We start from the raw sequence: 71,481 nt of genomic DNA on the forward strand, positions 1-71,481 counted from the left end.
GCTTATCTTCAGACAGAAATCTGTGAAGTAGACAAGGTATCTCCATTTGGAAATGAAGAAATTAAGGTTTAGAAAAGTTATGGGCATAATAGGGGAACTGGCCAATGAGGACTTAGTCCTTAAAATATGTCCCTGCCTGATTTCAGTCCTTAGAGTATCCTCTACTTGCTTCCAATCCAAACACAAAGAAACTTTGGTGAGTCTCCTTTTGACCATGAGTGGCTGAGAAGTTGGTATTAGGTGATGATAGAAAAAAACATTTTAATTGGCTTTAGAGCAGGAAGAACTGATTTCTCAGGAGTTTCAGAGCCAAAACTGAATGTGAATACAGAGGGATTGCCCACCTGTCTCTTCTTTGGTGGCTTTGAGTGAGAAAGGGCTACCCTGATTGAGGCTCCTTGTGCATAAGTATATGACATCTCTCTTTCTTTTGCATTTGTTCTTTCCTGATTTTAGATGAATGAGTATTCCAAGAGGGGAGCACCCAGGTAGGTGTATACGTTTGGGAAATCCTTCCTGAAACCAGCAAATAAATGTGTCAGAAGTATCTGCCACAGCGATAGTGACTAATAAAAGACAGAGCCCTTAAAGACAAATGTGGAAAGATGGTCACCTGAGGATGGTGGCAACTTCATGGATTGGGACCCCTTGTGATGGAGAAAATCCCAGCTATGCTCTGGAAAGGCAATGATCCTCAGAGTCCAGCAGAAGACTACACCAAGGGGGAACTCATGAGGACTCTATGAAGAGAGAAAATGACTTCTAGGCCCAGAAGCTGGGATGCACCCATTAGCTTCAGGTGATCTTTATACATATATACATACATACATACATACATACATACATACATACATATACATACATAGATACACACATACATACATACATACATATACACATATACGTATACACACATATCCATATATGTACACACATATGTGTATATATGTATACGTGTGCACGCATATTATGTGTATGTATATGTATGTGTGTATATATATATATTCATTCAATATATTCATATATAAATATAGATTCACTTGCCTTAGGTCACCTGGGTTTTCTGTATCCCCTTACAGTGCTAAATTGGAATTCATTGTCCATTGTCTTCAAACCGGCAGTTTGTTACAGTTGGGTCCCAACACCTTGGGCTCCAAAACCTGCCATTTGAGGTTATGTCACTAGAGGGAGCTCCAGGACAAGCGCTGAATAGTTGAGTTATCGACCTGCATTTGGGTGGCACCACTTTTTTTTTTCCTGGTTCAGGGTTTCTTAATCTGAAATCTATTCATTTTTTAAAAATATATTTTGATAACTGTATTTACATATGGTTGATTTCCCTTGTAATTCTATGTGTTTTATTTTATGCGTTTGAAAATATTATTCTGAGAAGGGGTCTTTAGGTTTCCCCAGACTTCTGAAAGGATTAAGAATTCTTGCTGGATCTGGTCCCTGTTGTGGCTGATTTGGGGCAAATTCTCAGAATTTCAGGGCAGTCTAGCCCATTCATTTAACCAACGCTGCTCTTTGGATTCATCCACTCCTACCCCTCCTTTGCTGAAACTCAGTCTCTGGAAGGGGTAGGAGGATTAATGGTGGACACCTGCAGTAGGTGAACTAGAGCTCATTCTGATATCTCCTCACCCCACCACCTCTCTCCAGTGCCTGCATATTCAAAACAGGAGCTTCCTAGAAGAAGGAGCAGGGTTAGGATGAATGGGTGAGGAGGCTTTCTGTGAGATGTCCCTTTTTCTGAAGGTCTTATGGCCAATAATTCGCAGATGGTATTTTTGGGGCAGAGTGGCACCTTCATGGAAGAAGAGGGAGAGTGCACACCAGGCTCCCACGACTCCTTGTGCTTGCTGTGGTGATGTACCCATTGCCCAGTGGGGTTCATGTGTGAGGTGGAATTAAGGAGAAAAATCCCTGGGAAAAGTGCTTCTAAGAGCCATGGAACTGAAAATAAGGAGGAGAAAGCTGCCAGCTACCCTGAACTGTGTAGTTAAAAGCAGGTGTCCTGACCAGGATAGCCTTGGAGAGGCAGCTTGATATAAAGTATACTAGATCAACCCTGATATAAGTGCCATTAGTACCTCCCATTTTATAGAGGAGAAAACTGAGGCTGGGAGGAGATAAATGACTTGCCTGGGGGTCCTGTCAAAGGCAGCATTTGAACTCAGGTCTTTCTGATTCCAATTTTAGTACTCCACTATAACTATGTCGTTTCTCTAAAGAGAGAGGGTTTTTTTGTTGTTCAGTTGTTTAAGTAGTGTCCAACTCTTTGTGACCCCATTTGTAGTTTTCTTGTCAAAGATACTAGAGTAGTTTGCCATTTCCTTCTCCAGCTCATTTTACAGATGAGGAAACTGAGGCAAACAGGGTTAAGTGACTTGCCCAGGGTCACACAGCTAATAAGTGTCTGAGGCCGGATTCAAACTCAGGAAAATGAGTCTTGCTGACTCAGGCCCGGTGCCATCAATCTGCTGTGTCACCTAGCTGACCTAATCTCTATTGCCCCTTCTCTCCATCTTGACCTCACCTCTTGTAGGGTTCCTATGGTAGTATTTGCTAGACTTCAGCCTACCCTTCTTTCTCCTTTGTGCTACCCCATTCAGAGGCACCTAGATGGTGCAGTAGATAGAATATTTGGCCTAGAGTCAGGAAAAATTGAGTTCAAATTTGGCTTCTACATTTCCTAGCTGTGTGGCCCTGGGCAAGTCACTTAACATGTCTGCCTCAGTTTCCTCAAATGTAAAATAGGGATAATAATAGCACCTACTTCCCAGACTTGTGACAATCAGATCAAATAATAATTGTAAAGCACCTGGCACACAATAGGCTTGACCTAATCCTCCCCTCCCCCATGGAGACTTGTAGGCTTTATGTTGTAATGATAAGGAGAGTCCCGGCCTCACTTCTGCCACTCCACCCTAACCAGTCCTCAGCTTGCTGAGTTATTAAGTGGGTACATTAAACTAGACAATTAACTTTTATCTTATTCTCCAGCTCTAGAATTCTACAAGTCTGATTAACTCTCAGCAAGCAAGCAAGGTGTCTGATAAGCCCAGAGGTCAAAGGTGAAGGAACTCCCTCCACCAACCCACCTAGAGCTTAGTAGGCACTTACCTGAGACTCAAGAGATTGAGTGACTTTTGCCCATGGTCACAAAGCTTGTGAATGTCAGAGGAGAGAATTGAACCCACAGCTTTCTGAATCCAGGTCCAGTACTCTCTGCCACACTGCCTCAGAATTATAACTCACCTTTATAAGACTGTCTTCCAGGTTGACAGAGTATTTGTCTGACAACTGATCCCTCCTGAAAGCCTAGAGGGTCAGGTGAGTATTGCGCGTCGTTGCAGAGTTTTAAGGGGTTTAGGAGATATCTGAGAATGCCCTACAGATGCCCTTCATTGTCTGAGCAGAACTCCTTTCTATAGCCCTGACCTTGAAGCTTTCTGTTAGTTCAATGGGAGTTGAGCCATGCAGCCTCTAGGTGGCCAAGTATTACCAGGGCTGCTGAGGCGGTGACTACGCCTGGAGAATTTCTCCTTATCCCACAAATTTTTACCCACTTGGGGCAATAGGGCGGGAGGCAGGAGGGTGGATTTAGCTTGTGTTCCCTTCCATTTGTGGCTTCCCAATCTGACACCGCAGCTCCTGCTTTTAGCTCTCCTTTCCCTTCCACAACGTGAACAAAATACACTGTACAGCTCAGAAAAAAAATCCATCATTTTGTCAAAACATTTCCATGACAAAAAAATTCCCTTCCAATCTTCTCTCTGGCCTTTGTGCTTCAGTCTCATTTGCATGAGAAAAAAAACTGTCAGAGAGATGAGTAACATGGGAGAGAGGGAGGGAGAAAGAAGGCTGAAACTGGATATGCTCTGCCTGATGTCTTTGCCTCTGTTTAACTCGGTCGTGCTGGGAGCCTGATATAGATACGGATGCAAAGCTGGAGAGAGGCTTGGAGTTATCCTATAATCTAACCCTTTCATTTTTCAGATGAGAAAACTGAGGCCCAGAGAGGGGAAAGGATTTGCCTCACACAAATATTTTACAGCAGAACCGAGGTGGGAGCTTGGGACCCAGTTGTTTACCCAATTTTAGCTCATTTGTGCCTGTGGTCAGTGCATAGGCCCAAATAAAAGAAACCATTGGATAAGGCATCTAGCTATGTCTGGGTCTCTTCCTTATATGGTTTATATCAGCCCAACCCCTGCAGTGTTGGTCCTGGCATAGCTCAACAGCACATACAAACTGCTACTATGTTTCTGGCAAACAAAAAGACAAGAGTCCTGGGGGAAGATAAAGGAAAATGACCCAAGAGAAAACTTGAAAAATTAAACCCAATGGAAAGAGCCAATGGACCAGGGAAGTTCAGAGTGAGTGCCATGACCCCATGGCCCGAAGTCCCTCAAATGTTCCTTTAAAAAGAGTCAGTGTTGGAAAGGAAGCCTTTGAGAAGAATATTTCCACAAAGGCTTCCAGGACTGGGACGATTTTTGCTTGGCTTCATAGCCAATGGCAATAATTGGTCAGGTATCAGGTTTCAAAATTTGGAAGAAAAAAGACCAAGATATGTCAGGTAGGGCCAAATCACGGATATACTTGTCCTCCAGTCACTTTGGGCACTAGATTTGACTGTCAGGTGGCATCCTGGAGAAGTTAACTTCTGGGACATTTGCCTAGTATATCTTCTCAGTCCTAGATGAACACAGATGAATAGGTGCATGAGTTAGGTCCTGGAGCCCAGCTGTTCATCCAGGCAGCTACAGCCATGAGAATAAGTGAGAGTTTTAACAGTGCTCTATTGTCCTGGTGTGGACAGCTTGCTGTGAGTTAACTGGTGTAACTGCCTGAGAAATTTCTTCCTTTATTACTATGTTGATGGACTAATGGATTTACAGAAAGGCATTGACAGCCTAACTTTCCCCTTTCTTTTCCCATACAGAAGGAGGTCTGTCTTGGAGAACAGAAGACTTGGATTGGGGTGACGATGTAATAACTGTCTTCAAGTATTTGAAAGGCTGATGTATGGATGAAAGGAGAGAGTAGACTTGTTCTGCGTGGTCCCAAAGGATAGAACTAGAAACAATGGGTGGAAAATACAAAGAGGCAGATTTGCATTTGATGTCCAGAAAAAAATTCCAGACAGAGATGTTCAAAAGTGGAATGGGCCACCTAAAGAGGGAGTGAGCTCCCTCTTCTTGGATGTATCCAACCAGAGGCTAGATAGTCATTTGTCAGGTAGGTATGTTTCAGTGGGTACTCATTTTGGGGTATGGGGTGGTCTAAGTGGAGGCTGAAATTCTGGGGTTGTGGGTGCAGCAGAAGACTCACAACCTTCTGTAACAGGGGATTGGTAAAAGCTGAGGTGGCTTGCTTGGGTCATGGGAATGGCTTTTATAATTTGTATCACCTTAATTTTATTTAACACATCTCTGCTAATCTAACGAAACTATTGTTTAACCATGACAACATCTAGATCTGGAAGGAACAGGAATGACTGCTAAATGGGGATTGAGTCATGGAAGGAAATATAACTATTGATATATATATTCCTAGACATAGAACCTAGATCATAACAGAATGGGGAAAGAGTGTGGAACAACTGAGGACCACCTGTCCCATGAACCCAGCTACTACTGACAGGGTAAACTTGTTACGTGTCATTTAACAGTAAAATAGAAATTCCCTCCTGACTCCCTTACTGAGACACTAAGTCACTTTAACCTCTCTGTGCCTCAGTTTCCTCATCTGTAAAACTAGGGGGTTGGACTTGGTGACCTTTCTAGCCTTAAATCTATGGAGCAAGTTAGAGATCTCCTGACTTCTCTGAAATACCACTGTAGCCCTGAAGCCAACCTCTAACAGATGAGTGATTTCCTGTCATTCGGTTTCATTCCCTTCTCTTCTCGTCTGATCAGAGATGTGTAGAAATTCACCTTTCCTTTGATGAGGGATATGTTATGGTGAAATAATTTGTGGAATCAATCAATCAACAAGTCTTTATTAAACAATTATTCTATGGCAGGTACTGGGGATACAAAGATAAAAGCGAAATCCTCTCTACCCCCAAGAAGATTGTGTTCTATCAGGAACATGGGCATACGTAATTCCATAATAAAAGCTAACATGCATATAGTGCCTTTAGTTTTGCAAAATGTTTTTACAAATATACATTCTTATATTATTACATATACATATGTAAACATAAATAATATATGGAGATAAATCTTTCCATTGATTCTTTTTTCAAATGTATAGTATTTATATATACATATATATGAGTATACATACATATACACATTTGCATATATATTTAAACATATATACACATGTATGTATACAAATATGCACATATGCAGAGAGATAAGATAACTTCATTTAATCTTCACAACAATCCTGGGAGGTACATACTCTTATTATCTTCATTTTACAGAGAAGAAAACCAAGGCAGGCAGAGGTTAAGTTACTTGTCCAAGATCATTCAGCTCACAAATGTATGAAGCAGTATTTAAACTTAGATCTTGCTGATTTCCAGTCAAGCACTCTAACCCATGGCATCACTTAGGTGTAGATATAGAAAATATATACACCCAAAGCGCAATGCTTGGGATGTACAACCTAGCAGCTTGGCAGGTCAGGAAAGACCTCATATAGGAGGTGATGTAATCTGAGCTTTGCAGAGAAGTAGGGATTCTAAAAGGTCAGTGACAAGAAAGAAGGCATTCCAGGCATAGTGAGGACCTGCATGAAGGCGCTGAGATTGAAGACAGAAAGTTTTGTTTAACGAATGCTAGAAAGACCAGTTTGGCTGGACCACAGAGGGCTGGAAAAGGACTAATGTACAATAGGAATACAAAGGTAGGTCTGAGCCAGGTCATAAAGAGTTTCAAGTGCTGGCCAGAGGAGTTTGTAGAGATAACAGGGAGCCACTTAAATGTTTTGAATAAGGGAGTGAAACAGTCAGACCTGTGCTTTAGGTAATTCACTTTTGTAACTCTGTAGAAGATGGCCCTGAAGTCAGGAGGACCCGAGTTCAAATCCAGCCTCAGACCAAACACTTGATACTTACTAGCTGTGTGACCCTGGGCAAGTCACTTAACCCCAATTGCCAAAAGCAAAAAAACAACAAAAAAAACCCCAAAAAAACAAAGAACAAACAACAACAGCTAGTTCTAGGGACATATTCTATACTTAAAAATACCCTGATACTTTCTACCCCAAATATTTTCCCAATTGAACACTGGTATTAATGTAAATCCCATATTTCCCCAACGATCAGGAGAGATAATATTTTTAAAGTACTTAGCACAATGTCTGGTATACAGTAGGCACTTAACAAGTTCATTCCCCCTTTCCCTTCCCCAAGAAAAATGTTGTGAAGAGGCCATGCTCTAGTATAGAGGTGTCAAACTTGCATCCAGGGAAACAGCCAGCAAGACTACAGAGGATAGCCCAAACCAGATTAAAATGCAATTGGGAAATGTCTAACAAAATAAGTAAAAATACAGTACAACATAGATGATGTGAATTTGTGGTTTTCTAAGCGAATATGGCACCCACAGGGATCCATTGCTATTTGAGTTTGACACCACTGCCAGCGTATGGTCCACAACAGTGGTCTTGCTTCTTTCTACTCCTTCTATCGATTCCTAAGTATTTGGAGGGACACTTGAATGGTAATAATGTACTGTGTACTGAAAGGAGCTCAGGAGTCAGTAGGTATAGATTCTAATCCCAGTTATGCCAATAATTAGTTGTGCAAATGACTTCACCTTTCTTGCTCCTTGGTTTTCTTTTTCTGGAAAAACAGAGCCAATTATGCAAGCCCTTCCTGCCTCCTAGGGTTATTGGGAGAATCAAATGAAATACTACCTTCTCTCCCTCTTCCCCTCTTGTGGCCTGCTGAATTCTTCCTATCCTTTAAAACCCTTAAACGTTCACTTCCTCCATGAAACCATCTCCAATTCAGTTGGTAATGACTTTCCCCCCTTGGGCCTCATATACTACATTGTTTTTTCACCTATCAAATGCATTTCTCATGTAATATTTCCAATTACACAATCAGGAAGACCAGAGTTCACATCCTACTTCTGACACCTGCTAACTGAGTAACTCTGGCAAGTCACTTGGGACTCTCTTTGCCTCAGTTTTCTCATCTGTAAAGTGAGGGGGTTGGTCCCTCCCAGCTCTAAATCTTTCATTCTGTTTGTGTCTTGTCATCCTCTGACATTCAATAAGGACGGGGACTTGGTTAACCTTGGTCCCTTCCTTTGCAGGGTCCCTCTTTTTCCAAAAAAAAAAAAAAGGCAAGTGACTCTCATCATTAATATTATTACTAATCTTCCTTGACCAGTACCTCCCAGACTCCCAAAGCCTTCCTGCACCAAACCCTCAGCTAGCTCAAAGAAAGATTTCAGTTCTTGGGGACAGTGCAGTTGAGAATTCCATTAGGAGGGAGTCAGCCTAGCCTCTAGGGAAAGGCAATAAGCAATAAGCTTCCTCTTAGCTCATTTGCTAGCCCATGCATGCGGAGGAGCGCTATGTGCTCCCAAGTGGTCCCAATTTCCTGGATTATATTTTTTGGCAGCCTGAGCAGACATGGCTGATTCTCCTTTCATCAATTAATACCGTGTGCCCCCCCCCAAGTGTCAAATGCCCACAGTCCCAGAAGGCAAAGCATGATGTGATAGCCACGAACACAAAACACAAGAACCTCTGAACCTAGAAGGGCAGCTTTAATGGTTTTTTTCCCTCCCCTGCCAGGGCTGGCCAGGCTACAGTGCAGAGATTGGTCCTTATCAGTCCCCTCACCCACTCCTCTGAAAGTCTACAGAAGACTATGAAAAAAAATGGAATTTAGATACTAACAGGATGTGATACTAACCCAGCTAGTTAGACTGGTCAAATGGTTGTGGAAATTGGTCAAGACTTGTTGGAAGCATATGGACCACTCACAACCAAGTGAATGAAATTGATTTCACTGATCTTCTTTTTCTTCTCTAAGGTTTTATTTGTTTTACTGACTTTTCACTCAGAATGTGGAATCTGCGTGTTGGGAAATGACCCGAGAACTTATTCCAGGGCCAGTATAAGCTGTTGTTGTTCAGTCGTATCTGACTCTTTGGGCACATTTGGGGTTTTCTTGGCAAAGATACTGGAGTAGTTTTCTATTTGCTTCTCCGGCTCATTTTTACAGAAGAGGAAATGAGGCAAACAGGATTAAGTGACTTGCCCAGGGTCACACAGCTAGAAAGTGTCTGAGTTCAAATTTGGACTCAGAAGATGAGTCTTCCTGGCTCCAGGCCCGGGGCTCTGTGCTCTATGGCACCACCTAGCTTCCCTTAAGACTAGTTGACGGCTTAAGACTAACATGGTAAACAGCTGAAGTTTGTTTTGGAGTCCTTCTGTTCACCTCTCCCCTTCTGTGCCTCCCTCTCCCCTCATCCAAAGTACCTACCCACCCACTGAGGCCCTTAACCTCCCCAGGTAGGCTGGTAAATATTTAACAATTAGCTCTCTGGGGGATAAAATACAATTTCAAGCTTAATGCGCATTGTTAAGATTTTCTCCATTACTTTTTGAAGTCAAGACCTAATTTGTAAGGTTTTCTGATTTCTGAGATGTGAATGCTCACACTGAACATTTAATAATCAGCTTTTATAAGGCTTTTCAAATTGGATCCAGTAGGTTCCTGAGTCACCCCCCCCCCATCCCAGTCCAATCCTCTTCTTCCACCTCCCCCACATTCAAACTTACCTCTTCTCTGACTCTTCCCTCCAGGGCCCTTTTAAAGGGTGGGGTGGCTAACAGAGTACACTAATTTATGCTAAATAGCCAATAATGGCAGGTTGTAACATCCTTCCCAGGTAAGGGAAGTATTTATTTGCCTTGTGAAGACAGTGTCTTGACCCAAAGGAGTAGGAATTTCAGGCACTGTCAGGCCAGAGAGAGATGTACAGGGGCACATGGATGTCTCAGTGCTCTGCCCTACACAGCACACTATTACAGTCAGGGAAAGGCAGAATTGGAAGGGAGCCTTAAAGATCTTCCAAAAACAAGGATTCTTAACCTTTGCTATGTCATGGCGCCCTTTGGAAATCTGGTGAAGAAGCCCGTAGACTCCTCAGAATAATACCTTTAAAAATCTGAAGAAAATTTCCAATAGAGGTTAATGAAAAGACAGCTTTTCCCCATCCGAGAAAGATCCTCTGAAATTTATGAACCATAGACTGAGAACCTCTGATCTAATCCAGTCTGACCATTTTACAGATGATAAAACTGAGGCCCAGAGAAGAAAAATAATTTTCCTACGGTCATTTATGTATTACGTTAGTAGCAAAGTTGGAACTAGCATCTAGGTCTCCTTAATGCCAATTGCGTGATCTTTCCACTAAATCTCTTATTAAATACCTCTCATTAAATGATTTGTTATTAGTTCATTTCCATTATAAGACTGTCTACCTTGGTGGGGGGAGGGGGCAATGAGAGGAAATCAAGAAAAGTCAATAAGAAGTGGAGAATGCAAGAGAAGGTTAGGGGAAGGGGCTGGGGTTGGAGGAGGTAAGGGCTTATCTAGCTAAGAAGAACCAATCCACAGGCATCTCAGGCAGTGGCTTGTGCTGATTGGCTAGCTTCCCTATGACTTCACAGTCGCCTAACAATGAAGAATTCCAAACAGACAGTAAAGAAATGGGTTTGGTAAGAATAGAGCCAGAAGAACATTCAAGGGGTAAGGGAGGAGGAGAGACAGTCAAGGGAAAGGGGTGCAGCCTTGGCAGGGGCCATGAAGACTCAGGAGGAGGAAGGGGGCCAAGGCAACATCTACCATAACCACTAGGCTCCGTGATTGGAGGAGGAGCTCATGTCTCACCAGTGAACTAAGGAGAGTAGGGTCTGGTACTGGGGACAAAGGAAGAATCAGAAAGAAGAGGAGCAAAAAATCTGAAAAATCCAAAGAAAGTCGAAAAGGAAGAGGAAAACCTAGACCATGCCCCTAGGTCATCCCAGCAGGTAGCGATGCCTTTAGCCATATGTCTATCTCATATATTCACTGCTCCTGGCCTGCCACCCAAGGGCATAGCATCTCATCACCCTAGACCAGGCTCTAGAGCTCCCTGCCATGTGTACTGATCCTGGAAAGGAATGGGTGACCCTCTCTCTGGTGTCTGGGATATCGAGTTAATTTCTTCTGGGGGAATGAGACGCTGAAATAGATTTCTAAGAGGTTTCCCTGAAAATCTTTTAGAGCAAGAAAGACACCACAACTCTCTCCCTGCAGCAACAACTCTCCCTAGGTCCTCTATCCATCTAAACTGATTTTGATATACCTCTTTCTAGAAACAGGAGAAATGGACCAATTGACCACTTAGATTCTTTCCACCCGTAGGAGCTCACCATGTTGGATGATCTATGATGTAAGCTTCCCTCTGTGGGCAGACATCATTGAGAACAGACTGTATGGACAGGCCATGGTGGCATAAATCCAATAAGAGAAGCCTTCCACAGTTCAAGTTATTTTGAATTGGGGAGGGGGGAGGGATAGCAGCAATCTTAAATTTCCATCCCCACTCCCTCCCACCAAAAGTCAATTATTTTTTTTATTTTCCATGACCTCAGAGGATAATTGGGCTGAGCACCAACTTCTTGGTGCTGCCTCTCCTGATCTGGAATAGTGAGCAATCACCCCACACATACCTCTCAGCACACCCCTGGCCCCAGCAGTGGGTGGGAGCAGCATTGTACAGTGAAAGAGCTTTGAGCTTGGAGGTTCAGGAGACCTGGGCTCCAGTACTGACTGTCTGAAACTCTCTGGGCCTCACTGGATGATTGCCAAGATTCCTTCCAGCTCTAACACTCAGCTATTCAATGACACATCAATATAAAAAAAGTGATAGAGACTGGGATTTCATTGGCACAGAGACCTCTGGAGTGAGGAAATTCCCTCTACCAGGGCAAGTTGGCATCTTCTATGCCACTTAGAGTCTTAGGACCCTGAGAGGTTACGTGATTTATCCAAGATTACTCAGTCATTACATGTCAGAGGTGGGACTTGAACCCAGGTTTTCCTGGTTTTGAGACTGGGGCTGTATCCACAAATACTCCACTGCCTCTCATCCATGTAACATTAAAAAAGAAACACTTCCTAGTAGTGGGGCTCTTCTCTCTTTACCTTCACAACCCCATGCCCTGCAACCTGCATATGCATGTGCGTGTACATGCATATATGCCTATATATGTACATATATATATATATATATATATATATATATATATATATATACATATATATATATAGTTTGTTTTTAATAGGACTAAATGCCATTTACATAGTGGTTTAATTGTTCTCTTTCTTCCTTCCAAGGCTAATCCTCATGACCCTTCCTCACCCACAGGTCCCGTCGCCATAGCCGTATCAATACCACGCATCCGCCCACTGTGCTCAGTGGCTGGGGTACCCCTCCAAGCAGAGACTGGAACCACAGGGCTGTGTGTGGCTGCCCATACCACTGTGAAACACCTGAAGAACGAATAGGCTCTCGCCCACTCCACAGCATTGTCAACAGGTGGTTGAGGGGAGCCCCAGTGACTAAATGGTAATGGGGGAGGCTTGGCAGAAATCATAAGTGTTGAGCCAGATATTCAGACTAGAGAAGTTCTTTTCAGAGCTTTCTTCTCCCCACCTTCCCATCCCCACACCCCCTACCCTACAGGGGAAGATGGGGAAAAAGCAGTGGGCAATGTGGGTGCTGAACAAAAAGCACTGTCTGGAGACCAAGGCCAAAACCTTTCAATGGCTGAAGGCCTGGGAAATCTGAGCAGTTGGTGGGTGGAGGGAGGCTGCGAGTCCCCATCAGTGGTTCTTTCTTTCTCTAAATTGTAAGCTCTTAGAGGGCAAGGACTATTTAAGTTTTTTTGGCCTTTTTACAATGTACTGGGCACTTAATAAAGCTTACTGATAAATTCCTTGATGGAATTAGGAACCTGCTAATCCAGCTCCCTTCTAGTCCTCGGCCCAAAACTCTGCCATGAAAGAACCAAAGGAGCATAGATTTAGAGTTGGAAGGGACCTTGAAGGTGAAGAAGTTCAACCCCCTCATTTCACAGATGAAGAAACTTCTTTAGGCCTATAGAGGTTAAGTGATTTTCCTATGGTCATACAGCTAGTAAGTATCTCAGGCAGGTCTTCATGACTACAAATCCAACTTTTTATGCACGACACCATGCTGACTCTCTGATGGAGGATGGAAGCTGGAGAGCATTTTTCCTAAGCTGCCTGGATACTTATATGAGCTCTTTCTATGAATCCTGAGACCCAAGATCCAAGAACTCTGGAGACTGAAAATCATAGCTTACCTGGGATTGAGGCCTGTTCAGCCACTGACTAGCTGTGTAACTTTGGACAAATCACTTCACCTCTGTGGGCCCTGGTTTCTTCATCTAAAAATAAAGGATTTGGACTCAATGAACTCAAAGGTCTCTTCCAACTCTAAATCTGTAAACAGATGCACTCTGACGTCCCACGTAGCTCTGATATCCTGTGCTTTTTGCACCCAGGCAGCCATCTCGGGAGTCATCTGGCCTACCCTGCCGGCTCCCCTGCAGGGGTTGGACTCCAGAGCTTCAGCCTTCATTACCAAACCGTCACCACTTTCATTTCCCCAGTGCGACTGGGAGATCTCATGGAGCCCACTCCAGAGCAGGTACCAGGCAGGGCTGGTCCTGGGAAGGTGGGATGGAGAGGATAGGAAGTACCCTCCCCTCCCTGGACACTTCTACTGCGCACAAAATCCTATGAGGATACAGGTCTCCCTCAGCTGAGGGTCACCCTCAGCAAAAGTGGGAAGTAGATAAAGCTTATCATTGATTCCCTTTCCCACTGGTGCTTTGGGCCCCCATGATGTCCCCTGACTACCCAGGAATTCCAAAGGTGACACCCCAGCTAGGCAAGGCCTTTCTCATAAGTCATATCTTTCTTTCTCTTTCCTGCCCACCCCTCAAATCAAAGCTTCTCTATTTTATCTAGGTTCCATCCCTCAGACTCTCCTCTAGGTGACTATGGAAAGTAATGGGGGCATTTGTGCAGACAGACCAATCCATGGTTACATAAAACTAAGCTTTTTTTGCCTTGTCCTATGATTATACGCATATAGAGAATTTCCCACGTGGAAACTTTTCCCATGATGTAGATAGGCAGCTCATTGGCCAATGCCAGTCTTAGAAAGTTGCCTAGGACACTGAAAAAAAAAAACATAGCGTCAAAAGCAGGACTAGAATTCAGTTCTTCTTGACTCCAAAGCTGGCTTTCTGGTCTGCCTGTTGCTGAAAGCTGAAGTCAGTTAAAATACACAGATCTCCAATATGGGTGGTAGTACTTTCACTAGTCAGTCCAGAGGATATTTGGGAGGGAAGGAAGCTTTTATTAAGCACTTACTCTATGCCAAGCACTGTGCTAAGTGCTTTAAAAATATATCACATGATCCTCACAACCCTGTGAGGTGGGTATTATGATCACTTTATAATTGAGGAAACTGAGGCAGGCAGAGGTTAAATGACTTACCCAGGGTCACACAACTAGTAAATATCTGAGATTGGATTTCAACTCAGTTTGGCCTGACTTCAAGTCTAGCACTTTATCTACTGTGCCAATTAGCTGACAAGCAGATCTTTCAGTGCACACCAGATTTTTTTTTTTTTTGCTTTTTGGCTAGGCAGTCAGGGTTAAGTGACTTGCCCAGGGTCACACAGCTAGGAAGAGTCAAGTGTCTAAGGCCAGATTTGAACTCAGGTCCTTCTGACTTCAGGGCTGGTGCTGTATCCACTGCACCACCTAGCTGCCCCGTGTGCACCAGATTATAGGCAGTTACACAGGGCTGCCCTCAATTCTGCCATCTGTCCACCCTCACTTCAGCAGTGTGGTAGACAGAATGCTAAAGTTGGAGTTAGGAAAGCCTGATTCAATCTCAGGCACTTACCAGTTGTGTCACCGTGGGCAAATCACTTAACCTCTCTGTTTCTCAGTTCCCTTATCTGTAAAATGGGTATGATAATAGTAACTACCTCCCAGGGTTGTTATCAGCATACTATTTGTAAAGCACTTTGCTAACCTTAAAGGGCTATATAAATCCTAGCTATTATTTATGTATGGCACAAACCCTAAAGCCTAGGGTAGTGTGGGGTGGGGGGAAGGAAGGAAGATGCCCCATGCACTTATCCTGTAACACATTTAGGAAGCCGTGGGGTCTACCGAGTGCAAAGCCCAGGGCCCGAGTGCCCCCCACTCCCATCCAGACTGGGAGCATATCAGACATCTTGCCAGACTCCACAAGCAGATGGTGAGAACCCTGTGGGGGGGGGGGTTGGAGGGGTGAGGGAGGCAGTTGGATATCTGCCTTGTGAACTCAGAGGGAAGCTGCAATCTTTATACTTGGCCTAATGAGTAAGGATTCGTAGTGGCCTTTGCATCCAGAGGCTCTGTCCTATGTGTGGCCTGGCAGCCTGGGGCAGGGTCAGTTCTCTGAGGAGGTGTTGTTCAGCTCTGCCCAAACCAAGCCACCGAATTTCAGAGTTGAAAGAGGCCTTGCAGGCCAGCCTGCCACTCCATAGCTGAACAAGGATCCCTTATATCATGTTCCAGGTGGCCTATACCCTCCACTTTATCAGCAGCCTGCATCTTCTCGTCTCTTCCGTATTCCTCCTCGCTATACCCACTATCGGGTACCTCAAAACTATCCAGAGCATCAATACTTTTATCCATCTTCATCTGAACTTCTGCCTTTTTCTCTCCCGTCTTCTCTTCCTCGCAGAAGGGCACTGGACTCTCAGTGAGGTAGGTGCCCTACTCCTCTCACCCCATCTCCCTGCCCTTCCCTATGGCCTCTGATGGTTTTTTCATCTCTGCCCTTCCAAATGATGAATCTGACTAGGTTTTTATTCAAGACAACTCTTCCCAAATGCCTAAAGCCCAAATTAAGCCAATTTTTCCTGTACTCAAAACTCAGATTACCTTAACTCTTAGAATACCAAGGTTTAGTTGCTGGGCATAGTTGTGCATTCCTATCATATCTGCTAACAATGAGGCTAAGGTTGGTGGATTGTTCAGAGCTGCAATGGACTAAAGCCAACTGGGCATTTGTATGGGTTCCAATATGAAGAGCCTCTGGAAATGGGAAGCCACCAGACTGCACTAGCCTAGGTCAGAAAATGGGGCGTGGGATCAAGCTGGTGAGAGGCTGCTGTGCTTCCAGTCTTGGGGGAGGGTGAGAGAGAAAAGGAAGGAAGGAAGGAAGGAAGGAAGGAAGGAAGGAAGGAAGGAAGGAAGGAAGGAAGGAAGGAAGGAAGGAAGGAAGGAAGGAAGGAAGGAAGGAAAGGAGAGAGAGGGAAGGAAGGAAGGAAGGAAGGAAGGAAGGAAGGAAGGAAGGAAGGAAGGAAGGAAGGAAGGAAGGAAGGAAGAGAGGGAGGGAAGGAAGGAAGAAAGGAAGAAGGGAAGGATGGAAGGAAGGAGGGAAGAAAAGAAGGGAGGAAGGAAGGAAGGAATACTCAGACCCAGCATATTGTTGTCTCTGCCTAAGCCCACCTTCCTGGGGCTTACCTCTCCTTGGAATCTTAGGATATTCCCCTGTTTCTCTTTACACCTAATCATGTTTTTCCAACCTGTCTCCACACTCAATCCACATTTCCTCAATCTCCACAGGATTTATGACTTCCCAGGTACCATAATTGAGGATGGATAACTGAGAAGGCTGACACCTTGTACCTGAGCAGATTTTTTAAGAGTACCCTATTCCCACTGCTGAATTTCCTAGTGCCGCCTTCCCCTAGGCAAGCTCCAAGGGGACAAAGGAAAAACAAATCACAGTGACTGCTCATGGAGAAGCTTCTGCTTTAAAAATGTACAGAAAGTCCCTTTCCCTGGAGAATTCCATTGCATTTTCTTACCTGGTAGAAAAGACGCTATATCAATGTAGGGTTTAGAGGGATTGATATTTGTTCTTGGTCTAGAGAAGTTACAAAGAGGAGTGTGGTACGTGAGATAGGAAGATAAAAAGAAAGCCTGAAGGAGAACTTTGATCCAAGAGTAGAATAATGTGATACCCCCTGAGAACTGCAGAGATAGTCATGAGTACATTAAATGACCAAGTGGGAATCAGCTAGAAAAGGCTTCAGAGCGAAAAAGAAAAACCTCCAACGAGAATGTCAAGAGACATAAATGGAAAGGGTCTGGGAAAGATGCTAGAGAGGATTCATCTAGGACAGAAGATCTAACCTGGGGTCTGCAATTTTTTTTTTCCAATTAGATAGCTATTTCAACATAATTGATTTCCTTTATAATTCCTTTGTGAAAACATTCCTCTGAGAAGGGGCCCGTAGGCTTTACCAGACTGCCAAAGGGGTCTGAGTCACAACAAAGATGAAAGGTCCCAAAGCTAAGAGCAGAAGCGTTTACAGTAACATGGGGTTAGGGTGGCTCCAGAAGAGCACTACCTATCCAAAATTACAGGATGCATCTAGGCCAGAACCATGAAGGGATTAGCTACCCTAAGGCCCCAGACTAAGGAGGTTGAGTAGGGATCCAGGTTGGAACTGTTAGGTACCAGTTGACTGTGTCCAGCTGGTTTCAATAATAAGCTAACATATCTAATTTGCATATCATTTGCCCCTTCCTGCTAACCCCCCTCCCCCCAAAAAAACCACTTGAAGTAAAATAGTCCTGGTATTCTAAATCACTGTCCCAGCATTCTAAATTTGTGCTCTTCTGGAGACCGGACAGAGAAGAGGTACAGTGGGAGAGTAAGGGGAAAAGACAGAGCACCAAGGGCAGTATCTGGAGCAGAAGTTCCTGGTCCCCTTGAGTGGTGGCAGCAGTGGCAGAGGACCACCCCTACCCCTTTTGCCTATGGTAGGGGTAGGGAAAGTAGGTCTGTCTCAACCTCATAGAAGGGTGCCTAACTCCTCTATCATCTCCTCACCAGGCCATGTGCATCATGATCTCCTGCATCCTTTGCAACTTGGCCCTGGCTACCTCTGCATATTCCTGGGTAGGCTCTGTTTCTACCTGGCCTCCTGGAGCGTCAAGGTGATCAACTGTCTCAACACCATCCAGCTTTTCAAGAAAGTGCTGAATTTCTTTGGTCATGGGACGCCTGCTCTGTACATAGGTTTATTTATTGTCATCCAGGCCCATGACATCAAGAATTATAACAAGTAAGCGTTGGGGAGAGGAAGGATTGATTGGATCTGTGCTCTGGAATTTCAGAGCAAACCCTGAGCTGGCATTGACCAAGACCCTATAATCTGTGATAACTGGTAGACCATAAAACTAAATACGACTCATCCCATAAAACTAACCATAAAACTAGTCAGTAAGTAAAGTAAATAAAGCTAGTAAAGCAAGCCAAACCCATCTGACTGGGAAGTGGGATAGTTAGTTCATGACTAGACAGATTAAGCTAGCCAGAAAATGGCTAGAAAGGCACGCTTTCCCACCCAGAGAGAGGAAAATTGAAAACTGACATTCTATTCCTTCTCCTAACTATCCCTCCCCACCCAAGACCGATCAGTGTTTCCGTGTCTAGCCAAGACCTTTCCTTTCCCAAACCTTCCCTTTCCAGATTCCAAAATGCCCAAGGCTCTCAGGCTGCCATTTTCAAACCATCATTGTCCTTGCGAGCTTTGGCATCATGTTTCTTTTTTCCCTCAAGTGGTCCCTAGGCACCATTTTTCTTCTTCTTCCCTTTTCTATTGCTATGCTGAGGCTCTTGACCTCTGGTGTTCAAATGTTAAAAATGGGTTCACTCAGCCTGGAGGCTTAGAGGTCTAAGAAATAGGTGGTCTGCCCAAGACTCCCAGGGATAGCTGTCCTTTGCTTCTCTCTAGCTGTTGGATCAACCCCATCAAGGACTCAGAATGGATCTTTGTGAGTCCCATCTGTGTTTTAATAATGGTGAGTGACACCCCTTTGACCTGGCCATCTCCTCCATCTCGAAAACCACAGTGAATCATCTCCCAAGCCCTTGGCTTATTCTATAGTCAGAGGGCTTGAGTCCAAATCTTGCCTCTAATGCTTACTAGTTGGGCAACCTTAACCTCATTTTTCATGGCCTCAGTTCCCCATCTGTAAAGTGAGGGGTTAGACTAATTAGCTGCCAGGTACCTTCCAGCTCTAAGATCTATGATCCTAAGTGGGGAGATATAGTCTCTGGGCTCTTCTCTGAAAGGGGGAGTATATGACATCTTATGCCAAGTTTAAAGGGGGAAGACATAATGCCCAGGCTTGGGGAGAGGTTGACAGTGTGGAGGATTCTTAGGGAGGCAGGTGCAGCACATACTCTGCTAAAGACACAGACTTCTTTCTATTTAAGGATACCACTGTCCTTCTGGTCTCTTAGATTCAAGACCTCAGTGTCATTATTATTGACTTCTCATGCTTGCTCATTCCACATGTCCAAAAAATTGCTGTATCTTAATCCTACCTCCATAATATCTCTCTCGTCTGTCTCCTCCTCTCTTCCCACACACCTACCACCCTAGTTCAGGCCCTGATCACCCCCTAGGACCACCACAATAATAACCTAATTAGTCTCCCTGCCTCAGGTCTTGTCCTACTTCCATCCATCCCCCATACAGCTGCCAGAGTGGTTTTCCTAAAGCACAGATAGGGCTAGGTAACAACTATTTACCTCTAGGATCTTATATAAACTAATCTTTTTGACATTTAAAGCTCTTCACAAACTAGCCCCAAGCATCCTCACTGCCCTTATTTCATGTTACTCCCCTTCATTCACACTCTGCTCCAACCAAGTTGGCCACCTTACTTTTTCTCATATGTGACACTAATTCCTGTTTCTCTGCCTTTTCATAGGTAGCCCACATTCCTGGAATGTTCTTCCTTCTCTACTTCCATTTCTTGGAATACTAAATTTTCTTCAAGGCTAAGTTCAAATGCCACACCTTCCACAAGAAACTCTTCCCAATTCCTCTAATTTCGAGTGCCCCCCAAATTACCTTGTATCTATTTTGTATATGTACATGTGTACATATCTTTTACCTGTAAGCTTCTTGAGAGCAAAGACCATTTTACCTTTTGTCATTGTACAGTGCCTGGCAAAGAGTAGGTGTTTATGTGGCCAGACCTGTAATTCCAAAGGTCCAGTGAGGAAACCCCCTTCACCAATGTAGATCTACACTGTTCAACAATTTCTAGTCTGAAACTGGGTAGCATAAATTTTTAACTGGACACTAATAAAATTTAGAGCAGCAATGGTCCAACTGACACCAAAACAAAAACAAAAGTAACCTACAAACTTCTGGCTGCCCAGCAGGACATTGAAAGTTGAAATGATTTACCTAGGGTCACACAGCCTCTGTGTGTCAGAAATGAGACATGAACCCATATTTCTACCACATTCCACCTATCTAAGAAATTTCACAAAACTTAAAGCTCTATATAAATGTTAGCTACCTTATCTATTCCTTCATTTATGAGAGAAAGTAGGCCACAATGAAAAAATCACTGGACTTAGAATCAGTGCTGTATTCAAGATGTTACCCCAGCACTAGTTATGGGACCTTGGACAGGTCACCTAATCTCAAATGAAGAGGGTGGGGCAGGATCCCGAGGTTCTTTACCCTCTCCATATCCATGACTCTTTATGAAATGCCATCTTAGAATGGGTGTTATTTTACAGTGACAACAGTAAAAGAAACACTCATTGCAGAAGCCAAGCCTATCATGCAATAGACAATAGAAGCAAAGAAAAGGAAACTATTGCTCCCAAATATATGGGGAGGTCCAGGCCCTTTGCCCCAGCCCATGCCAGAAGAATTCTAATCCTTGGTAGGTCTTCAATGGTATTGAAAACAGTGTGACCTAGATCATAGAGCTAGAAATGGAAGGATCCTTAACAGTCTTCTAGTCCAACTTTCTGATTTTACAGTTGAAGAAACTGAGGCCTAGAGAAATAAAGTGACTGGCCCCATGTAGGTAATAAGCCTCACAGCTCGGCTATAAACCCAGGTCTTCTGACTTCAGGATCAGTACTCTTTTCATGTTCTCTTCAGCCTCAATGCCTGATTTCCTTTTGAACCTATGGATTTCAGCTCATTTTGTACTAGACCCTCGTGAGTTCTTATCCTGACAACTCCAAGGGTAATCTGGGACAGATATGAAGCCAGGTTTCACTGGATAACTGGCAGGGGTCTTCCCTCTTCCCCAGACACAGAGAGGTCAACACCATTTTCAAGGATCTGGAGTTTAGATGCCCAAACACTCCCTTCTATGGAGCATCCTGCAGAATCAGCAACTTCTGAAGGGTGAGAGGGGCTATGACTGGGCAGGCTTAGAGGGTCTGAGGTCTAGGGGTGGAACCCACTTGAGTCAACCACTCTACATACCCCTGTGGCCCCTATACTCTTGAAATACTCAGTAGGTATTGTCTAGCCAATGAGGTGGGGTGTAGCTACATCACGATTTGGAGCCAGAGGAAACAGTGGGACAGAGGGACTTGGCGTAGGGCGGAGGTTCCAGTAAGAACCAATCAGAGCCCAAGGAGGCTCAGGCAAGGCAAAGACGCCCAGGAGGGTAAAGAAGACAATCACGAGCATGAATTCATGGCCCAAGATTCTTCTCCTCTTAGGTTTAGTTGGAACCCTGGCCTCGTCGTATCAACAAAAACATCAGCAACCTCTCCTCCCGTGTCGTTCTCCACTGAGGGCACCCTGGGCAAAAAAGGAGACTGGCCATTTCTAAATGGGGGAGAGGAACAGATAGGCCCAAGTCATGACCATAGGAAGTGGGTGTACGAGGTCAGGAGCAGCACCCACTTTTTACCGTCACTGAGACAGGTAAGTCGACAGTAAGGGTGGCATAAGCTGGACCGAGAGAAGAAGACACATCTGTTGCCCCATCTCTCTCCCCTTCTGAAAAGAGAAAAAGCTCTGGGGGCCTGGCTTGAAGATAGTACCGTAGCTCTAGGTCCCTTTCCTGGTTCTCTGCCCCCTGAGAATGTCAGGGTAGGGAGTTACCTGTATCCCTAGGAGATCCAGGAGAGAGGGGTGGCAGTCCCATGGCATACACAACCTCAAACGAGGCTGTGAGATGATCTCTAAACTGGTTTCACTTCACCACTTTCCCCCTCCACCCTCCTGATGCCGTCTGTTGCCTCTGCCATTTTAGTTAAAGGCCAAGATCTGTTACCTACTCCTGTGGAATAGAGACTTAGATGTATTTTCATTTGCCCCGGGCCTGGTATCCTGCTCAAAAGTTCCTCCAAAGACAGCTGAGTAAGACCCAGAAGTCTTCTTGCCAGGCCAAGGGAGGCTCCCAGCTGCCCCTCAATGGTTCCATCCCATCAAGATCTCACCCCCACTACCAGCAACAGGTCTTCTCTCATTAAATTCCTCTTGACTCATGATGCAGGGCTGTGCTCTTCATAAAGTTTCTCCTCCAGGTCTGAACCTTGGAGGTACATGCTTATTTTAAGTAATCTCACTGAAAATGTCCCATCTTTCTGGCCCTTTTCTTAATCATCTAATTTCATTTTCCCTAGTTCTATTCCTCTGACCCCATGACACTTCCAGGCTCAACTGGGGCCACAAACTCCATGGCACATCTCTGGCAACAGGAAAATCTGAGGATGAGAAGTTGTACTGAAGTAACAATGAGCCAAAGGAATCTGGCTTTGACGCTGATCCTTTTCTAAATGAAGATCGTCACCCACCAATTAGGCCCCTCAGTCTTCTTTTGCCCCCTTGCAAAGGACCAAGGCAGCCCAGCTGCTGAGTTAGACACACCCATGATCTTCCACTGCCCACCCTTGAAAATGTGCAGGTTATAGAGGCCACAGAAAAGGTCAGAAGGCAAGGCTCTGTTGCATAAGGGATACTTTATTAAGGACTTTATTCGGAGGCACCAAGTTTTCTCTCTGAGACATGGTCTAATCAGTGGGGTAAAGTGGGGTGAGGCTGGCTGAATTCAATGTCTTTGTTAGATCGCTGTGGCCAACCCCACACGGTTGTTGGCCCTGTCAAAGACGCTGTAGTATTGTCGGATGAAGACATCTCCCAGGATCCACAGCGAGGAATAACTATCCTCAAAGCCACTGGTACACTCTCCATCGTCCTAGGGAAGACCAAAATAGCACTCAGTGGAGGTGGTCTCTGCCTCATTCCAACAATAAGTAAGGCCTTGCACAGTCACAAGGGATTCTTCCCCCACCACCCTAATCCTTCATAGCTATCACCATAGTGATAACTCTGAGCCAAATAGGGCATTACCCTCCTCTAATTTAAGATGAAACCCAGAAACAGTAAAATTCATGAAAGCAGAGGTTGGACTACCCAATTAACTGATTCATTAAATAATTGAATATCATTAGTGACAGTATGGCATAAAAATGGAAGGCCTTATCCTTAGGGTTGTTGTAAGGCCTGGATTTGCCACTGACTACATGTGTGACTTTGTGTAAGTCACTTCCTCTGATTCTCCATTTCCTTGTCTTTAAAATGGGAATACTAACAGCTACCTTACAGAATTTTTATAAAGATAAAATGACATACTCTAGGTGAAAGCTGGTTCTAAACTCTGGAGGGCTATCCAAATAAAGGGTCATAAGAATTGTCTGTCTGGTCCTATTCAATCCTCTCCTCTAGCCTGCTCATTCTTAGCTCTGATCAGACTAGCTTGACCAGCTGACCAGTGGAGGAGAGCCTGGTAGGCCCAAGACTGGGCTCTCCTGCTAGTATGTCGGCTACTGGGTCATGCCAATGTTAAATATAACATTTTACCTCGAGTCTGATGGCACAATGAGGGAGTAGGATCAGAGCCTACCACACACTTTCAAAGGGAAATCTAGGCAAAGGTGGAAGGGGCCAGAGGGGGAGGCTAAACAATGGGCAGAAGTTTAGATTTAGAGTTCAAATCCTGCCTCTCCTAGTGGCCTCCTCAAGAACAAGACCTAACACTTCCTAAATCCTTTCCCATGGTTCCCAAGCCCGGGCTGCTTTTAGAGTAGAGATGTAACAACTCACATTTCTACAGTGCTCTAAGGTTTACAAAGCACTTTCCCCACAACAAAACCATCAAATAGAAGTGTCACTATCATCCTATTTTACAGATGAGGCAACTAAAGCTCAGGGGGCACAAATGACTCGCCCAAACCACAGAGCTAGGAAGTAGCAGAGTCAGGACTAGACTCCAGACTTCAGATTTCCAAATCCAGTACAGGTTCTACTATTCCATACCACAAAGGCAAGAAACATCGTGTCCGTTCAGGTGGCTCAACGAATCCCACTTGACCAGTGCATGTCCAAGCCACCTCCTTGTGACCGATCTCCCAGAGTTCCAACCCTTCCCCAAGAAGTTTCTCCCTACAAGGTTCCTACCTGAATGGTGTAGGCTGAGGGAGGGAGAGGGAACTTCTTGCCGCGGATATGAATATCAACTGAAGGCATGGAGCTCAGTTTGTTGCAATTGATGTAATACTGAAAAAAAAGCCCAAGTGGATTTTCAGAGAGAGAGGTAAGAGCCCTCCCACCAGAGAGTAAGAAAAGGGGAGCCTGGGGTGGGAAGGAAAGCCTGGAAAAACATCTGGGGCCAAGAAAGCCTGTGAAGGGTTTGGTCTGGAGGTGAGACTGTGACCTATTAGAATCATAAAGATCCTTCTGCCACTCCCAGGAAATGGCCCGACTTCTAGACAAGAGCCTCAATGAAAGGGGCAAACCCAGCTAGAAATTCTAGCTCAGGACAAAGGCTTTACTTTGGCCTTTGGAAGCAGACCGTGACAGCAGGTAGGGCCGGCGGTGGACTTGTGGGAGGGATCCTGGACGTGCTTTCCAGATAGGGGGACACAGAATCTTGGGTATTTTTAATGCCGACAAACTCCCCATAATGCTTGAGGGCTGGGGGAGGGGGGTGGTACTTAAGAAAGTGTGGCACAGTGGGATGGGAGGAAGGTGGGGTCTTGGCACAAGTGCTTGGGGTCTAAGCATTTAAATTTCTATTACAGAACAGAGGATAATGCTGAGATAATTTCCACTTAGCCTGTATATATCTTGCATGTACACAGTTTTAGCGTGTTGTCTCCGCCATCAGGCAGTGAGCTAATGAGGGGAGGGATATTTTTGCCTTTCTTTGTATCCCTAGTGCTTAGCACAGATAGTGCTTAATAAATGCTCGTTGACTGACTGACTGACTGACTTCAGAGCTCAGGAGATAGATACCAATACTTCCAATAAATCCCCTTTTCCAGTCTTCCTGGTTTTTATACTGACTAAATTTCTTTGGTGAGTGTAGATAACTGAGAACTGATTCTTCTCCAGTTAGTAAGGAGCTAATGGAGATATCAGAAGAATCTCAGAAGGCTGAGCTGGGAGACTCACCCCGTCAGTAACTCCAATGGCTTTCTGGATGTTGACAACGCCATGATTTGAACCGACCAACAGAGAGGTGCCAGTATCCAAGATGGCCTGGCAACCACCATCACAAGCCACCACCTTGTTGTTGACAGTGATTCTAGGAGAAGTCAGACAAGCTGCTTAGCTCAACTTTAATCTTATCTGCTTCTCCTATGAAGATCAAAGAGTATTTGTTGGTTTTTGAAACAGTGCCCACACCTAGAGCTGAGACCCAGAGAAGAAACCAAGGAAAGAAAGCCAGCTTCCTCTACAGACTTTCTTTCCTTTGGATAGCAACGCATTTCAAGTTGGGGCTGGCCTCCAGCAGGTTGATTATGGTCTATGGGCCAGTCTCAAAGCTGAACCACCAGTCACTGCCACACCTTTGGAAGCAGGAGGCATACATACTCTTAACACTAGATTATGTATTATCCTATACTAGCCTTTACAGCTGCAGCTAGGTGGTACAGTGGATAGAACACAAGACTCAGAAGACCTCAGTTCAAATCCTACCTCACATATTTACCATCTATGAGACCCTGGGCAACTCACTTAACCTCTGTCTGACTCAGTTTTCCCATCTATAAAGTGGAAATAATAATAGCACCTCCTAGTGTGGTTGTGAGGGTAAAATGAAATAATGTTGGTAAAGTGCCTTGCAAACTTTAAAGTGCTGTAAAGTTGTTAGCTCTTATTATTAGGTTTTTTTAGCTTTAGGTTTTGTCTGACCTGTGGATCTTGTTTCTTATTAACTCCTTAAAGGCAAAGATCACATCTAACAACTTTTTTTTGTATTTTCTGTCGTAGCTTGTACAGTGTTGAGCATGTCACAGGCACTCATAAATATTTATCAAAAGATAAAAAAAACTACCAAGCTCTTAAATGCAGTCATGTAGTCATGATGCAGATGTGAAGGTGAGAAAGGTGTAAAATACAGATGGAAGCAAAGCATATGTTACTCTGGACCAGAAATTATCAAATTCTAATTTGGTGATATCTTGAAGTATTTGAAAAACTCTCAAATTACTTTTAATTTACTGCGGATGAGCCATAAAGACTGTACTTTGAGTCAGAAGAGTTCTATGGGATCAAAGAGTACCAGATTGGACAAGTCCCTTCACCTCTGCAAGCCTCAGTTTCTTCATCTGTAAAATGGGAATGACAATTCTTGTCCTATCTGTTTCACAGGATTGATGGGAGGATCACTTTCCATAATGTATGGTAATGTAAGGAGTTATAGTTACAAAGAATAACATAGAGAAAAGTCACTGCTCTGGGCCAAGTTATGAAATAAATGAATAAAGAAAGTGGGGGGAGAAGGAAAATTTTATGTAACTAGTGATGTCTTATAATTGCAACCAAACTTAAAAATTGGGGAAAGGGGTTCTTTTTTTGCTGCTGGCAATGAATAATAAGTAAAATCACAATAAAAATAAAAATATCTTATTCAAACATAATGTTGCCTTGAAGAGTCTAATTTAATGCTAATAGGAAAGGCCTATAATAATGGCTCTCTTTTTGTATGATACACAATATAGGTGTGTAATTATTGTATAGTAATTATACAATATACAACATTTGTATGGGACTTTGCCATGTAAAGGATTTTCACATGTATGATTTCACGTGAATGTCACAACCCTCTAAGGCAAGCTATCAGTCCCATTTTACAGATGAGGGATCTGAGCTCACACAACTGGTTAGTGCAGGGCTGGGAGTCAGATCTCCTGGCTTCCTATCCTGTACATGTTCCTCTAAAGTACAATGTCCTAGGACTTTGAGTTTCCTTCTACACTCTACAGTCCAGCTTTCTTGCTTCTCCTCACATACGACCCTCTGCTTTTGAGCTGCCTGGTCCCCATGTACTCCTTTCTCACCTTTACCTTAGAACCCTCACTTCTTTCAAGACTCAGCTTGAGCATCACCACTTTTACAAAGCTTCTCTGCTAGTGTCCTCCCTGCCTAGCCTACCTTGTAATAATGTTCTATCTATTCTGTATATCCTTATGTACATTTCTTCTGATAGAAAGTGAAGCCCTTGAGGGCAGGAAGTCTTTGTTTCCTTAGCACACAATATTTGTTGATTAATTCGATGGGGCCTTGCATCAGAAGATGCTGGTTTTATTCTGAGCCTAGTCTCTGACGGGGAGCCTCGGACCACTTACTTACTTGTCCACATAGAACTGCCAATAGCCCCGCTCAGTGACAGGGATCCAGTGAATGGAGCCAGTGTAGTAGGATGGGTCGATGGCCCCAAGGATGAGCATGCTCTTCCGATTATCCCTGAAATGAGAGAAGATCGCACTGATCTGAGCAACTCCTTAGCTCAAAGTAAAAGATATCTGTAGGACCCCAGCTTCTGGTGGTCTATGATCAGGCTATGCCAGCTCTCCAGCCTCCCATTTACCGGTATCCATTCTGCTGCCATCACTCAAGGAAATGGGGTTTCTGTTCCTCTGAGACGCCATGTAATGCAATGCAGAGAGCACTTGAAGTCAGGAAGGTGTGTTTTCAAATCCTGCTTCAGTCACTAACTGTGGAATCCCGGGCAAGTCACTACAGTTCTAGCCTCAGTGTCCTCATCAGTGAAATGAGGTGACTGGATCTGATGGTCTCTAAGGTTCCCGTGCAGCTCTAAATCTATGATGCTATGACTGTGGAGACTCTCAGCCATTAATACTCCTAGTACCCTTCCTAAGTGGTTGACCTTCGTCTTTGTCATGCAAAGCTGTTTTACAAGAGTGTAAGGGCATAGAAGAGTAAAAGTACGTATGTGTGGGTAGTTTGTTGGCACACACGTCCTCCTGACCTACACAGAGAGATTCAGTTGGACAGAACATTCAAGATGTCAAGTTGCTTCCCTCAGGCTTCATCCCCATCCCTTGGGGACACCCAGTTCTATTTGCCGGGCTCCAGGCATGATCTCTCGGTTTCAGATTAAAGCTATATCTTCCAATATGCCCTTGAATCCCAATATGGGAGCTCTAAATTCTCCTGGAATCTATCTCACACCCAGGAATGTGCTCATAAATATCTAAAAACTGAGTCTCCAAAAGGAAAAATAAGGCACACACTTGTAAATTTTATCTGCAATTTTTACATTTTCCCAACACATTCTTAAGTCTAAACAATCAACAAAACAATTAGCCCAGCTCTGATTTGTAGCATTTGCTGATTTCTGAAGTATAAATGCCCACACTGAACATTTTACAATCAACTCTCTTAAGTTAATCAGAGCTGATTCCAGCACACCCCTACAGTCAATCACACCTCTCCAGCAAGGCTCTCTTCCCTACGCCCTTTTCCAGGAAAAAGTCCCCCCAGTGGGGAGGCTTATTCCCTTATCTTGGGTCTTTTTGGCCCAGAAAGTACTTCTTTTTGGCTGCCCACTGTGATGTAGGCCTGCAACCTACATCAAATCATCTCTGCTTCTGCTTTTCTTTTTCTGTACCCTGGCTACCATGAATTCCAATTATTCTATTGCATATTGTACATTCCTGAAGTTTAATTTTGTGTGTAGGAAAGACTTTCCTGTATATAGGGAAGAAGGGAATCTAACTTTAACTGCTGCATTTTTTTAGGGAATGCTCAAAAATCCCCAAGTTCCTTTGATGTTGTATTCTTCTAGTTCCTCCCACTACTCTCTTTTATCTGTAGCCTTGTTCCTGCCATTCTTGGAATAGTGGGTCCTAGTCTATCCCTATTTCCTGTTAATTTTCTTCATCATGACCAGAATTTTCATCGCCAACAACAAATGTTTAATGAATACCTTTAAGTATGGCACAGTGTTAAAGACACTGGGGTGAGGGTGGTGGAAACTTTTTTGACTTCTAGAAATGGAAATTAATCTCTGAATATCAGAAGTCATATATTTCTTCCACAATGGTTTGTACTTTCCACGTATGGTCTTATAACTAACTGCATGGCAACTGTTCCCAAAGGTGTTCTCAAAGGGAATGGAAGAAGGGGATCAAAAATGACAATGAAGAGGGAGCCCCTAAAATCCTGGTTAAGGATTCACAGCAAATCAATTACATCTAACCCCATCTGAAAGTGTCACTTACCCACTTAGATAAACAGAGAAGAGGTCGTGGGCGACCAAGTGCTTTTTCATCATGTGGTCAAACACAGGGGTGGCATCATCCGCAGATATGGAGGGGTAGCCCAGTCCTAGGATCCCATCAAATTCAGCATAGATAAAGAACTCACCAGGCTCCTGGGTGCTCAAGCCAAAGATCTGTTCAGGGTCTACGATATCGGAGACCTAGATGGGGACAGAAGGCAATCAATCTGTGTCTGCCCACATCCAGGAGAGGTCCCTGGCCTGAGTTAGCCCCAGTGAGGGCAGAAGGAGCAGCACTTGTGTCAAAATTTCTAACTCTGCTGGGACCACTATGGAGGTCAATAGAACACGCGAGCACTTTGACAGCAGTGAAGAGAGTGGAACAGCGGCCTGATGTCCCTGAAAGTCTATCTAATTACCTAGCATCCTGGAAACTGCCCTGATGGGAGCCAAATAGACTCATGAGCCAGCAGTGGGTCCGCATAAGGGAAATTCTCCTTACTAATGCCTTCTGTGTTGACTTGTTGAATTTGATAGACTTGGAGAACAGGAAAGGGGTAAAATGAGAGTGGAGGAGGAGGAGAAGGAGAAGGAGGACAACAAGTGTGTTTGCTGAAGGCAAGTCCTGGTGTTCTCAGGGGAGAGAGAGAGAGAGAGGGAGAGAGAGAGAGAGAAAGAAGCGCCTAGCCAGAGGAAGGGATGAGGGAGGCAGGGAAGGGCCGTGTTGTCCCAGAATTGGTACCACCTAACAGGGCCAGATCACTTTTCTAACCCAAACTGGTGTTCCCCCTCCCCCTCCTCCTTCCTCCATCCTCTACTCTCCTTCATCCCTGCCAGTCTCAGCTTCCTCTGGCCAAATGAGACTTTCGAGGAGGAGACACAACACCTAGGGTGTCTCTCCCCAGCCTTCCCAGGTGGGTGGATGTGTGGTAAAGGAGGAGCTGCAGCTGCTGTAATTGAATATGACAACAGGCACAGGGTTGGTTTTTTTTATACTGCACCTAAAATAGCAAAGAAAAAAGGCAAATTGCTCCAGACTGCAAAGGAAGTAGAACACTCAGAAAGAGGAAATTAGCATTTCAAAGCCATTTAGGAGCGTATGCTATGCAGACCAGCACGGCCCTGGTGCTTCAGAAACCAGCTCTAGGTCTCAACTTCTGATAACTCACACTGGGACTCTCTTTGCTTATGCTCTGCCTACAGGGGATTCTCATGAGGTCAGGTGTATGAATATCTCCACCCAGTCAAAGCCAAAAGATCAGGCTAATAATGTCAGAAAATGAGGAGCTTTTGTGGGGTGCAAACTAAACTGGGCGTGGGCAGATAGCCATTCTTGGACACAAGAAGGAACTCTTTGAGTTCAAGGCGACATATTAGATTGGATGTCTGAAGAAGGGCTGCTACACCAGATAGAACCCAAAGGCTTTTTAGTCCAACCCATACTTGGTCCAAATGCCGTCACCAGGAGCAGCTAGGTGGTGCAGTGGATAGAGAGCTCTGGCCTTGGAGTCAGGAGGACCTGAGTTCAAATCCGGTCTCAGACACATAACACTCACTAGCTGTGTGACTCTGGGCAAGTCACCTAACCCCAATTGCCTTACAAAAAAAAAAAAAGACATGTTTGCCTTCATTGAGGTAAAATCTGCTTCTCTGAGACTTCTAGCCATGCTCCTAGTTCTGCTCTTGGATAACCCATTCCAGAAGGGCCAAAAGAAAAGGACTGCTGTCTCTCCTGGAAGGCATGAGACATTTATCTGCCTGAAAAACAGTTTTCCCATCTTTCTCTTTGATTCTAAAAGACTGTCTGCTCTCAACTCTATTTGCTTGCACTCATAGAATTATAAGGGACTTGCGAAGACTGAAAATGCATAAACCAGACTGGAGACGGGAAAGGAACAGCCAAGGAAGGGTGAAAGTGGAACTCTCCTATTATATCCCCATTTGACTGGTGAAAACCCAAACTCCCTGAAAGCCAAGGTATTGGATTATAGTGACAGTAGATCTGCCCTGCAGGTGACATAACTAGAAACAATCCCAATGGGAGGCCTAGTAACAGAAGAGTCTGGAAGGACTTTTGGCACAAGTAAGAAATCCTGGAACTGCATTTATGAGAGAATGTTTTGCTTCCCAGAAAAGATGGGAAATTGAAATAGAAAAGGCTGTAGGCAAAAAGGGAACTATATACAGAAGAGAACCACCAAGATGGTGAAGGGCCTCCAGTCCATGACGTAGGAGGATTGGTGGAAGAAACTGGAGATGTTTAGTGTGAAGAAGAAAAGGCTTAAGGGGCACATGAAAGCAGTCCTCAAGCATTTGAAAGGCTAGCAAGTGGAAACAGGGACTAGAGAAGGCCATACGAGGCCTCCAGGCCACAGGTTCCCCACCCATGTTCTTCCGTTTCCCTTAGGGAAGCTTCAAAGAAGCAAATTTAGGTTCAAGCTAAGCAAAATTTACCATTAATCAGAACTGGCCCAAGGTGGCCTGTGGCGCTTCTCACCCTCTCCCACCTCCCTAGAGGTATTTAGGCAAAGGCTGAGGGGGGCCTGTCAGATAGCTATAGAAAAAGATTTCTTTTGGGGCAGGACTTAGAACAGATGGTTGTGGAGGTCTATTCCAAATATGAAGTTCTGTGATTTTGATTCAGTGAAATAGAAACAGTAGGTGGGAAAACCATAACAAGGAAGGACGAGATGAAAGGATTTAGGGCAGATGGATATGGTGCCCCAGAGAAATCCCTGGTAGTGATGCTGAGCGGCTCTAAATGCTGTGCAGCTCAGTGGGAATGGTAGTTTTATTAGGAAAGGAACACCCCACAGAGCTCTGTGTGAGTTACAGTTCTGCAGGGGGACTTGGAGAATCAGTCAAGGAAACCTCACTCTGAATCCAACTCCCCCTTCCACCAGCCTTCTGGGTAGGCAGGACCAGACACCAAACAAAAGTGCTCCATGATTCCTGGAAGAATGGTGCTTGGCTCAGAAAGTACCCAATGGTCAGACCTGTCAGAAAGGGGTGGGAAATCCTCTGTTCAGGCCATACTCACAATGACAGTGTCATAGCCCAGGACTCCTTCCATGCTGCCAGTACCATACTCAATGGACAGAGGTTTGTCGGTGCTCCGGAAGGTGGAGGACTTAGAGGGAAAGAATCTGTGGTGGTTTCCTGAAACAATGCAACCTCGAGCTCAGGGGGCAGGCTGTGCAAAACTTTTCTACTTCCTATTACTGGATCAGTCAGTTAGTCCATTTGTTAAGTACCTGCTAAATGCCAGGCACTGTGTTAATCTCACCGACCCTTGAAAATAAGAACTAAAAACGTATTGGCTACTACAAATTAGTTCTTTCTTCCTCCCCTCTACTAGGTCCACAGAGAATCAAGTAAAGGGAATGATTCTTTCCTACTCCATTCAATATTCAGTTCCCCATCCCAGCCACACCCCTGCTCCCCATAACATAGTCAAGTAGCTTAGATAAGCTAGACTGGAGATTCTAAAGAAGACAAAATTCATCTACATCTGTCTTGCCTAGGGATAGTCCCAGTCTCCTGGGACTCTAGACCCCTGGACCATATAGGCAGCCTCAGCCCTAGGTGAATTGAGTTACTTACGGCAGGCGGCGCTCTTGCAGTAGACTGAGGGGACCCAAAGATTAGAGGAGCCAGTATCAAACACCACAGTGAACTCCTGGGGTGGGGTCCCAATGTGAATCTTTCCAAAGTACTCAGCCTGCAGACACAAGAATGTCACAAGTTGGGATGGTGACGCTAGGGTGGTGTATAGTCAGAGAAAGGGATAGAAGGAGAGGTTAGCTTGGATTTTCTGCCTGTACCTGAGAAGAATTAGAGATGAAGAGAAGAGAGAATGGCATCGTGAGCATCTCAGGGTCCTGCCTCTCCTAGGTGGCCTGGCGATGCTCTAGGGTCCAAGCACAGAAGGTTTCAGACAACTCATGTTGTCTGCGCCTAAGCCTACCTGCTGGCGAGCTCTCTCTGTGCCAAAGTTATAGGTTGGAAGGGGCTGACCTAGATACAGAAGTGGAAGAACGGACGCTGGAAAGCAAAAAGATTAGGGAAACCAGCTGAGGATAGGGACAGAAGCCCTGAGGAAGTTTCCACAACGGTGAGTGAAATAGGGGGAAGATGAGGGCCACGTTCCGGATAGATGGGGGGAGGAGGATCAAAGGTTCTCTACCTCCGCTACGAGCAGAACAGGAAAAATGGGTCTTTGCTACAACATGAAGGAGTGAGGTTAAGAATCAGGGGAAAAAATGCCAGTTTATGTCTGCCAAAAGCGTCCCTTCCTAGAAAGTGTTTCCAAGGAATTTTTGGACAGTTCCTTTTCTTGGAAGCATCAAGAGAGGCCTCAAGGAGGAATCAGTACCTGAAGTGAGCCTAGAAGGAAAACAGGGAGTCTGAGATGTGGAGATGAGAAGGGAATGAATGGATTCCAGGTAAGAATAGCTTATACATGGAAACAGAGGCAGAAAATAGAATATTAAATTCACAGAATGGCTAGTTTGTCTAGTATGGCTGGAATATAATGTTTGTGAGGGGGTATAGTAAGAAAAAAATCTGAAAAAAATAGTTGAGTGAGATTTTGGAGGGCCTTCAATGCCAGGCTAAGTTGCTTAGAGAAGTTTGGAGGAGGACATATGATAGTGAGCTCTGTTCGGGGCATGTTGAGTTTGAGATGCCTATGATGCCTCCAACAGGCAAGTAATAATGAGTGACTGGCAATCAGAAGAGATACTTTGCTGGATATGCAGATTTGGGAATCCTTCCCAGACTATGCCATGACCCAAAGGGATTCTCTGATTTCATGAGATGTAGAGAAAAGTAGAATGAGAGGGTACCAGGAGAAGCAGCCAAGAAAACTCAAGGGTAAGGTTCAAGAGCACTTAGCTACTGAGCAAAAAGATCCAGAAAACCAAAAGAAATAATGTATGTGAAGCACTTTGTAAACCTTAAAGTGTTATATAAATGGCTGCTATTATTATCATCGTCACCTCAATCATCTCATTATTTTTGATGAAGTTCAAATGAAAACAGATCTGAGCAAGTACCAACCTTGCTATTCTTGTTTATTCAATGTAGGTTCACTAAAAGCATCTTTGATAGAACTCCAGGAGCAGACAGAATGAGAGTATTATTATTATTAGCAAAGCAACTCACATCCAGGTAATTTGTCAAGCGCTCATCTGCAACCTTGGCAGTATTACCACAGCGCCCGTACTTGGATCTGGGGGAATGGTGGTAGTTCTTCAGAAAGTCTTCCAGCAAGCCATGCTCCTTCAACAGAGTTCTCAGCTTCTTCCCTTTGAACAGCGGCACCCTTTTGCAGTTGAAGAAGAGTTAGCTAAGTCTCTCTACTAGAATTGCTCAACCTTCCCCAAGAGGGTCAGCCAAACCCAAATTCTGAAGCTTCCAGGCCCTGGGGCAGTATATAGTTGTATAATGGGAAAAGCACTGGACAGAGAATCAGAAGACCTAGGTTCTAGTCCCAACTGGGCTATTCTAGCTACATGACCTTGGACAAGTTGTTTAAACCTCCCTGTTTAAACCTACCTCACAGGTAAAATGGGACAGTTGAACTATATTCTAGGTTATGTTATCTATATTATCTAAAGATATGTTTTTACCTACCATTTTGGCCATTGTGAGAATAAAATGAGGTACTAGGCGTAAAAGTCCTTTGTAAAGGTTAAAACTATTACTGATCAATAGCAATTTTAAAGAAAAAAATAAAATGTTGGTTACTTCTCTTTGTTCTTTCTCTTTGATTTATGTTTCAAAAGGAACTCATGTAGAACCGTCATCTCTGTTCTCTTCTCTGGCCCTTCACATGATTTCATAGATGAAAGGCCAGGGAATTGTTTCCAAATCCCTTTCTCTCAAACATAGCTGAAGCTAAAAGAGCCAAAAAAAAAAAAAAAGCAAGATGGTGGGAGATGCAGCCCAATTAGAAATTGGCAATTGTCCATGAACATGTTGGTGCTTTCTCCTGCAAAGCTGTCTCCTGACACATGGCATGGCAAAGGCTTTTTCCTGGATTTGGTCACTTTTCCGACCCTCTGGTTGTTTTCACTTTAGCCTCAGCTTTTTCATTCCCTAGTTCTTTTACTACTGGTCTCCATTTGACTCAGGAACTAATCTGGAATTGGGATGGCAGCTCCATTAGTTGACCCAGGCTCTGCTAAGAGCCTTCTGGGAAATGGAATGACAAACATGAACACCAACTCACACCAGAAGGAAAGCAGCATCTGGAAGACACTCTATAAACCACCCCAGAATGTTATTGCCTCAGCCTTTTATCTGACTTGGGTGATTTGATTAAAACATCTGTGGAGCTACCTCTGATGAAAGCCATTGCTTCAAAGCCCTGCCTGCAGCCCAATAGTTCTAGAGCCGCTGGATTCAATGTAAAGGAGATGCAGCATCAAGAATGTTAAAAAATGAAAGAACTATGGATTGTCTAAGACCTTCTGATCTTTCTCAGAGATCCTGCTTCCCCCTCACCCAAAGGAAGACCAGGCTTTTTCAAGTACTTGGTATCCAGCTGTGCTTCAGATCTGGTACCTGGGCATGCAGATAAGGATATTGGATATTTAGTCACAAAAAGGCATGTGAGAAAGAGAATTCATTCTTTTTTGTGTCTTGCCAGTCCACTGAAAGTTACATTTTAAGGAAGACTATAGCAAGATTTAAGGTGTTGAGACTAAAAGAGAAAACTGCAGAATTTCCTATCATAGACTTCTCATCTGTTAATGAGAGGCATCAGGCAAGCCCCCATCTCTGAGCTGCTCCTTCCCTTCTACCTGAAGTTTCTCTCCAGGGGATCCATTACACTGTGAGGCATCAAGACTTACTTGGTCACGCATTCAGAGAAGGTGATGATGGCAAGGAGGACCAGAAGGCACTTCATCTTGCTGCTTTGGTCAAACACCGCAGTTGGGGAAGTGCTAGCTACTTTCTTCTCTGCTCTGATCCCACTAGCTGTTTTTATAGAAGGGAAAGGATCCACCTCCAGCTAAGAGGTCACAGAGATCACCCCAGATTAAAGGCAATTCTGCAAATAGCCAGTAAGATCCCCCCACCTCCAAAGGCTGCCCCACACCTGGTCCTCACACAGAGCGATAAGGAAAATGAAATATCATCAGTTCCTAGAACTTCAAAGATAGAGGGAAAACACGATTGGACAACTTGTGGGAAGGAATGTCAACTTAGGTCCCTCTGATTTGCCTTTCATGTTCTAAACAGCTCTCCCCACTCCAGTGCACCTGAGGTAACCTATCAGAAAAGGGTTATTTGAAATACCATATGGTTGCAATGAGACTTGTGTTTTCCTCTACCTCACACTCCATGGCTCATAGGGAAAGTTTTCTCTGTTCAGGAATCTCCCAGCTTTGCCTTAATAGTTATGTTTGGTGGGACTTGACCTGCTGTTTAAAGTGGAAACTCAGGCATGGAGGGTAGCAGGGATTTACCCATAACCATATGAGATCATTCAGCCTAGCAGTAGTGACTCAAAGGGGGCTTAGTCTGCATAGCAAAGAACCAACTTTGTCCCTGTTCACAGAGAGCTTATAGGTGACATGAACACACACACACACACACACACACACACACACACACTCAGGCTCTGACTCTAAGTCCACTTGAAATCCTTTATCATCACCCCCAGTGTTTTCTTTTCTTCTGAAGAGACTGACTAGGGGGTTTAGAACAACACCATTCAGACCTGTCCCATTTGCCATGGCTTGTCATCATTGTCCCCAGTTATTAGAAACAAACTGTAAGGGGAGGGGGGGAGAGAGAGAGAGAGGGAGACAGAGAGAGAGGGAGAGAGAGAGAGAGAGAGAGAGAGAGAGAGAGAGAGAGAGGCACATGGATAGATAGATAGATAGATAGATAGATAGATAGATAGATAGATAGAAAGATAGCATTTATTAAAACTCTACAATGAGCCAGGTGTTGTGCTAAGCACTAGGGACATAAATATAATCAAGATAATCCCTACCCTCATGGAGCTGGATGAGAGAAAACCACACATAAAAGGGGGATCTGGAAGGGGAGCTTGAGGAAGAAAGCAGGCAGCAGTGAGGAGGAATACTGAAAGAGTCCAGGCATGAGGGAGGTGAAACATCGATTCCTTCCAAAAATGGCGGTCCCAGGAAGGAGTCACTTCTCAAGGGAGGAAGGCCTCAGAGCAGAGGGTTCTCCAGAATATCAGTGTCACAGGGGAGGAGGAGGAGTCCAGAGCATCCAGGCATGAGTGAGGGGTTAGCATAGAAACCCAATGTGCCCTGAATCTCACTATCTGAACTTAGGGGCTGACGTTCCTACCTCAATACCATGCTATAATCGCAAGATGACTTGTCTGAAAGCACATGGGTAGTAAGGCGGCAGACTTGGGATGTCTTCTCACCTCAAAGCCACTTCATCATGCTGCCACCCAAATGAGAAAGGCAGACAGATTTAATGAACAGAAACCTAGACTCTGAGTTCAGTCATTTTAAATGTGTTGAGAGGGGTAAAATAGGTAAGTCAGGAATTGTGACAGCAAGTCAGAGAATGGTGTGGGCTTGATCGAGGATGATATCCTGGAGTAAATGGTGTGGTATAAGACAAAGAGGAAAATTATGGAGATCTGGCAGGAAGGAATAGAGATCTTTATGAATGGACAATTTGGGCAAAGGCTTAGGGCTAATAGAAGAATATAGGTGAGGTATGAGATAGCACTGACTCCACTGACAATCTGAGGGGTGAGGCAGAAGAGAATGAAAAACAGAGGATTTCACTCATGAAGACCTTGGAGAACAAGGCCAAGCCTTTATGTTTGATTCCAAGGGCAACAGGGATCCATAGAAAGGCCATTACTGTTGGAGTGGAATGGCTGTTGACTCATTGACTAAATGAGGAAGAAACATGGGTCAGACTCTCAGTGTCATGGCCTGCTCGTTTCTTGTAGGATCCACAATTCCCCTTCTAGAATCTGACCCCTCAGCTCACATCAGGCCCAGCAGACTCCTCTGATTCTCAGACACCACAAGGCCACTCTACTGAGAAAATGCAAAACGCCTAACAACAACTTGGGAAAAATCCAGGTTCTGATTCCAACAGCCCTCTGGGATGTCATGAGATCTCAGATTTAGAGCTGGGAAAAAACCTTAAGCATCATCCCAACCTTCATTTTACAGAAAAGGAAATTAAGACATGAAGTGACTTGCCTAAGGTCACGTAGGAAGTAAGTACATGGTTGAGCAAGAATACACACTCTGACTCCAGATAACAACACAAAATAATTTATCTGCTTTATTTATTCCTCACAACAACCCTGCCAAGTAAAATACAAGGAATCATCATCCCCATTTTATAGATGATGAAACTGAGGATCAAAGTGCTTAAGTGACTTGCCCATGATCACACAACTAATAAATATAAGAGATAGGATTTAAACCCAGGTTTCTTCTGACTCCCTTTTCATTAAACCATATTGTTTCTCTAGGAAGTTCCAGTACAGAGAAGTTAAGTAATTTGTCCCATCAAGTCAGTGGTAGGGTTAGTCCTACCCTACCGCATCACCTTACCCATCTACTACTTTTATTCTCTATATACTGGGGGGGTCAGGGTGGAGATGGGAAAGGAGGGAAAAAGCAGAGAATAATAAATCTCCATAAAAAGTTGAAATGGGTGTTTCTTTTTTTTAAGGGAATTGCCTCTAAAAAAGCCATGACCTGTGTTTCCTAACATAACCCTATCTTTATATAGTACTTTTCCTAACATAATATTATTTCATCATCCTAACCCCTTTGCAAAGTAGATAAAACAACTATCATCCTTACTGCACAGATGGAGAAACTGAGGCACAGACAGATTAAATAACTTGCCCAAAGTCACATAACAAATCAGTGGTTGAATACAATTAGAAATCACGTCACTCAACTACATGTGTTCCCTCTGCACTCATTCCCAGCACACCACTGGGATTTCATAAACAATCATAGCAAATAATAATAATGCCCAATATTTCTATAATCATATTAATAAATCAATAAGTATTTAAGCACCTACTATGTGCCAGGCAAAGGAGATGCAAATACAATCCATGAAACAATCTGTGCACAGATGCTGATGTTCTAATAAGAAAGGACAAATATAAAGAGAATAGATACACATAAATGAAAATTAGTTCAATATAAGGTGATTTGGGGAGGGAAGGTACTAGAAGTTGGGGGGATCGGTAAAGGCTTTGTGTAGAAGGTGGTACTTTTGCAGAGACTTGATGCAAGAGTGATTCCATGAAGTAGAAGTAAGAGTCAGATAGAGCAATGTCGGAGTCTCTAATGGTGGGCCTCAGGGTGTGATCATGTGTGGCTGAAATGGAATGAAGGAGTAGATCATGGGATTTCAGAAGGCCAAGAAATTGCAAGGTTAAGGAGCTTGAGGCAACATTAATAAGGATATTGAAGTCCTCTAATATAAAAGGCAAGAGTTGGGAAGGGAAGAAAAATGAGCAATGGAGAGAGAATAACTGGGGTTTGGGTATATAGCGGCCACCATTCTAACAAAAGTTTCCATAGCACTTTTAGGTTTATAAGCTATTTTATTTACATTATCTCATTTGACCTTGTCAAGAAACCCATGAAATAGGTACAGCAAGTGTTATACAATAATCTCTATTTAATAAATGAGAAAATTGAAAAAAGTTAAGTTACTTCAACTAGATGGTAGGTGCCAGATTATACCCCTGGGTCTCTCCTGAATTAGACCCAAGCTTCGGGTCCTGGGTAAAAACTAAAGCAATCCCCAATGGGTGGAAAGGGAAAATTCATTCTCCTTTGTGGTCCATCAACAATGACCTGACTTGTGCAAGATGCAAACACCCTTTGTTGATTGACTCTGGAAGTCAAATTTGGTTCCTTCCCCTGCTGGAAGCTGACTTTCAAACCCATGAGCCAAAAATCACTGAGCCTTGTGGTGCTTTGTTTTTCTATGAAATCAGGAGTATTAAAATAGCCAAACTGTCAGAAGTCATCAGATGGGCTTATTATCCACCAAAAAAAAAAAAAGAGCACTAATTGCAAAAAACTTTTAAAAGCTGATAAGATTTAATCACTGGTTATTTAACCTTAGTATAAGAATTATTTGCTGATGGTGTACAAACTGGATTCTATAAGAAGTTCCTTCCATCACTTCGAACAAGAGCCCCACAAGGGAACGTCCCACCCACCCAACTTCAGCACCTTCACTAGGGAATGAAATGAACTGGAAGTGAAATTGACTGTGTCTTCCTGCATGGAAATGTTACCTTGTCCACCTTTTATTAGGCAAAGGCAGCCTTAGGAGAACTAGGCTATTTTCTGAAGGGCAGGAGTAAAAAGTAGTGGGAGAGGCCCAGGGCTGGGGAAGGAGTCACCTCCAGAAGGGTAGAATTCTGGAGAGCAAGGAAGAACATGGCAGTACAAGTTTTCTGTAAAACCTTTACACCCATTTTTCTTTCTTCCCAACAAATGACCCCTTTTCTACCTTTGAAGACTTATCCCCCAGCTTTAAAAAGTCACTATCAGCAGTTAGCCTCAAATATTTAAGTAAAAAACACTGGATATCTCCTTTACACTTATTTACTACCCCCAGACTCAGATAAGAATTTTGGCTTTGTTCCAGAGAGTTTGGACCCCAACAAGGACATGGGAAAGGATAACAAGTCTTGCTTCCTAGCAGTATTGAGCTATTGAAAAGGGAGAGAGTGGGAGAGAAAGTACCTTGGGATAATAGGGCCTTTGCCCCAAGGGTAAATGGGGGAACCTATACTTTTTACCCTAGAGGCAAGTTAAGTGGAACTATGGGTATAGCCCTCAACCTAGACTCAGGAAGACTTGAGTTAAAATCTGACCTCAGATACCTACCAGCTGTGTGATCCTGGAATCACTTAACCCCTGTCTGCCCCAGTTTCCTCCTCTGTAAAATGGAGATAATACCTACCTCCCAGGACTGCTGTGAAAATCAGATGAGATAATATTCACAAAGTGCTTTGCAAATCTTAAAGCACTATATGAATGCTAGCTGTTATTATTATTATATTTAACTTAATTGTATTTTTTGGTATTTGTTTTACTTATGTTTATTTTGTATACAATTCTATAGCCTTTGCTAGGTGTGACAGTCAGTAATACCATCTTGAGATGTGTCCAGTTAGGGATAAGCTCCAACTTCTAAGGCAACCCTTCCTACTCTTGCACAGCTCTAACTTTTAGGAAATTTTTCCTGAAAGCAACATAAAAGTTGCCTCTCTACAACTTTCAGCCATTGCTCCTAATTCTGTTCTTTTGGGGTCAAATGGAACAAATTTAATCCCTCCTTCACATGATAACTTGTCAAGAAAAGAAAACTCACATTACTGCCCAAATCTTCTTTTCTCGAGGTCAACAGTCTCCAGCTCTTTCAACCAGTTCTCATACATCTGGGACTTCAGACCCTTCTTCATGTTATCTCCAATAGGCACGCTATGACTTACAAATGCCCTTCTGGAAATGTGGTGTCCCTAACTGAAAATTATACTCCGGGTGTGGTCTGGCCAGGGTAGAGTACAGAGACATTCATTCCTCAGACCTATGCCCATCTTAAGGCAACTAAAATTTACATTCTTTTTTTTTTTGGCTGCCACATCACACTACTGACTCACATTGAGTACTAAAAACCCTAGATCACTTTCCAGAACATCTGTTATTTAACCAGCAGGCTGGCTGCGTCCTCCACCTTATATTTGTGAAATTGACTTTGTGAGCCAAAGTATAAAACTTGACATTTATCCCTACAGAATTTATTATTTGATTCAGCTCAGTGCTGTGCCCTGTCAAGATGTTTTTAGATCTCGTGTCTGTCAAACAGTGTTCAGGCTATCCCCTACCTCCCTTATCATCGCATATCTTATAAGCATCCCATCCTATGCACTTAATCAAGTCAGAAATAAAAATGTCAAACAGCACAAAGCCAAGTAGATTCATAGGGCACTCCATTGGAGACCTTCTTTCAAGGCAACACAGAATCATTAAAGCTACTCTTTGAGGGGCAGCGAGGTGGCGCAGTGGATAGAGCACCGACCCTGGATTCAGGACTACCTGAGTTCAAATCCGGCCTCGGACACATAACACTTACTAGCTGTGTGACCCTGCGCAAGTCACTTAACCCTATTGCCTAAAAACAACAAAAACCAAAAAAAAAAGCTACTATTTGAGACCAAACATTAAACCAGTTATGAATCTATCCAACTGTACTATCATTTGGTCTACTTCTCTTTATTTTTTCCATGAGAACAGTGTGTTTGTTTATCAATTGTTTCTAAAATGCTTTCCATCCTCATTGCTTTTACTCCTTCTCCTCTCACTCACTCCTAAACCCTTTGCAATCTGTGTTCTGATTTCATCATTAAATAGAAATTGTTCTCCCAGAAGCTCTAATCATCTCTTATATGTCCAATCTAATGGCCTTTTCCCAGTATTCATCCTTAATTGACCTCTCTGCTACATCTGACATGCATCACTCTCTCCTCCTAGATAATCTTTCTCACCTGGGTTCTCATGACACTACCCTTTCCTGGTTCTATTCCTACCTCTCTGACTACATCTTGGTCTCTTTTAGGGATCATCATTCACACCACACTCCCTAAATGGGTATACTTCAAGGTTGTCATGAACGGAGAAAGAAATGGCAAACCACTACAGTACCTTTGCCAAGAAAACCTTACCAACCATATGGTCTCTGGGGTCACAAAGAGTTTGACACGACTGAATGACTAAAAACAAAAAAGGCTATCCTGAGTCCTTTTCTCTCTACCCACTCAATGACTTCATTAGTTTCCATTGGTTTCTTATCTCTAATGAAGACTTGCAGATCTATAAATCTAGCCCTAGTATCCTTCCTGAATTCTAGTACCATGTTACCAATTGGATATTTCAAACTAAATGGCCTATAAACAACTAATATATGATATGTTCAAAATAGAACTCATTATTTCTCCTTCAAAACCCAACCTTCTACTGAATAACCCTATCTTTCTTGACACCATCACCATTCTTTCAGTCTCCAAGATTCATAAATTCAGCATCATCCTCAACTCCTCATTCCTTTTCATCCCACATATGCAATGAGTTGCTAAATCTTGCTGTTTCTACTTCCATAGCATCTCTTACATCCAACTCCTTCTTTCTTATAGCCACCACTTAAGTTCAGCCCCTCATCAATTCTCACCTGTATTATAGCAACAGCTTGCTAATCAGTCTCCCTGACTTATCTGTCCCTACTCTGATCCAATCTCCAAACAGCTGCCAAACTGATTTTTCTTAGGTGTACTTCTGACCATGTCACTCCAGTTGTTTCTCATTGCCTCCAAGATTAAAAATATAAGCTCTCCTGTTTAGATTTCACAACCTAAAGCCAATCTATCTTTCCAAACTCATTATACTTTATATATTATCACTCTTCTCCAGCACTTTATGGTTCTGGACTTATCTCTATTCCTTATACTCAGGACTCTATCTCTCATTTCCTTTGTACTGGCCATCAACCACATCTCCTTCCTCACTTGTGTTTTATAGAATCCCTTGCTTACTTTATTTTTTAATATATTTTTATTATTTTGTTAAATATTTCCCAATTATGTGTAAAGCATTTTAATACTATTTTAAAATTTTTTGAGTTCCAAATTCCCTCCCTCCCATCCCTCCCCTCCTTGAGAAAGCAACAATTTAAAATGCATTATACATGTGAAGTCATGAAAAACTCATTTCCATATTGGCCATGTTGCAAAAAATAACACAGACCAAAAGAAAATAAAGCAAGAAAAATAAAGAAAGTAGTAAAAGGTATACTTCAATCTGCATTCAGAGTTCATCATTTCTCTCTCTGGAGGTGGATAGTATTTTTCATCATGGGTCTTTTGGACCTGTCTTGGATTATTGTCTTGATCAAAGTAGCTAAGTCTTTCACTGTTAATCATCCTACAATATTGCTGTTACTGTGTACAGTGCTCTCCTGGTTCTGCTCACTTCACTTTGCATCGGTTCATATAAGTCTTCTCAGGTTTCCCTGAAACCATCCTACTCATCACTTCTTATAGCACAATAATATTCCATCACAATAATATAAGACAACAATGGCTTTTCAGCCATTCCCCAATTGATAGGCATCCCCTCAATTTCTAATTCTTTGCCACCACAAAAAAGCTGCTACAAATATTTTTGTACAAATAGGTCCTTTTCTCTTTCTTTAATCTCTTTGGGATACAGATGTAGTAGTGGTATTGCTGAGAAAAGGGTATGCACAGTTTTATAATTCTTTGGGTGTAGTTCAAAATTGTTCCCCAGAATGGTTGGACTACTTCACAATTTCATTAACAACGCAATAGTGTCTTAATTTTTCCACACCCCCTCCAGCATTTGTCATTTTCCTTTTCTGTCATGTTAGCCAATATGAGAGGTGTGAGATGATACCTCAGAACTGTTTTAATTTGAATTTCTCTAGTCAGTAGTGATTTAGAGCATTTTATGTGACTATTGATAGCTTTGATTTCTTCTTCTGAAAATGGTCTACTCATAACCTTTAATCATTTATCAATTAAGGAATGTCTTGTTTTCATAAATTTGGCTCAGTTTCATATATTTTTGAGAATTAGGCCTCTATCAGAGAAACATGCTGTAAAAAATTTTCTTTCAGTTTCTTTTTTTCCATCTAATTTTGGCTGCATTAGTTTTGTTTGTACAAAAGCTTTTTAATTTCACATAATCAAAATTATTTTATTTCCCATGATCCTCCCTATCTCTTGTTTGGTCATGAACTTTTCCCTTATCCATAGATTTGACAGGTACATTTTTCCATGCTCCTTAATTAACTTATGATATCACTCCTTATGTCTACATCATGTACCCATTCATTTTGGTACATGGTGTGAGATGTTGGTCTATACATAGTTTCTGTTAAACTGCTTTCCAGTTTTTCCATCAATTTTTGTTAAATAGTGAGTTCCTGTACCAAAAACTTGGATCTTTGGGTTTACCAGACACCAGATTAACATGGTCATTTACTAATGTGGATTGTGTTTTATATATATACCTAATCTATTCCACTGACCTACCACTCTATTTCTTAGAAGTACCGGATTGCTATGATATCTACCACTTTGTAATACAGCTTGAAATCTGAAACTGCTAGGCTATCTTCCTTCACCTTTTTCTCGTTGATTCCTTTGATATTCTTAACCTTTTATTCTTCCAGATGAATTTTATCATTTTTTTTTCTGGCTCTATCAAAGAATTCTTCAGCAGTCTGATTAGTATGGCACTGAACAAGTATATTAACTTGAGTAGAATTGTCATTTGTATTATATTGGCTTGGCCTAACCATGAGCAGTTAATATCTGTCCAATTGTTGAAATCTGTCTTTGCTTATGTGAAAAATGTTCTGTAATTGTGTTCATAGAACCTCTGGGTTTGCCTTGGCAGGTATGCTTCAAAGTATTTTATATTGTGTGCAGCTATTTTAAATGGAATTTCTCTTTCTATCTCTTTTTGCTGGGTTTTGTTGGTAGCATACAGAAATGCTGATGATTTGTGTCAGTATATTTTACATTCTGCAACTTTGCTGAAGTTAATTGTTTCAAGCAGTTTTTTAGTTGATTCTCTAGAGTTCTCCAAATATACTATCGTATCATCTGCAAAGAGTGATAGTTTGTTTCCTCAGTGCCTGTTTTTATTACTTCAGGTTCTTTTCTTGTCTTATTGCTGTAGCTAATATTTCTAGTATAATATTGAATAAAAGTAATGACATCCTTGCTTCACCCCTGATCTTATTCAAGTTTATCTCTATGGTAGATAATGCTTGCTCTTGCTTTTAGATAGATACTTCTTATATTTTAAGAAAGGTTCCACTTATTCCTATGCTTTCTAGTGTTTTTAATAGGAATGAGTGTTGCATTTTCTCAAAGGCTTTTTCTGCATCTATTAATAGAATTATATGATTTGTTGTTTTTATTATTGATATGGTCAATTATGCTGATTGTTTTCCTAAATAGAACCAATTCAGCATTCCTGGTATAAATCCCACCTCATCAAAGTGTATGGTCTTCATAATGTATTGCTCTAATCTTTTTGCTAGCATTTTATTTAAAATTTTTGCATCCATCTTCATTAAGGAAATTGGTCTATAGTTTTCTTTCTCTGTTTTTGCTCTCCCTGGTTTAGGTATCAAAACCATATTTGTGTCATAAAAGGAATTTAGCACAACTTCTTCTTTACCTATTTTTTTCCAAATAGTTTATATTGTATTGGGATTGATTGTTTCTTAAATGTTTGGTAGAATTCACTTGTAAATCCATATGGTTTGGGGGATTTTTCCTTATGGATCTCATTTATGTTTTGTTCAATTTCTTTTTTTAAGGTAGAGATATTTAATTATTTTATTTTCTCTTTTGTTAATCTGAGAAATTAATATTTTTGTAAGTATTCCTCCATTTCACTTACATTGCCAGTTTTACTGTCATATTGGGCAAAATCACTCCTGGTAATTGTTTTAATTTCATCTTCATTGATACGTATTCACCCTTTCCATTTTTAATACTAGTAACTTGGTTTTCTTCTTTCTTTTTTAAATCAAATTAACCAATTGTTTATCTATTTTATTGTTTTCCCCTGTAAAACCAGCTCTAGTTTTATTAACTAGTTCAACTTTTCTTTTTTTACTTTCAATTTTGTTAATCTCTTCTTTACTTTTCAGAATTTCCACTTTGCTGTCTAACTGGGGATTTTAAATTTATTCTTCTTCTAGTTTCTTATTTAGTTTCATACCTGATTCATTGATCTGCTCTTTCTTTCTTTTACTGATGCATGCATTGAGGTACAAATTGTCCCCTAAGTACTGCTTTGGCTGCATCCCACCAATTTTGGAAATGTTGTCATAATTGTTGTCATTCTCTTTGATGAAATTATTGGTTGTTTCTATAATTTGTTCTTTGACCCACTAGTTCTTTATGATTAAATAATTTAGCTTCCAATTAATTTTTAATCTATGCTTCCATGGCCCTTTATTGAATGTTATTTTTATTGCATCATGATCTAGGAAAAGTACGTTTAATATTTCTGCCTTTCTGCATTTGATTGTGAGGTTATGTTTTAATACATGGCTGATTTTTGTGAACGTGCCATGTACAGCTGAAAAAAAGGTATATTTCTTTTTATTCCCATTCAATTTTCTCCAGAGGTCTATCACATATAACTTTTGTAAGATTTTATTCATTTCCTTGACTTCTTTCCTATTTATGTTATGGTTAGTTTTATCTAGCTCTGAAAGGGTAAAGTTGAGGTCCCCTACTAGCACAGTTTTACTGTCTATTTCTTCCTGTAATTCATTTGACTTCAAGAATTTGGTTGCTATGCTATTTGGTATATACATGTTTAGTATTGACTTTACTTCATTGTCTATGGTTCCTTTTAGCAAGATGTACTTTCCCTGTTTATCTCTTTTAATTAAGTCCATTTTTACTTTTGCTTTGTCTGAGACCATGATTGCTATTCCTACCTTTTTTCACTTCAACTGAAGTATAATAGATTGAGCTCCAGCTCCTTGTTTTAACTCTGTGTGTGTGTGTGTGTTACAAGTGTGTCTCTTGTAAATGATATTGTTGGATTCTGATTTCTAATCCATTCTGCTATCCACTTCTGTTTTATGAGTGAATTCATTCCATTCATATTCACGGTTAGGCATTTTCCTCTATCCTATTTTCTTCTGTTTATCCTTCTCTCTCTTTTTCCTGTCCTTCCTTTAAAATATGTTTTGCTTCTGAACACTGTCTTCTTTTATCTGTCCTTCCTTTTATCATCTCTTTTCCTTTACCTTCTTCTCCTCCTGCTTCCTGTTGGATAAGATAGATTTCTATTACCAATTGAGTGTGTGCTCTGTGTGTGTGTGTGTGTGTGTGTGTGTGTGTGTGTGTTACCTCTTTGGACCAATTTAGATGTGAGTGAGATTTACACATTGCCCACCCCACCTCACCCCTGCCATTTTCCTCTCCACTGTAAAAGTTCTTCCTTGAAAGCCTCTTTTATGTGAGAAAAATTTCCCCATTCTTCCTTTCTCTTCCACCTTCTCCCAGGGCATCCCTTTTTCTCACCTATCCATTTTTTATATCATCCCAACATAACTGACTCACTCTTGCACCCTTGTTGTATGTAGAGTCCTTCTAACTGCCCTAAAAATGAGAAAGTTCTTAGAAGTTACATGTGTTATCTTTCTGTATAGAAAAGAAAACAGTTAACCTTATCGAGTTCTTCATGGTTTCTCTTTCATGTTTACCTTTTTATGCTTCTCTTGAGTCTTTCATTTGAAAGTCAAATTTTTAAATTAAGCTCTAGTCATTTCCTCAGAAATACTTTAAAGTCCTCTATTTCATTAAATATCCATTTTTTTCCCTTGAACAATTATACTCAGTTTTGCTGGATGAATTATTCTTAGTTGTAATGCCACTCCTTTTGCCTTCCAGGATATCATATTCTAAGCCCTCTGCTCCTTTAATGTGATAGCTGCTAAATCTTGTGTGATCTTGACTGTGGCTCCATAGTTTTTGAATGATTTCTTTCTGGCTACTTGAAGTATTTTCTCTTTAACCTGAGGGCTCTGAAATTTGGCTATAATATTCCTAGGAGTTTTCATTTTGGGATCTCTTTCAGGAGGTAATGAGTGGAATCTTTCAATTTCTATTTTACCCTCTGATCATAGGATATCAGGGCAATTTTCCTTGATAATTTATTAAAATATGATTTCTGGGTTCTTTGTTTGGTCATGGCTTTCAGTTGCTCCAATAACTCTTAAATTATCTCTCCTTGATGTATTTTCCAGGTCTGTTATTTTTCCTATATTTCACATTTTCTTCCATTTTTTCCATTATTTTGACTTTGTTTTACTTTTTTCTTGATGTCTGATGGAGTCATTAGCATCTACTTGCCCAGTTCTAGTTTTTAAGGAATTATTGTCTTCAGTGAGCTTTTGTACCTCTTTTTCCATTTGGCCAATTCTGTTTTTAAGGTGTTATTTTCTTCAGTATTTTTATGCTTCTTTTTACCAAACTGTTAATTGTGGGGGGGTGGGAGTGTCACAAATTTCTTCCTTTGATTTCATTTCTTTACCTAATTTTCCCTCTACCAGTCTTATTTGATTTTGAGCTCTTTAAGGAATTCTGGTTGGGTTTGTGTCCAATTCACACTTTTCTTTGAGGTTTTGTTTGTGGTTGTTTTGACTTCATCGTCTTCTTCTGAGTTTGACTTAATCTTCCCTACCACTGTAGTAGCTTTTTATGGTCCGTTATTTTGTTGTTGTGTGTTGATTTTTCCACTCTATTTTTTAATTTTGAACTGCACTGTATCAAGGGGCACTGTCTCAAGCTTCAGGCTTTTTTCACTGCTGTTTTCATAACTGTCTGGGAGTTTTGAAGTTTCTAGTGCTTTCAAGGTGGTGTGATCTGTAGAAAGATATGGTCATTGCTCTCCTGGTCTACACTCTTGTCCTTACCCAGGAAAGGCCCTGATCCCTTAGGACTGCAATCAATACTGCTCCTCAGGGTCCCTGATCCCTTGGGACCAGAAGTGATACTGCCCTTTAGGGCTTCTGCTCCCTCTTGACCAAAAGCACTCCTCTTGAGCTTTGACCTAGAAGTGGGTATAGGCAATGGAGTTTCCAAACAGTGTCTGGTCTTGCATCTAGTGATATACACACCTATATACATACATACCTGAGTAAACTGTTTATCTCCTACTTCGCCCTGATCATTTTGGAGCCCCACTTTTTTATTGCCTGGGGCAGTATTGTAAAGTCCTTCTGGGCTTTATCTCTGGTGAGGCTCTTCTTATATAATCATGCCACTTTTTTCGTATTCATCCTTAGTTATGTGTCTTTGCTTCCATCTTTTACAGATGCTTTTTAAAAATCTGCATCCACCTTCTCAGACACTTTCCCCTTTTATTGCTTATGGGGATTATTCACAATCATATCATCAGAATTTTGTTTTTAAGAACCTTATATCTATCTCTCAAGTCAACTTTTTTTTTTAGGCAACTGGGGTTAAGTGACTTGCTCGGGGTCATGCAGTTATTAAATATCTGAGGCTGAATTTGAACTCGGGTCCTGCTGACTCCACAGCCAGTGCTCTATCCACTGCACCACCTAGCTGCCCCTCCATCCTCTCTTTCCAACTCCCTCCTTCAAGCACTCACCATTCTGGCCACACTAGTCTGCTGACCATTTCCCAAACTCAGCATCCCTCAGCCCATCCCTGTGCCTTCACAGATTGCCTTGAATTTACTTATCTGTCTACACTTCATCCATCCTCTCAGTAGACTACAAGTACTCTCCAGTACTCTGTGGAGGGTACTTAAGAGCAGGGACCATCCTGTTTTTGTCTTTGTATATCTGGTACCTTAATGTGTACGTATTAGGTGTGTAATTGCTCTTCTAAATTGCTCTTCTAAAATCAGTTGTAGGGGCAGCTAGGTGGCGCAGAGGGTAGAGCTCTGGCCTTGGAGTCAGGAGTCCTGAGTTCAAATCTGGCCTTAGACACATAACACTTACTAGCTGTGTGACCCTGGGCAAGTCACTTAACCCCATTGCCTAGCAAAAAATAAAACAAAATAAAATCAGTTGTATACATCAGACTATTCCCAGACAACTTCATTCTGTGCTATTATAGACAAACATGTCACAATAGAGGTTGCGTGGTTTCTTCTTATAGCAATCGTTTCCACTTGAAACAGAGGTACAATCTAAGGTAACTTAAGTGCTGAGGTAGCCAAGAAGAACTGGTAAAGCACGGAGTAGAAAGTAGAAATGTGAAATTTTCTTTTTTCTGGTTAAATAGTCAGTCAGGGTTCTGACTCTGATCGTCACTGCTGAGAATATGTGTGAGCAACTCAAGCCTGGGCCCTTACAAGTAGAACACACAGATGTCATGAGAGGATTTAGGCCTTGCTCTTCATGAAATTACTTCTGCAAATTAAGGGAACGCTACTAACACGTGCTGTCTGGCTTCTTTTGTAATGAGGAAATTTAAAATTGTTTTTGCAATTTCTCTTCCCTTAACACCAACACCCCCACCCACTCCAACCCCCAATACACACAAATACTGCAGTCGCCAGTGATTTGAAGAAGTATCATGATATATTCAAGAGTTCTCAGAGCAAAAATAACTTTGATTTAATTTAATTTTAAAAATAGATATATGACTTATGGTATTTTGAGATAGGAGTGGGGGTGAAACCAAACAGATGATAGGGATACTGCATCTCCAAAAAGAATGGGAATCCCAGTTTAGGAGAGAAAGGGATTGGGGAGGTCAAGAAGAACATTAGCATCTTCACCGGGTTCTTCCATCTGCTGGGGAGAAGGGCAGGAGGAGCTGGCTGGTCTCTGCATTTCATTGCAAGCTTTCTTTCAGAGGCAGTTGGGATGCAGGTGTGGACAAGGGTGAGGAGAAGATATGAACTTACATGAAGGTAAGAGATGGGTTGGAATGTAGCCTTCACCAATAGGAAATAGGTTTCTCAGAGTATCCTTCCCAATTCCACCCCTGCATATGGTTACTGGGCACAGAGAAAAATGAAAGAGGTCATAAAGTTAGAGCCAGATGTTCATTCAATAAACATTTATCAAGAGTCTACTATGTGTCAGGCATTGTGTTAAGTACTGATGATATAAAAGGAAGCAAAAGACAGTCCCTGCCCTCCAGGAGCTTACCATCTAACAAGGAAGACAAGAGGCAAACAAATACATAACAAAGCAAGATATATAGAGGATAAATAGGGAATAGTTAACAGAAAGAAGACACTGGAATTAAGAGGGGTTAGAGAAGGCTTCCTGTAGAAGGTGGGATTTTAGCTGGGACTTAAAGGAAGCCAGGAAGGGCAGTAGTTGGAGCAGAAGAAGAAGAGTGTTCTCGGCACAGAGATAGCCAGAGAAAATGCCCAGAGCTGAGAGATGGAGCTTTTTGTTGGTGGAATAGTCAGGAGGCCAGTGTCACTGAACTGGAGTTTGTGTTGGGGAGTAAGGTATAAGAAGACTGGAATGGTAGGAGGGGGCTAGGTTATGAAGGGCTTTGAATGCCAAACAGAGCATTTAGGAATTTGATGCTGGAGGTGATAGGGAGCCAGTAGAGTTTATTAAGTAGCAGGGGTGACATGATCAGAACTGCGCTTTAGGGAAATCACTTCCATGGCTCAATGAAGGATGGATTGGAGTGCAGAAGGACTTGAGGCAGGCAGACCCACCAGCAGGCTATTGCAGTAGTCTGGATGTGAGGTGATAAGAGTCTGTACCAGGGTGGTGGAGCATCAGAGGAGAGAAGGAGGCTAAGTCCAAAGATGTCGCAAAGGGGAAATTGACAGACCTTGGCAATAGCTTTTGCTATCACACCCATGCTTAAAGCATTAAAAAAAAATGAATCATGATTATTATCGGGAATTTAGAGCTGGGCAGATGAGGAAATGAGGCCCACAAAGGTTAAATGACTCCCCTATGGTTGCATAAATCATAGAGTAAGAACTTTAAACCCATGTCCTCTACCTCTATCCATTACACTGTCTACCTTTCTAGAAGTAAATGCCCATATTAGAAAACATTTGCTTGACTTTCAGTTAAATGTTTCACACTCATAGTATACACACACACACACACACACACACACACACACACACACACACACACACACCCTCTCTGGGGCACCAGATTACTTACACTTTTGCATAAATAATTATTTTCCAAATTTATTTGTTTGTTTAACTTGATTATTTACCAATTACTTACACTTTCATGTGCCTTAGAATGTTTCTGAGGGCCCCATTAATATAAAATTCTTGCCCACCATTCACTCAGTCTGAGAATCTTACTCTTTTGTGAGACAGTCAGATTTTTGTGTTAAACGGCAATCAGAGATTTTCTCTAATCCTATGTGAATATTATGGCACCACAATAAACTGTCCATGCTAACAAAAGAGATTTTTTTCTCTCTAAGATGGATGTACATTTAAAAAAAAATATTAATCAGCTGAAGCATTAATTCATTGTAGCATATGTAATTCTCAATGTCCATATCAACATCTGGTTTGACTGCTGCAAAATTAGCACCCACTCCTTTGCAGGCAAATATAAATAGCCACAGAAAAAAGAAAATAAGACAAAACAAAACAAAACCTCACTTTGTACTATAAAGACTGATCCTATAAGGTGATTTCCAGAAACGGAGAGGATTTCAGGGTCCATCCAAAATCCTGGTGGTTGTTTCTTGTTTAACTTTTTTTTTTTTAAGAAGAAATAAAGACAAGAGGTAAGAATAAAGAGTACCTGGAACTCCTTCCTTCCAAATACTCAGGGAGGGTAGTCAGTCATAGGCTTATAGATTTAGACTTGGAAGAGATCAGAAAGATCATTTAGTCTAAGCTGCTCATTTTACAGAGAGAGGAAAGTAAGGCCCAATAGAGGAAGTGACTTGCCCTGTGGTTAGTGCCATGGTTAGTACTGGCACAACCAGGGCTTAGACCCATGATTTCTGCATATGGCCAGGATGCTTCTGGCTCTCTGGGTTGTCTCTCTTGCCTCCCTTCACCCTGAAGCTAGAACTTTCCCTAGAAGGGCTGGCTAGGCAATTTCTGCCCTAGGTCCTAATTCACAGAGGTTGGCTTGATGTCACATGTGTGTGTGTGTGTGTGTGTGTGTGTGTGTGTGTGTGTGTGTGTGAAAATCACAGTCTGAACCCAGGCTCTTTGACTCCCAAGCCCACCTTTTCATGGTACCTACTACTCCCCACCTCTAAGCAATTTGGAACCCAAGCTGGGCCTTATGCAGCAATTCTGTATATGTAAGTCTCAGAAATAGAGGGCATGAAAAAAGGGTGGAGGGGAGTATTTGAATAACCCCAAATGCAATTTAATGGGGTTATATGGAATATGTATATATATTCCATATTATATATACATATATGTATGTGTGTGTGTGTGTGTGTGTGTGTGTGTGTGTGTGTGTATAAAGCTTATAAGCAAAAATGGCATGGGAGAGGAATGCCAGGGATACTAATTAGATAATCAAGGGATCCAGGTGTCTTGGGAGCAGGTGTCAGTGATCTATGGATGGGAAAATGTAGGGCATATACCAGACATGGAAGGAGTTGTCAGATGCATGGACTTTGGGGATGGGGCTTGAGGAGAAGTCTTTGGGCCAGGCACCCCTGTGTCTATCCTTTACCTAAGACATTACAGGGTCAATCCTGAATGTGTTCTGCAATAAGAGAAAATGTTCTCACAGGACAGGGGCAACACCGAGAGATTGGGAAGCTTCCAGAGACATATCTTAGGGCTCTTTGGGGTCCAGGTCCCACCACCCCATCACCACCATCCCATCAATTCCTTCCTTCTAGAATGAATGAAAAACCAGTTCTTAAATGCTTACCTATTTGACAAGTGCTGCAGATATAAACAAATGCAAAATCATCCTTTCTCTGTCTGTCAAAAAGCTCACATTCTAATGACGCAGACAGTGTATGTAGGGGGTTTCAGCTGCATGTAAGCCACACTCAATTCTCACTTCTCTGTTCTGTTACAGTTGCCCCCTTTCTCTGATTCTCTACTGTTCACAAACCTGGATTTTGGCTTTATTCCCAAGGGAAGTTGCTAAAATAGGAGCCAGCACAGTTTAACGAAAAGCTAGTCTCATATGGAGTAAAGAGGAGCTGGATTCAACTATAGTCTGCTACTTAATTTGTGACTTTGAGCAATTTATATCTCCTTTCTGGGCCTCAGTTTACTTAGCTTTAAAATTAGGGGTTACCATAGTTGACCTATAAGGCCCTTCTGGCACTAAATCTATGTCTGTGGTTTAAGCTGTTATTAATAAATTAATTCATTATATAATTAAGCTGTTATTACTGAAATTACTCCTACTGTTTATGTTCATTCCCAGTACCTGGGTGGGAAAAATTCTCACTGGACATTTTAGCTCAGAATGGGCTTATAGAGGAGTATTATATTATTCTGCCTTGTATTATATTTGCATAACTACCCATAGAAACTTGCAGGTTCCCCATGAATATTTGATTAATTTCATGTGGTCAGGGCTTATAGGCTGCCAGCATGAACCTGGTTCTTTCTGTTTTGGGGGGAAGGGGTGATTTAAAAGAGCCAAATGAATAGGTGAGAGAGGTTATTATGCGGTTAGTGTTTGACCAACCTGGCCTAGAATTGCTGGGATAAACCTATCTTTACCATCCATCTGCAGAGATGTCTCCAACAATCAGATGTAAGAATCACAGTTGGTCAGGAAGTAGTTAACCACCCTGAAGGCCCAACTGTTGGCCTTAGAATAAGAATTAGTCTGAGGACTCTGCTCTTTTCTGTTGGAAACCAACCTCTTTCCACTCCTCTTTTCCCTTCAATAATTTGGTGAGAGAATAAGAATGACTGCTGAAATCTATGTCTTGGATCCAACCTTACCCTCTCCCCACAGTCCCGCTGATGGCTATTTTCCTACCTGAAAATAGCTATGCTGTATTTTGAATAAATTCCATGAGTGTCATCACAGAAAATGCATCCCAATTAGGTCCTAAACTATAGATATGTAGAGGAAAGGAAAATGAAAATTTTATTTTAAAAATATACATGTATACATCATACATAGAGGGACAGACATATATAAGGTCCCGGGAGAAATTTTAGTGGGGAAATATTAAGTCATTTATAAGGCTGAGGTCTAGGAAGTGGATTAACTTCACTTAAACAGCTTTCTTCTCCTTGGTGGTTGTTGCTACAAGGTCAGTTAGAGATAATGTAGTCCTAGGGTTAGAGTTCAGATATAATACACAAGCCAATCTCTTTGTACTTTATCTTTAAGTGTCTATTAGAACATTAATAAGATAATAGTCCATGAAGAATAAATGCTAATCTCTCCATAAAAAACATTGAAATAGCTTTGAGCAAACTATTTTAAAGAGGAAAAATAACCTTTTAGTTAGTACTTTGTTCACAAATCAAGAAGCTGTTATCAAGGTTAGCTTATATAAACCTTTGCTTTCCTATACTTCCCTATACTTGATAATAATAGAACACAGTTTAAACAAACTGCAATGGTTCCCCCACCATTTGAGGGTTTTAAAAATTGGAACAAAGACGTTAATTCCTCCTTCTAGTAATTTTATCTCACTCTAGTGTGCTATTACCAAGCCAGAGATATGACTGTGAGTGGACACCTATCCCAAACGTAAGGTACATTATATACTTAATTTACAAATGTAAAACCAAGTTAATTCTCTCAATCTTCATATTTTTGAAGCTAAGAAAAAGCTCAAGATACTGATTGAGGGTCTTAGATTTCTCTACAGGTCAGAATACTCTTGTCACTTAAAAATGTCTGTTAATCCTTATTATGGCCTTTGCTTAACTATGTGAGTCAATGATATCCTTTGAGCTGAAGATTTCAAAGAAATACTGCTATTCGTTATTGGTAGGAGTATAGGGTGGGAAGCGTGGCTGGGTCTGTGATTTGATTTCTTCAGCATAGGGTGCTCCGCATGGAAACTTCCTCCACCAAACAGACCTAATATATGTCTGTCTCTCTATATATGTATGGGTTGCAACTCATCTATAATGTAAAAATTTTAGAGAGGTGCTTGGGGCAGTATGAAGTGGCTTGTTATGTTTTGTCAGCCAATATGTGGCAGAGATAAGACATTTTGCCACGCTGACTCATGGATATTAATGTTTCTTGTTTCTATTTGTTGTTCCCATAGTGTGTATGAACCCCACCTCAGCCAAGAAAGATGAACTCCTGATTTACTCTATGTTTAGTTCTTTACCTTTTAACACCTGACATTACTATATTGTCATGTTGGATTTTCCTCTAGTTTATTGTCTTTCTTTGAGGCAAACTTTTTATTAATTTTTATATAAGTTATCCCCTGTCTTGTATGTGTAAATGCCTAGCCAAATCCCAAAAAAGTAAAAGAAAAAAAATGAGCTTCCCTACTTAGGAAAAGTCTGTCTTAAAAGAGCTCCCGAAAGAGATACGGTACCAAGAGTCACCTTCTCATCTTCAGGTGAGAAACCAAATTGCTCTTGGTAAACATGAACAAACAATCATAAAGGATTAAACAAACATAAATTGCTTCTAATCTAATATGGAAAGATGATGCATGTGTCTTCTCTGAACCTTATCATCAGAAGTTATAAAGGGATTCTAATTAGAAGGTGTGGGATTGGTTTTGTTTTGTATTGATCTAAAAAAAAAAGCTTATAAAGGGTGGGGAAGAGGAATAAGGTGGGGAGGGGAAAGGGAAATGAAGGTTAGGGAAAATTATTTCAGGTAATTAGGGTGAGCACATAGAAGTCTATACAAATAAGGAGGAAAGGGAGCAGGGAATAGATGACAATGGAACATCACTCATCGAGCTGGTTAAAGGAGAGAAAAATACAGAATTGGGTACAATACATTTTACTCAATAGGAGGAAATAGAGAAGGAGGAATTAGAAGGAGGTAGATTGAGGGACGGATCAGCCCTAAGCAAAACAAACTCATAAGGACGTACAAAAATATTCGTAACTCTTTTTGTGGTGGCAAAGAATTGAAAACTGAGGCGTACCCATCAATTGTGCAATGGCTGAACAAGTTGTGTCATATAAATGTGATGGAATACTACTGCGCTGTAAGAAATGGTGAAGGGGAGAGTTTCAGAGAAACCTGGGAAGACTCGTCTGAACTGATGTAGATGCAAGTGAGCTGAACCAGGGGGAAAATTTTATATGATTTCTATGACAACTATATTGTAAAGACAAATAACTTTGAAAGACATGAGAACTCTGATCAGTGTGACGACCAACCATGAATCCAGAGGACTGACGCTACATCTTTAAAGAAAGGTGAAGGTCTCTGTGCAGCAGACTTTTTTTTTTTTTGCTTGGCTATACATGTTTATAACAGGTTTTGGTTTTGTTTCTCATCATGAAGAAGAATGGGAGGGAAAGAAGGCTGCTTATTTTCTGATTAAAAGCAATTTTTTAAAACTGTTCTGACTCATATTGCATTAGTAAACTGTCTTATGACAGTCCTAAAACAGACCAAAAAAATACCACTTCTCCCTGACATGTCCCTTAAAATGTATAGGGTACCCCAAATATATCCCCGGTGATCCCTCACAGTATCCCTCTACCCTCCCAGCTACACCTGCTGTTTGATCCCCCTAGGGAGCAATTCCCCAGATTCCAAGTACTTTCTGGGTCCGTGATATTAAAACCACAGCTAACAAACTCTCACTTGTGCTTTACCATTGCCAGAGGACATAATCAGCTCAAAGCAAGACACCTCACTAAATTCCCCCAATAAATCTAGGGTATAGTTTTCCACAAACAGTGTCAGTGAGAAGAGAGGGTACAGTCTACGAGAGGCACTCGTGTAAAGAATGTGTATTGACAGATCAACACATCATTGGTACATAAGGACCCTCATGTCTCCAATGATCACCTGGGGTGATTTGCTGGGGTCAGCACCTCTGACTTGGCAAGTTGCCTCGCTGTAAGAAGCCATTGCCCCTGGGTATTGTTTGTTTATTTGGGGGGGGGGATGGAGCAGGAAAGGAGGATGAGATAAAATCTTCCCTTTCATTCCATTGAACTCTATTGAAGAAGCACATAGCAAAAGGCACAGAACAGTTTTCTATTGAGAACTGGGTTCTTCTGGCTGTCTTCTCAACTGCCGGAGGTGATTTTTTGAAGATTCCAGAGGCTCCTGGAGTTGTGGTCAAACCTTCAGATGGTCAGTGGCCAGCCACCCTTTAATTCTATGAAGTTCATGTGAGGACTTTCTTACCTCCTTAAAAGAGCAAAGAAGTGTAGATGTTTCTTTACTCCCCCTTCACGTCTCCTTTAAGCCTCTATTAACTTGTAAAGGTGATTTGGTATGCTGATGTAGCCTTATCTCTACCTCTCAAAGGAGAAGATTTAAAGACAAATCTTTGATATGGTACTTCTTTGCTAGGCAATGTTATGGCTTACCTCTGGTCACTGCTACTAAGTGAGGTCACGACTGAAAATAATAATTCAGGCCTAAGGCTTAGGTCTCTTAAAGCGTGGATAATTAATTAGCATATATATGCTAACGGGCACTCCCATGCTTTGAAAAATTAAAAATGTTTTAACTAGTTTATTGGGCATTGTGCTGAATTGCTAAATTCTAGGGATTCACACACAAAAACGAAAACAGTTCTTGCTTAAAGAGTTTACATTCTACTAGCGGGAAATAACACGTACACAGATGGGTAGATAAAAAAGAACTTCAAGCAAGGGAAATTCTAACCACTAAGGATCAGGCAAAGTATGGTGCATGCCCTGGTGACAAGAAGAAACACTGGAAGGCAGGACACATTCAGCACTCCCTGGATCTCAGCCCATTCCAACCTAAGAAGCATTTTTCAGACATCTCAAGGCATGTAAACTTGCAAGATAACTGGAGGCTAGTGCGAAGAACACTTAGCACTGGGGAAATAAGGGAAGGAAAGGCTTCTGAAGAAAAGAAGGTCCACTGTAATGCGCACAGGAAGAAGCTGTAATGCCTACCCTACCAATTATATTGTGCAGGACTGGAGTTGCCAGGCCAGCAAGTTGGTATTTGGTCCTACGGGCAAGGAAGAACCACTGATGCTCCTTGAGCAGGGGATGATGAGACCTGTGTGTTGGGAAAATCACTTTGGCCGATATGGGGATATTGTATTGCATGGGAGAGGCTCCTGTAGAAGCTTTGCAGTAATCCAAGTGAGAATCCTGCAGGTGATAAAGACCTGTACTTAATCTTCATGCCTTCCTTCTGATTTATTCTGTTGTATACTTGCTTGCAGGTTGTCTCCCTCATTGGATTGTGAGCTCCTTGAAAGCAGGGACTGTGTTTTTTGCCTTTCTTGGTATCCCTGTCACTTACTAAAGGGGTGCTAAATAATTGCTTGTTGAGTGACTGACCAAGAGGCAACACTTGAGCTGAGCCCCCAGTGGGACTGGACATCCCAAGAAAGGGAAAAGAGGAAACATGCCAGGCACAAAGGACAGCCTGTTTAGAGGCTTGGAGACAACGCGAAATGCTGTATGGTGGGGACCAGCGAGTTACGCCATTTTGGCTGGAATGTAGAGTGCTTAAGAGAGAATAATATGAGAAAGGCAGGAAAGATAGGTTGGAGCCAAATTGATAAAGGCTTTTACAATGCCAAATGAGAGTTTATATTTTATCCTAAAGATAAAAGGGAAAGAAAAACTTCCAGTACTTTGTGGGTCTATTATTTTTAGCAAACTTAGGGAGTTGACCTAGGCTTTCTTCTTAGCTCAGGTCACCTGTCCATTGCCCAATCTATTTATTTCCTGCTGTACCTAGGGCAGGGTGACTCAGGCTTTGCTCCAGGGTGCTAACAATGGAATAGGAGGGGACACTTCTACCTGCGGTGGCATGAAGATTGTTACCTCCTTCAGCAGCTTAAGTAAAGAAAACCTACTTCATCACCTAGCCTAGGACCACTACCCAAAGGATCCTGTTTTCACAGTGCTTGGTCTCAGGGACATCTGCTATACCCACTCAACCCTTCCTCAGTCCATAAACATGCCACTTTGAGCTCAGTGGTATGCTGGGAAATATTTAACAACTAGCTCTTTGTAAAACATACACACACCCATTCAAGCTTAATCTGCATTATTAATATTTTCTCCATCTCTTAAGTCTTAGACCAGAGGTGTCAAGCACAGGTCATGTGGCCCACGACACTCCCTAGTGCTGGAACCAAATTAAAATGTCATTGAGAAATATTTAACAAAATAAATAAAAACACAATAAACATAGGTAATGTTGATGTATGGTTTTCTAAGTCAATGTGCAGTGGCAGTGATCCTTATTTATGATTTAGTGGCCCCATTTCTGTTTGAGTTTGACACCACCAGTCCAAATAATCAACAAAACAATTTAAGCCCTGCTTTGTAGTTTTTGCCGATTTCTGAGGTGTAAATGTTCACACTAAAAATTCAACAATCAGTTCTCCCATTTCTACACCTGTACATTACTGGTTGGGCTAACCCTCCTCCAAATTCAGCTCTGTACTCAGTTATATTAGTCTTTGAACCAAACTTACACACACACACACGAGCACACACACACACGCATGCACGCACGCACACACGCACACACACACTTTTTTTTCTTGCCCCAGGTGAAAATATCCTAGTTGTGACCTTACCTACCATTTACAGTATTACCAACTCATATCACAATTTTCTTCAGGTGCAAGCTTTCCTGACTCACTTAGTTCAGACCTCTGCTACCTGTCACCCAAATGGACGAATGTCCTCTTTCTCTTCCTTAATATGTCTCTGCCTTCTGTTTCAACAGTCATTCTCTTAGAAACATAGGTCTACTCTTTCCTCTTTTCCAAATCCTACCAAAGAAAATGAAATACACTTTATAAATCCTACCGAAGGAAATAGTGTATAATTCAAACAAATAGACCCTCAAGCACTAGTAGAAACAGAGTAAGGAATTTTCTTATTCCCGCCTCCCACCTTTGTCCTACAAGTACACATTAAATCAGCTTCATTTGTTATCCAAACTCAGTTTTCATATTATCTTTCCCCCCACCAGAATCTAAGAGATGGAAAGGTTCTAAAGGCCTGCTCCCTCCACCCCAAAACTGACCTGTACCTCGGATACAATTGTTTCTTCTTCCCATTTTGAGAAAGAACAAGAGAGGGTCCATTGCCTCTGGTACTACAGGGCTTCCCACAAAATGAGAAAATCTGGCGAAAGAGGAGACGAGACTCTTTGTTAACATCTCAAACTTCTTAACTAGTCTCTTAGGGGGCAAATTGGCAAAAATAGTAGAAATTTATCTTGAATCCATCCCGTATGTACAGGACCGGCCCCATGTCACAATAATGGGACCCACTCATCTTCCCCACTCCTGATGCACCAGACAAGGTGCTAGAACTGCTAACATGGCTCTTCCACCCTAGGACCTTTCCCTTTTTTATATACAGTCCTTGAAACCCCCAGAGGCTAGGAGTCCATTGTTGAATCTCTATCCTATCCTAGGGTTTGGGGACAAGCTAATTCCAATGGGACAGCAGCTTGTCAGCGAGTACTTTTTCAGCATTCAATAGAAGCACGGCCTTGCTTTGGGGAATCAATTTGTCTCAAGGAAAGCCCCGGTACTTGCATTTTCATGAGTGTTACACTAAGAAATTCGGGATAAAAATATTTCATTTCAACTCATGAAGCGTTCATTATACACCTGCTATGTGTATAGCATCACGCTAGGTGCTGGAGATAAAAAGGTAAGACACAAGACAGTGCCTGCCCTCTGGGAGCTTACATACTACCGGGAGAATGCAACATGTACAAAAGCAAATACAGTACAATTTGGGGAGGGAGAGAGCACCTAGAAGTACAGGATGAGGAAAATTTTCCCAGTATGAGTTGGCACCTGAAATGAGCCTTGAAGGAAGCCAAGGATTCCAAAAGGCATAGATAACGAATTTTCCAAATAAAAGTGGTTGTTAAAGCTTTTAGAATGGATGCAATTGTCGAGGGAGAAGAAATAGAAAGGAGGGCCAAATCAGGAGGTCTCTAGGAGTGACATTTAAGTGAGGAAGATAAGAATCCAGGAAAAGAGAGAAGAAGAAGAAGCCAGAAGTGTAATATGGCAAAACATAAAAGCAGAAGAGAGACACAAAGGAGGGACAGGAAGCAAATAAAAGCAATTAGGTAGTCACTAGTAAACTTCGGGTAGCTAGGTGGTACAGTGAGTAGAGCTTGGGACCTGAAGTCAGGAAGACCTGAGTTCACATCTGGCCTCAAACCCTTTCTAGCTGTGTGACCCAGGGCAAGTCACTTAACCTTGTTTGCCTCAGTTTCCTCATCTGCAAAATGGGCTAGAGAAGAAAATGGCAAACCTCTCCCGCATCTTTGCCAAGAAAACCCCAAATAGGGTCATGAAGAGTAGAGCGTGACTGAAACAACAGCAAAGTAAAAGCAGAGTATGGACAGAAGTCGGATGACAAGGGGTCTATGAGTAAAGAAATAAAGGCAGTGAGAGTAGAGCATTTTATCACTGACGTTGAAAGGGAGGGAAAAGATAAGACAAAGGCCAGAGGAGTGGAGATACACTTTGGGAAGCAGACTTAGAAGGGGCAGGTCATAGGGAAAGAGGTGTTGTGATCAATGGTAAAGTTCCGGGGAGAATTTGAGGGGCACAGAATCTTGGGGTTGTGAGAATGCAGTTGTCCTGCCCTCCACGAATAACTGTGTAGCAGGGGCAGCCCTGCAGAAGACATTTGGTCTCTCCCTCAGCTTCTAGGCAAGTCTACCTAGGCACCATAGCAGATTGATGAGAATAAACCCATTTTAAGGATACCCAGAAAGATTCTAGTCACCATTTATATATTTAATATTATTTATTGGTCATATGAGACGAAACAGCAGTTAAGGGAATGGTAGCATTAGTTTCCTGATCCTAATTCCGTATGCAACGTGATCCTCCCCTCTGCCCTGGCCGGGGCAATATCAATCCCCTGAGGAATCATAAATCTCAGTAATTTACCTTTTCCGATAAAACTTACTCTTTCAAACCTCCAGTCATCAGCACATGTCTCTGCTATGCCTTCTGTACTTTTTTTCTTTAGGCCCTTCTTTAGCCATGGACCCCAGACCTGGGCATGGGTCAGCCAGAGGTCTGATGAGGACAGAAAATGAAGATAGTTCTGTTCCTGACCAAGGTTCCAGCCTTCCAGAACTAGGCTGCATTACATTGGAGAGGAGATGGGGCACTTGGTATGACCAAGCTGACTGTCCCTTATCAGCCGTGGCCAACTTAAAAGGAGGCACCAGATATGTGGTCAGGAGGGTACTGGATCTTGTATCAGAGGACATAGTTTGCACCTAATGACCACCCGGGTGAGCTTGTCCAAGTTACCCGATGACTCAGTTTTTTCATCTGAAAAATGAGACTGATAATCTATAGTACTTCCCTGACCATGCTGATGTTACAATGAAATTATGTATATAAAATGTTGGCCTTTTCTTCTTAACATGCTTTTCTCTTTGGCCACTAGATGGAGACAGAAACCAGCAGTGAGAGGGACAAACGTTGTAAAACGGGAGAATTTGCAAGGACTGATGGAGTATAATGAATTTTAATTCCAGAAGGAAAAGAGGACTCTTAATGCCTTCTCACCCCTGCCTTTCCCCCCACCCCACCCCGTTTTTATCCAGGTAGTTTCGAAAACTCCCAATGAAGAAATACTTTCTAGCAAGGCTGACTGATAGCCTCTCATCTACCAATCAGCTAGCTATCTAGAGCACCAGGAAGTTACATGACCCGCCCAGGGTCACACAGATAGTATGTGTCTGTCACAGGCAGGACTTGAACCCAGGCCATACCCATTTTGAAGCCTTTTCTCAAACCTCTAAGCTATGCTGCCTCTCATCTCTGTAATATTTGGTTAAAATTAACCTCAAAATGGGGCAGCTAGGTGGTGCAATGGATACAGCTCCAGCCCCGGAGTCAGAAGGACCTGAGTTCAAATCTGCCCTCAGACACATAACACTTACTAGCTGTGTGACCCTGGGCAAGTCACTTAATCCCCAAAAAATTAACTTCACAAGCAACCTTATAGTGAAAAGAAGCTTGTAACCTGAGCTAGTAAATGTGGAAGTGAGGAAGATGATGAGGTTATCTGTGCACCAAAGGCCAGTGGGGTTTTTAAGTGCTATCTGTCATAACTGCCTGTTTTTCCCTGAAACTTTCTCTGTGCAGTTGCTTCCCAGAGCCACTTTAGCTGACTAGCTCCTTCAGCGTTGATGACTACTACCAACCCATAGCCTAGAGCAGCTAAGTGGTTGGATGGATGGAGCACTGGGCCTGGAGTCAGGACGATCTGAGTTAAAATTCAGCCTCAGATACAAACTAGCTCAGTCATCTTGGCCAACTCACTTAAACCTCTAACTGCCTCAGTTTCCTCATATGTAAAATGGGAATAATAATAACGCCTACCTCTTCCAGTTGAGGATCTAATGAAATGATACTTATAAAGTGCTTTCATGTTGGCTGGCATACTGTAGGTATTTAATAAATGCTTGTTCATTCCTAGAGTATAGGCTAATTACTAGTAAGCTTCTGTTTGCTAATAAAAAGCCTTGATTTGGGAAGTGTATGAAGGTATATAGTGTTATACAAGACTTAGATACAGTCAAAAAGTGCTTTAAATCCTTCTAAGAAAGTATAATTATGGGGGCAGCTAGGTGGCACCGTGGATAGAGCACTGGCCCTGAAGTCAGGAGGACCTGAGTTCAAATCTGGACTCCGACCAAACACTTGATACTTACTAGCTGTGTGACCCTGGGCAAGTCACTTAACCCCAACTGCCCAAAAAAAAAAAAAGAAAGAAAGAAAGTATAATTATCAGAGAACCTCATGGACCTTGAAAAATTATCTAGGTCAGCATGTTTTGGTTTAAAGCCACCTTCATATTAGATGAGTATGAGAGAAATTCCAGTCTTCAGTTCACTCCCCTTGCTAGTCTGTGGGCTAGGACTGGAGAAATCACAGTTAACTGAGAAGGTGATGTTGTTTGCTGAAGGAGCAGAAGGAAAGGCTTCCCTTTGCCCCGATCCCATTATTGGAACTGATCATGGAAAAGCTGTGTTAGTACAGTGAAAAAACGAGCTAGACTTGGAATCCAGAAAACCTTATTTCAAATGCTGCCTCTGTTGTTTGCTCGCTGTATGACTAAGGAGTGAGTCATCGAGCTCCTCTGCCTCAGCTTCCTTCCTCCTCAGTAAAAAAGGTTTTAGAAGAATGATAACCATAGTGCTCTCCTCACTAGGTAATTACAAGGCTAAGGGGAGATAATGATAGTCAAGGTCTTTGCAGAGCTGTCCCAGGCCATTTGGGGACCCAGCAGCTTTCATATGAGTTAGCTTGGACAGTTATGGGAAAAGCAGTAGGCCTTTATTACAAGCACATTTAAGCTTACCCAAGGGAAGATTTAAGTCCTAAGGCACCACAGCCAGGCATGGGAAGGATTAGTCAAGGATACAATTGTGAGTAGGGGCATTCAGGGATCATAGCCAGGGCAATGAGATACTTCTAATGGTGAGGTTTGGGAGCATAGAAGGAGAATGAAGAAGGCCAATGACAGGCATCCTCCAGAATGTGCCCATTAAGGTTGCATCAAGCTAGGGGTGGTTGAGATCCACTGGTCCTCTGCATTGGCCAATGTGACTATGCCAGCTGGAAACCATGTTTTATAGCAAGACACAGGGTCTCTCTGCAGCAAGTCTTATAGTTTTCTCATCTCCATTGTCACAGGTGAGTTGACCCCGCAGATTTGCCAGTGATGCTTATGCTTTAGAAACCCCCCCCCAAAAAGAAAGAGAAAAATAATCCAGAGAACTGCTAAACAGCGTTGTCTGGAGGGGGAGGGGAAGGTTGGTCAAGTGTAATACAGAGGCAGCCTGTTACAAAGGAAAGAATCGCATGAATCTCAAAAGGTCCCAAGAAAGCAGAGATGGTCTCCTACTATAGCAAAACAAACCAACCTTGTGCCCACGTGATTCCTTTTGTTCTTTAAATTATTTACCTCTAGACTAAATCGTCTAAATCATCTGGTGATTTGGGTAGAGAGACTGGAAGCAGTTTCTGATGCTCCTAGTGCACATGAGAAGCCGACTCGCCAGTATTAAGAATCTTGAGGAGCACACACTTATGATAGGCCAGGAATCCACTGACAGGCTCACCTCCGCTCTGAGCTCCCTTAACTTCCACTATCACCGGCAGTTTGGGTCCTTCTAGAGTAGCTAACCGCTACTCCCTTCAGAGCTCCTACGGGTAACTCTGAGAGATGGCAACTTCAAATACTCCGACTCACGATCTGCCATCTAGTGTGATTCCCAATTTCACTTAACTAGTTATGACATCAATTGGCTTTTACAAAGGAATATTTACTGAGAATGTATAGCACAGACAAATTACAAGAACATGCTCCTTCCCTCTAATCGGGAGGCACACTCCCTTTTCACACACACACAGCATTCGTGGGGAGAGTGGGCTCAAGGGTAAAGCAGGTGGTATAAAACTTTTCCCCAACCTAAGGGGTACGCTCTTCTCCCTGCATCCATAGGGTGCACCATGTGGGGAACAGTGGGCATGAATTTAAAGTATCATCAGGAAATATGCGTGTTCAAGGAGTACCTCATGACTCCTAGCCCTGGCAGTCTTTTTCTCCCTTTGTGGAATCCTCACCAATTTCATTTCAGAGTGTTTCTTTGGCAATGGACAGGTTGTTCTTTTGCACAGCTGGGCTGGCTCCTCGAAGAGCACAAGGTCTCAGCTTGTGTCAGGCAGATCGATTTTATGCTGTTTTACTGGCTGAGGTAGTCCCTGCTACCAACCTGGTCTCAGAGGGAACCTCTGACATCCTTTCTGAATTTTCAAAGCTGTTAAGGTTGTAACTTGGTCAATTCTATCTTCAAATAATCATTCGCCTTACATTAGGAAAAAATAAATACCAGAGGAACAGGCACCATGCTCTCAGGGACACATGGCAGCCAAGTGGGGAGATGAAGGAGAGGGGAGACAAGGCCTTTCCTGTGCAGAGGCTTACAGAAGTCTTCTTCACTCCAGGCCTCCACAAAAGAGAGTGAGGGATAGTCTTGAAAGATTTGTAACATGCACTCATTTCTGTCTCAGCCTCTACAGAGCTATCCTTTGTAGCCCCTTGGCCAACAGGAAGATTTTTCAGCATCACGCAGTACCAGGCCTGAGTCCTCATGGCCAAAGATGGCTTTGGAAGTTCCATGCTGTGGACTGGCAATAAGCAAAGAGTGTTTCCCATGCTCTGTGTAAACCACGAGGAATGGCAAATCTGAGCGTGCTCCCTAGTTGGGTCTCTCCTTTGCCAGATCTCTTCTTATTGTAGTATATATAACAATACAATTTTACCATGAAAGGAGGGGGGAAAGGGGTGAAGGAGTGGGAAGCCATGTTGACCAAGAGGAGGGCCAGACCAAAAAAGAGAGGGAAGTCATAATCCCATCTACATTCAGAACTTTCTCCATCCCATCCTTCCGCCAAATAAGTTGCTTAAGCACCTTGCTGCCACAAATCGACCATGTGTCAACACTTCTGACCAAAGGATTTGCCGAGCCTCCCTCGTTAAGCCCTGGCTACACCCACAGCTCTGCTGGGAAGTAAAAAATAGAACTGGAAGTGAAGAGAGATGGAGTTTGTGCCTTAAAACAGGAGTCAGGGATAGGTAGGGGCAGTTTCCTCTCCTGTTTTATTTAAAGGGGCCAGGGTGACAGGGCTTTCCTGAATTATCCAGAGTGGCTGACTACTCAGATGGATCACATCATGGTAACAGAAAAGGCTTTCTACTTACAGCCAAAACCTGCCCTGCCTTCTGAACATGTTCACTTACCAAGGAATTGCAGTTTATCACACTCCAATTCTCCTTGTTTTTGCAGCAGTGTGGAGTTCTAAGATGCTATGTGACTGACTGTCTAACACGTGAACTGAGTGAGGACACCAGTGTCAATTCTGGGTGTTGAATACTAGTAAAGCTTAATTTCTTAAATTTTGAGTTAAAAAGAAATATAAAGTCTAATATTTTTCTATATACCCACGAATCATTTTGCCTCCCTTCTGAGGTATGTGCACCCCACTTTGAAGACCTCTGCATTAGATACTTTTGAACAGCAAAAAGTTTCAAAGTCCTATGTAAATGTTAGCTACGATGAAGGTTTTACTTCATACCAACTAGTGCATTGAACTTAGCCCTAATTATAGATGGGGATCATAAATACATGTAAAACATGTGTTATGTAATATGAGGGTGGGGCCCTTCATATTAAGGGCAAGTGGCTAGTTAGCCAATAGACAAACTTCAGCAAGATGCCTAAGGGCCTTTAATATCAGTTTCAATTCCCCCTTCCCAGAAGTGGTAAGAGTGAGGGTTAGACATCACTTGTGCCATCTTGGGACTACCGGAGGATACAAATATTCTCTCTCTCTCTCTCTCTCTCTCTCTCTCTCTCTCTCTCTCTCTCTCACACACACACACACACACACACACACACACACACACACACACCCTGTGCCAGTCTATTACAGCTGCTTTGGGACTTTGAAGCATAAACAAAAGAGGCAAACTAGTTGGTGATGCTAATAGCAATAAGCCTTTAAGCCTTTATTTCTAGTTATGTTTTAACTCACACAAAGGAAGAAGAAAGGGACATAAGGAAACAAAGGAAAGAGGGCTTGAGGACAAAGTCTTAGTTGCTGGAAGAGTATGTGAAATCTCAAACCACAACAGGAGAAAGAAGGCAGGAGCTGCTCTTGGGGCTCAGAACAAAGCATAGTTCAAGTTGTCATCACTCTCAGTTTGACATAGAAATGCCAGAGCTCTGTCTTCCACACCCAGCTACTCGGCAACTTTGGTGAGGGCATATAGTTTTATACAAAGGGTGGGTTCTCACTCAGGTAAGTCTGATTGGTTCTTTTTATCTTCAATGTTACAGGCAGGATCTGGTTGAAGGTACCAAGGGGCATAGAAGTTTGCAGTGTGAAAGATTGCAGATATGGAGGAATCCAGAAAAGGGGCCAGGCGGGGATGTTAGAAGGGCGGGAATATGTCTAGAGCAGAGGCATCTTGTCATACATGGACCTAAAAGATCTCAAAGAGGCCCTCAAAAATCAAGGGTTTTTCAGCACACAAAAATTTCTGACCTTTATGTGATCTATCCTTAAAGGTATCTATGGCCTTACCCACACGGGCATTGCCTCTATTGGTAACCCTCAAGAGTTGGCCACGCCTTCTCATCTGAAGGGATTTTCATCCATGTTCTCCCATGGATCCTTCATCAAGGATCCACTGAGGGTCCTAGGAGGTATTCGTTGGAGTCTTATATTTGTGGGTACCAGTGCTGAGTCTGGACTGGCTCTCACTCTATGACCAGTTCACTTCTTTTGCCAGTCATATGCTTCCATTTATGAAGAAACTCATTGGCAGACAACCTGCTTCTGCATTAGGAGTTCCTATGTTCTGTGATAGATTAGCAGCTTCACTACAATCTACTGAAAGTCGTCACTTGATTGCAAGTGCTGTCTAATTGGCCTTGGCTGGCTGGGTCCCCAAGATGTCACTCACCTTGGTGTTCTCCATCCCCTAAGGATAAAGGATGGCATGGGAGTCCTAGGGATTAGAACCAGTGCGGAGGGCTGCAACCCATGTGGGGAGCCACCTCTCTCCTATCATTTATGTGATATTCAATAAGTAATTCATTGGTAATATATTTTAGTTGAATATTATGCAGCTGGCATATTTTATTAATATCACAGGGTTTGTTTCAGACTCTGTGCCTTGGTAACTATATATAATGCTCTGAAGTAAGGTTTAATCAACATGTTTTGAGGAGGATGGTGAGTAACACAATGTTCTGGACTTTTGAAAAATCAAAAAGCACTCAGGAAAAGAAGTGTGGGTTAAGCATTTGGGGCTGTGCACTGGCCTGCCATGGGGAAAATTGTGAAGTGGGTAATATTTACTTCTCTGTTATCTTCTCATATCTCCTTTCAATATGCCTCTCCCTTCTCCACTTTCAAAACCTCCTCCCAGTTAGGGGTCACTTGAAACGAAACTGATAAAAACTTACTTTAAAGTAACTATTTAAAATATTAGCTACTCCCAAGGATGATAGTATTTTTTTTCCAGGGGCTCCATGAATCCAAAGGAATGAACTACTAATAGTAAAATCCCTGTAGAGGCAAGAGAACAAAGAATTTAAGAATCAGAATTTCCCAGCTGGAAAAGAATTTGGAATTATCTGTTCAAATAAGGAAACTAAGATCTAGAGAAGTAAATAAGAGGCCTGCACTAGTTGACTTTGCAACTCTCACCAGTCTATGAAATGAAGTGATTTTGTCCAAGGTCATC

At 42.3% G+C, this 71,481-nt stretch overlaps 3 protein-coding genes across 8 annotated transcripts in view; 1 reads left to right on the forward strand and 2 right to left on the reverse strand.

Annotated features, from left to right (window-relative positions):
* Positions 1–10,707: 10,707 nt before the first annotated feature.
* Positions 10,708–22,887, forward strand: LOC110218358 (uncharacterized). Of its 6 annotated transcripts, none has more exons than XM_078154971.1 (9): positions 10,708–11,019; positions 12,402–12,602; positions 13,564–13,709; positions 15,237–15,341; positions 17,979–18,210; positions 18,883–18,949; positions 21,222–21,318; positions 21,642–21,849; positions 22,554–22,629. In XM_078154971.1, exons 1-7 carry the CDS (start codon positions 10,997–10,999, stop codon positions 21,261–21,263), a joined length of 816 nt encoding a protein of 271 aa, XP_078011097.1. In that variant the 5' UTR covers positions 10,708–10,996; the 3' UTR covers positions 21,264–21,318; positions 21,642–21,849; positions 22,554–22,629. The 6 variants fall into 6 exon arrangements, with proteins under 6 accessions (XP_078011097.1, XP_078011098.1, XP_078011099.1 ...); XM_078154972.1 differs by lacking the exon at positions 22,554–22,629 and adding an exon at positions 22,181–22,402; XM_078154973.1 differs by lacking the exon at positions 21,642–21,849.
* LOC110218419 (chymosin-like) lies at positions 22,871–36,377 on the reverse strand. The gene is made up of 9 exons (XM_078155508.1): positions 36,322–36,377; positions 34,628–34,787; positions 33,065–33,182; positions 32,502–32,620; positions 29,463–29,662; positions 27,568–27,681; positions 25,384–25,516; positions 24,388–24,486; positions 22,871–23,125 (listed from the first exon to the last, which is right to left on the reverse strand). Exons 1-9 carry the CDS (start codon positions 36,375–36,377, stop codon positions 22,991–22,993), a joined length of 1,134 nt encoding a protein of 377 aa, XP_078011634.1. The 3' UTR covers positions 22,871–22,990.
* A 33,357-nt stretch (positions 36,378–69,734) lies between these two features.
* PROK1 (prokineticin 1) overlaps positions 69,735–71,481 on the reverse strand; it is a 4,677-nt gene continuing 2,930 nt past the window's right edge. The window contains exon 2 of the mRNA XM_021001177.2: positions 69,735–71,481. This exon is cut by the window's right edge and continues 944 nt beyond it. The gene's annotated coding sequence lies outside the window, so the exon portion shown is untranslated.

This window comes from Phascolarctos cinereus, unplaced genomic scaffold (genome assembly GCF_003287225.1).
Source record: "Phascolarctos cinereus isolate Bilbo 61053 unplaced genomic scaffold, phaCin_HiC Scaffold_5;HRSCAF=322, whole genome shotgun sequence".
NCBI classification, from domain to species: Eukaryota; Metazoa; Chordata; class Mammalia; order Diprotodontia; family Phascolarctidae; genus Phascolarctos; species Phascolarctos cinereus.

What these genes read in the sequence shown, in the direction of transcription:
- LOC110218419 (XM_078155508.1), bottom strand. Translation starts at nt 36,377, where the DNA reads ATGAAGTGCCTTCTGGTCCTCCTTGCCATCATCACCTTCTCTGAATGC. An exon ending in TTCTCTGTTTATCTAAGTGG is followed by an intron (nt 27,682 to 29,462) that starts GTAAGTGACACT and finishes CTCTCATTTCAG; the next exon opens with GGATAATCGGAAGAGCATGC. An exon ending in TGGCAGTTCTATGTGGACAA is followed by an intron (nt 25,517 to 27,567) that starts GTAAGTAAGTGG and finishes GACTTCTCCTAG; the next exon opens with AATCACTGTCAACAACAAGG.
- LOC110218358 (XM_021001041.2), top strand. Translation starts at nt 10,997, where the DNA reads ATGCCCCTAGGTCATCCCAGCAG. An exon ending in CCAGACTCCACAAGCAGATG is followed by an intron (nt 15,342 to 17,978) that starts GTGAGAACCCTG and finishes TCTCCTCACCAG; the next exon opens with GCCATGTGCATCATGATCTC. An exon ending in GACATCAAGAATTATAACAA is followed by an intron (nt 18,211 to 18,882) that starts GTAAGCGTTGGG and finishes GCTTCTCTCTAG; the next exon opens with CTGTTGGATCAACCCCATCA.